This window comes from Macrotis lagotis, chromosome X (assembly GCF_037893015.1).
Source record: "Macrotis lagotis isolate mMagLag1 chromosome X, bilby.v1.9.chrom.fasta, whole genome shotgun sequence".
In the NCBI taxonomy this organism is placed as follows: Eukaryota; Metazoa; Chordata; class Mammalia; order Peramelemorphia; family Peramelidae; genus Macrotis; species Macrotis lagotis.
This window is the reverse complement of record NC_133666.1, coordinates 38,915,593-38,987,681: the sequence shown is the minus strand read 5'-3', so window position 1 is coordinate 38,987,681 and position 72,089 is coordinate 38,915,593. Positions and strand designations below refer to the sequence as shown.

Genomic DNA, 72,089 nt, shown 5'->3' with positions numbered 1-72,089 from the left:
CTCACCTGAACCTAATAACTGACTTGTGAGTTTGGGCTCCTGGTAATATTCTCTATTGTACAGTCAAGGAAACTGATGCTCAGGGATAGTAAGTGACATCACATAGCTAACAAGTCTTAAAGGTGGGATTGGAAATGAAAGCTTCTCCTGCCAAGTTGAGCCCTCTTTTCCAAGCTGAGCCCTCTTTCTCTTATTCTCTCAGTCAAGCTAGGGAGTTAGCAGATGCCAGGGTTGGAGCATTCTCTAGCCTTCTTTAAATGCAAAATTCACAAGACAGGGTGTATGGAATTCAAACAGTTAACTTGTTCCTTTATGAAGTGAATCAAGAAATTGCTGTGAAAAATTCAGTGTACCTACCTTTTCTAGCTTTGTGATCTCGAGCCAGTCTTTTCACTTCTGTGACTATCTGCTTCTTTATCTGTAAAATGAACATCATAATGCTTTTTTGTAATTCTTTTTAAAATTGAATTAAATTTTCTAAATTGTTATTTTTTTCCAATTACATGCAAAATGTTTTCAACATTCATCCTTTTGTAAGGTTTTGAGTTCTGTATTTTTCTACCACCCTCTCTTCCCTCCCCTTCCCCATGTCCGCAAGCAATCTGATATAGGTTGTATATGTACAAGCCTATGGAACATATTTCCACATTCATCATGTAGTGAAAGAAGAATTAGAACTAATAGGAGGACTTTTTGTAACTTTGCAAGTTCTACAGCAGGTGAATGATTCTCCACATTCTTCAGTACTCATGACAATAGGAAGAAATTACATCCCCAATTAAGCCCTTTAGTGAGGAAAAGACTCTTGATATCTGTCTGGAGAAGATGGAGGATAGGTTCTAGGTCTAGTAGGTTGATTCAGAATTGGCTGGATTTCCAGTCCCTAAAAGTGAACATGCAGACAACTCGGCAGATCCGCAGTGGAGGGCCAGAGGAATCTCTGCCTGGCATGCTAACATGTATACCAATGGCCTGGATTAAGACATAGTATGCTTATCAAATTGGTAGATGACACAAAGCTAAAAGGGCTAGCTAATATGTCAGATTGCAGTGCCATGGCCCAAAAAATTTTCAATAGGCAAGAACATTTGATTCTTAGACATATACATATATGTGTATGTATGTATGTTTACATATGCATATATATACATGTGCATAAATATAATAGCCATACATGCAAATCCCTATACTTGGATTAAAAAAAAATCAACCTTACAAGTATAAATGGAATGAGGAAGAATGGTCAGATCACAGTTTAAGTAGAAACGAATAGGTGAATCCATATGAATGACTTTGCAGTGGAGGAACAGGATGGTTGTCAGTGGATTTTTGTCCATTGTTATCAAAGAAGACCAAAATGACATCACTGTAGTTGAGACAAAAAACAGTGGATCAAACTAATATGAGCTTGGAATGCTCTACCACAGGTCTGGCTCAAATAGTCTATGTGCATACCTGGGTTGCTTACTCTAAACTGGATGGCTGTAGGTGAGAGAACACTGGACAAGGAGTTGGAAACACCTGGGCTCAAATCAGACTTCAGACCCTTATTACAGTTCTGTGATCCTGGTCAAGTCACTAACTGCTTGGAGCCTCAGTTTCCTTGTCTTTAAAAATGGGGACAAGAGTAAATACATACCTCACTGGGATGTTGTGAGGAGCCAGTAAGAAAAACATGAACATTTCTTTGCAAACCTTAGAGCTCAAGAAATATCTTCCTCATTATCATCACTATAGCCAGAAAAGCTAAAGCAGTCATATATATATATATATATATATATATATATATATATATTAAGAGAGAGAGAGAGAGAGAGAGAGAGAGAGAGAGAGAGAGAGAGCGCGAGCACTGCGTTTAGGTTGGGGCACTACCCTTTATGAAGGAAGAAACAGCATGGAGTGGGTTCAGACCCTGAATTTTCTATTTGCTACCTGTGGGACCTGGGGCAAGTCACCTAACTCCAAGAGCTTCCATTTGTTTATTGTAACAGCAGAGCTTGGAAACTGTGAACAATGAGCTTCTTATAAAATGGAGAGCATTCTGAGGTCAACCACAGTGAGAAAAGAATTCCCATTTGAGGCCTGTAAAAGATGAGTTGAAGGAAATGGGGATGTTCCCTCAGAGATCTGGCTTTCTGAAAGATTGCCCTCAATGGCCACTGCATAGCAACCCAGCCCTCCTAGGTGCTTTCAACTGTGACTATGAATGAATAAGAGTATCACCACAAACAAGTAAATCATCTCAGGTCCAGTTTCTCTCTGAGGAATGGTGAAAATAACCCAAACATTGACACTTTGGAGGTAACCTGTGACCCCACATTCATCATTTATCTATTCCTGGAATGAGCTTCCCCAAAGACTAAACCACCCACCTTCACTCTCCCTTACAAAACCTGAACTGCTTCTCTTCATCCTGCTCAGAGATATCAAATTAAAAAGAGCTGCCATTTTGTTTAATGTTTCACATACAAAGCACTTTTGATGTGCATGAGTTCTGGGGGTGGGGTTCAGCTTCACAAGGACCACCTGTGGCAGCCGGTGAAAGAACTTTGATTATCTGCAATTTGCAGATGAAGTGACTGTGAGTACTGAGAGGTTGAAAAGGGGGACCAGGGTCAACTTTGCTTAGGGCTAGTAAGCCATAAAGCTCAATTTCCCATCTCCTAGCTCAGTCCCCTCTCCAGTCTGACACCAAGAGGTCCTTTGACACTTGTCAAATGTTCACCTTCTGCAGCAGAGGATCCAGCTGATCCCTGTACCTTGCTCAGGGACAGAGCATAAGACTCCTCTTTCTTGCTAATTAAGGAGAATAGTCTACAGCTTTTGCTTTTCTTTCAGCTCCAGCCAATTACAGGAAGCTCCTTCTGCTTCCTGTCATTTTAGAATCTTTTCTTTCAACCGGCCCAAATTTTTCTCTTGCTCTGTATATCCTATCAAATATTCTGGGTGATCTGGGTCCTTGGGATTCAGTTTAGCTCACAAGGAAGCTTTTCCTCTCTAGATTTGGCCTATACCAATCACTGATCATTGAACTTGTTTTTGAAACGATCAAAAGTGTTTCATACTAAATTTCAATATAATAAGTAGAATGTAGTTTCCCTGGGTGTTACTTGTTTAACATGTGAGAAAAAGAGTGAGTAAGGAGAAGAAGTAAAAAGGAGGGGGGGAGAGGGAGATAGAAAAGAGAAGGGTGGACAGACTGAGACAGACAGACAGACAGAGCCAGTAAGATACACAGAGAGAGGGAGGGTTGTTTTCTAAGATGACTCTTGGTATCATTAAAAGGTGACTGGAGAAAGAATGAGGAACAGGTCAAGAAAATATTTATCCTTATTCTATAGAATCACAGAATTCAAGAATTGCCTGGGATCAAATTCAGCCAATATATGAAGGAATCTCTATGGAAACACACTGGACAAAAGACCACCCGGTATCTGCTTGAAGACCTCCAAGGCAGAGAGACCTCACCCTCTTAAGGTGAGTCATCCTTTTTTTTTTTTTTTTAAAACAGATTTAATGGTTAGAAAGATTTTTTTCAGGGCAGCTAGGTGGTATAGTGGATAGAGCACTGGCCCTGGAATCAGGATGAACTGAGTTCAGATGCAGCCTCAGACACTTCATAATGATCTAGCTGTGTGACCTTGGGCAAGTTACTTAACCCCATTGCCTTGCAAAAACAAACAAATGATTTTTTTTCCTGACCCACTCTTCCTGGTCCCTTCTGGAATCAGTCAGAAACTTATTCCCTCATCCTCATGGCAGACTTTCTATCATTACCCTTGAACCTCCCTGGGCTAAAGATTCTTAGGTCCTTCAACCACTTCTTCTACACCATGGACTTAAAGGACACAAAGTCTTTCCCCATTTTCATTCTCTTTCATTGGACTCTCTTAAAACTGATCAGTACCCTTCTTAAACCATAGTGACAACATAATAGTCCAGATGAGGGATGATCACCCTATTCCTGGAAATGATGCCTCTCTCAGCCCAACACTGCATTAGTGTCTTTATTATATTTATTATACTCTGACTCATATAGGATATGCAATCCACTAAAACCCCCAAGCCTTTTCTCAGAGCAATTGTTGTCCATTGTGCCTTCCCCCATGTCATAGTTGTGAAGTTGATTTTTTTAATACCCAAATGCAAGACTTCAACTTTACCACTAGTGAATTTTATCCTTTTTTAGATTCAGCCTAATGCTCTGGCCTGTCAAGATCTTTTTGGATCCTAACTCTGGCATCTACTGAGTTAGCTATGCCTCTTGCCTTTTTGTTATCTGCCAATTTGATGAGCATGCCATCTGCCTTCCCAAAAGTTAGGATGCCATTCAGACAATGCCCAGATTTCTTCCTTCCCTATCTTACACTTTAGAATGGAATGATCACTTCCTCCTGAGGATCCTATCATTTCCATTCTAGCAGCCAACTCTTCCCTGTTAGTGGGAATCCATCCAGAATAGAATTTCCCCTTATTGATTCTCTACCTTTGAAAAGATGAAATTATCGCCAAGGCACATCAACAAGTTAGTAAGAGTCAAGTTTTAAGTTTCTTTGCTTTTGACAGAGGGAGTTTCAGCAGATGTCTAGATAATCGGAGTCCTTTATTATTACTAGGGGAATTAGATTTCTTAAGCTTCTTATCTATTACTTCTTTCTGTCTAGGTGGTCTGTAGCAGTAATGATGAAATCACTTCTGTTCCTCACACCTTTGATCTTTACATGAATACACTGACCTGCTCTCCCAACAGCTACCCTCTGTTTCCTAGATTTTCTCACATTGGAGCATCCCTTCTTAATACTGCTTCTCTTTGCAACTTTTACCTATCCTATTAACCAAAAAAAATTTCTGAAATCGGAAGGGAGTTCCTGGCCAATAGGAAAGTTGAGAACTAGGAAACTCCATTTAAATGTTTCTATCATTGGCTGGCTACAAGAAAGCATTGTTGAACTATAATGAATTTTGGTAAAAGCTTCTATTTACAACTCTTTGTTGCTCAAACAAATGCCTGCTATTGTTTACTGGAACAAATGTTTCTGTTGTGCAATCTTTCTCATGACTTAAGTCATCTTTCAGATTTCCCATTTGGTTTCCTTTGAGTGGTCATTTCAGTATTATGGAGATGGCTAAATCATTTCTTTAATTGCAGAAATAGCTGATATTTCATGTTGCAATTCATGCTAGCTGATTGCTGCATCAATTGCTTCAAAATTATGACACCATAAATTTATGACACCAATAATAGTATCTAGAGAAAGTAAGCTCTGGTTTGGGGAACAAGTTATATTTTTTTTTTAATTGAAAGACTCTCCAAGATACTTCAGTGACATAACATGTTACCTCTGAAACTAGTAACCAAAATTTGAATTCAAATAAAGAATTCATCTGCCAGCCTATATTTTCTTGCCTAAAAAAAGGAAGTGTGGTTTAATAGATAGAACTTTGGATATGAAGTGAGGAAGATCTGAAGTTTAATTTAATCTCTGACACTAGATAGTGTATGATTGACCCAGAAATTTTAAGCTTTAATAGTTTAATTGAATTAGCATTCTTTAAGACTACTTTGCAGAGTGCAAGTCTGTGAGGGTGGAAGAGATTGCCACACCTGGAATTTCTTATTTTGATGAAAACTTGTTCATTTGCATAATTTAAATGTATTGAAATATATTATTTTTGCCTTTCACATACACTGTTTTGAGTTGTTCAGTGATTTTATTCTTCTTGGGCACTTGTCTATTATCTTGTGCCATATGTGATCTGTCATCTGTATTCAGTGTTTATCTGTGCCACACTAAGGGAAAAATAGAATTTGAGGTCTAATGAATACCATAAGATAGGCAGTAAAAAATTAGAAAAGACCAGGGGGTATTATTCATATAGATCTGTCCTAGGAAAGTACTGCAGAAATGATTGAGTCCAAACTACTCATTTTAGAGCCAAGGAATTGAGTCCGAGAGAGGTAAAGTAAGTTACCTAGCATCACACAGTAAATAACAGCTGGAATTGGAAACAAGATTTTCTGACTCTAAATCTGAATTGGCCCAAGTTCTCTATATTCAAAAGTCCTAATGTTATAGCAGGACAGCAGTGGATGGAGTGCCACGTCTGGTGAGGTAGAAAAGTGGCACTGCAGAGGATACCAGTTGTCAGAAAGACCTGAGTTAAAATCTGCCTTAAACACTTACTAGCTCTGTGCCTATTTACCTCTGTTTTCTCCTCTGTAAAATCAGTTGGAGAAGAAAATGGCAAAACCCCACCCATATCTTTGCCAAGAAAACCCCAAATGGACCATGAAGAGTCAGACAACTGAAAAGACTGGACAATTGCAACAGCAACTGGTATGGCATTATTCCATTACATCCATAAACTATATAGCTTAATCAACCATTCCCCAATCTTGGACACATATTTTATTTCTATATTTCTATAATTAAAAATAATGCTAATATCAATATTTTTGCTCACATGGAACTTTTTAATGTTGTCAATAACTTCCTTAGGGTATAGCTTAAAATCTGCTAACATTGAATCTGTGATATTTAAAAAGCCTTTGTGAAATATTTACTATATTCCAGATGTTGGTCCTACAAAGAAAAGTGGGAGGGACTGGGGGCATATAGACTGAATGTATAGATATGTATAATACAAGGGAAGAAAGTGATCATGGCAAAAGAACCATCCAGATATGAGTTATGGGAATATTTAAAGAGTATCCTTTCAGATGAGAGTTTCAGGGAAGCATTCACAGAAGAAATGATTGTTGAGCCTTGAAGGAAGAGATGGGATGCAAAATGTAGATGGAGTATTTCTCTGGCAAAGGGAACAGTCTAAATAAATTTATGGAAGCTCTATATTAGGATCCTAAGTCTAGAGCCTGGTGGGTCTTAGGCCATTAAGTTCAGAGGTGCTGGGACATGCAAAGGCAACGTGATATAGTTCCCTTGCTCTGGGAACTTAGTCTTTCTGGTGGAGAAAGCATATATGTATTGATATAGATCCACTAGAGGCAAGATGATCTGGCTTGGGAGGAAGACCTTCATAAGTGGAAGCTAGGGAGGGAATGAAGAATGGCCACCAACAGAAGTTCACACTAGAGCTGAGTCATGAGGAGAGCTAGGGATTTAGAGAGATGGGTGAGAAGAGAAACTGGATGAAGGAAGACCAATTTGGAGGCTACTACAATAGTCCAGGTAGGACACAAGGAGTCACCAGTCTCTTGGAAACCTTGGGACCTTGGATCACTTATTTCACCTCTGTGAACTGCATTACCCTATGTCTAAAATGAAGAATTCAATTCAACAGTGACGTTGTCTGTCCTTCCAGTCTCTCGGAGTTGTTTTTTTGAGTTTTCATTCATTTCTACTTGTCACTCACTGTTCCCAAGCAGGAGTAGAGAAAGGAGATATCATCCCTCCCACAACCCACCCCACTTGGAAATTCTTCTTTTGACATATTTAGAGGAGTTTGATCTTCTATCCATGGCTAAATGTGCAGGAAACCTGAAGAAACAACTTTCTGTAAGAGGATAAGACATTTACATGATGCCAAAACATTCAGATGCAAAATGAGAAATTTAGTCAGTCATGTCAATGTTTTGTCTACATAATGCCAGCTGTCCAGATGTTCAGTGTCATGGAAGTGATTGATTTCTTTGCTTTTCATCCAGATGTGTACTTTTTCTGCTATATGGAGACATACTGACTTGTCATAGAAGGGTCCCTTTATGAGTATCATACAGGCCTACTCAGACCATTGGGGAATAATGAAAAATCAGAAGTTCAAGAAATCTCCCAATGAATGTGGCATTTTTTCCCAAAAGCCTCTAAAACATACAGAGAGGATAAGTCCTGTCTAGCAAGGGAGGCCAATGTGGCTGTTATTTACCTGCATTCATCAACAAAGAAGATGAAGTGAGGCAAGAAATTGAAATGAAGTTTTATTTATTTATTTCAAGCGATCAAATTATAATTTGACATCATTGAGCATAATGTGGCATCAATATTGTTTTCCAAGCATGTGTTCAAATTAACTAAGACTTCTTGATAGACACAATCATACAGATGCTTGTTTTCAGCAATTCTGCGATTATCAGTATCAGGCCAGGATAAAACCAGTTCAATTTGCTGAACATTTAATGTTTGCCTAGTACATATCAGACTCCCTGCTCAGCACCAGATCAAAAAAAATAAAAAGAATTGATACTGTCCCTGCTTTCAAAGGGTTGCTATTTTATTCTCTGTGTGGGGATAGAGTGGAAGTTTATGACAGGTACATAGAAAAGTTAATACAGTGTAAATTAAGGACAGAGAATTAGGAAAGGCTTTGTAAAGCATTTAAGTAGAATGTTAAAGGGCTAGGGATTCCAAGAGATGGAGATAGAGGGAGAACATTTGGCATAGACATCAAAGAAGCACATAGAATATTATGAGGAACAGCCTATCAGGATGGAATGTAGATAGTATAAGAGGGAGTAATATAATGAGTGTATGTGTGTGTATATATGTATGTAGATAAACCCAGACATATATATTTACTTGCATTTCATCTCCCCTATTAGGCTGTAAGCTCCTTGAGGGCAGGGGACTATTTTTTGCCTCTCACGGTATCCCCAAGTACTTAGTATAGTGCCTGGTATAGAGCAGAGTTAATAAATGTTGATTGACTGCATAATGTGAACTCACTCTCAAATTGCAATGAAGCCAGCTTATGCAGGCCCTTGAAAGCTAAATAGAGGCCTAGATACTTTATCCCAGAAGCATTACGGAGCCACGGAAGATTATTGAGTAGGGGAGTCCTGTGGTCATGTAGGGAGGTTTGCATGATATGAAGCTGTTTGCAGCTATGATGGAAGATGTCCTGAGTAGATTCCAAAGGACAGAAAGATTGTCCAGATACTCCTGTTCATATATGGTATTGCATGGATTGCTTCTTAGATGCATGATAGCAAGTATTTCCTCAATGAAAACCAGAGTCACAGGAAAATGATCAATTTAGCAAACCACACAATAAAAACTGAATACGTAATAGTTGTTTTCTCTTCATTTCAATTCAACGAATGTTTAATGAAGCCCTACTGTGTGCTAGACACTGGCTATTGCAGTAGATACAAAGATAAAACTAAGGCTTACTTTCTATTGTGCCCAGCATGTACAGCAGTACCCATAGCCTAAAGATAACAACTGAGAAAGCAATATTAAATTGAGGTGAGGTCAAGAAAGGTTTCATGCAGGAGGTAGCACCTGACCTGAGCTTTGAAGGATGTCAAGGAATATAAAAGTTAAAGACAAGGAGGGACTACATTCCAGAGAGAAGGCATGGCAAGATTTGAAATCATGATTTTATGCTAACTGTCCAGTTGGGCTGTGAACTATAGAGTGTTTAAGGAGGAGTAGGCAAGGTAAGCCTGGAAAGGACTGGAATGGGAAGTGGGAGGACTCCAGATCCTTAACTGGAGATAATCAGAGAACCACTGATGATTTTTGAGCATGGACCCAGGTCCATGGTCAGATCAGATCTGTGTCTTGGGGAGATTATTTTGGAAGATGGATTGGAGTGAGAGACAGATTGGTGACAGGGATAACATTAGGAGGATATAGCAATTCAGTGAAGAGGAACTGAGCTTGTTTGGAGGTCTTGTGAGTGAGGAAAAGGGTGTAGCTGTAGGACATGTCACAGGAAAGGCAGACTCAATATAATTTGACTAAAGATTGGCTATGGAGGTGGATGGGTGAGGGGGAGGAGGGAAGGGAAGGAGAAAGTAAAGGAAAGAATGCAAGCTAGCACTGGTCTTGGGAGTTTGGGTGTCTGGGAGGGTGGTGGCACCCCTAGCTGAAATGGGGAAATTGAGAGGAGGAGAGAATTGAGATTTATATATGTTGAATGTTTTGTTGAGTACATGTAGGAGGAGCTATGCAGGCAGACATTTGGGATTTCTGAATGCTATAAGGCACCTGTGTGATAAAAGCAAGAAAATTGACTGGTGCTGATTATTATATATGGCCTCTGCAGGTCTTGGATTCCTTCTCTTTATTTTATTTTTTTAATTAATTAATTTTCATCTATTTGTACACGCATATTTCCAAGTTACAAAATTTCTCTCCATCCTCCCTTTCCACCCCCCCCAGGAGGGAATAGTGAGGTTAGCATTTTACATACATATTTTGTTAAATATATTTACAAATAAGTAATTTTTGGCATGAGGAATTAGGATGAAGGGAAAAAGATACATAAGAGACAATTTTTATAAAGTGTTCCTCGGATTCAGAAGGGTTTTTTGGTATGTTTTATTTTTCTTCCTCTGGTTGGAGATAATATAGTCCATAACTATATTACCAGTCAAATTCAATTGTCCTAGTTCTCTGGACTGTCAAGAGGAGTTTCTTCCATCTAGGTTGTTCATCTCATAATGTTGTTTATGTGAACGTTGCTCTCTTGGCTCTACTCCTTTCACTCAGCATCAGATCCTATAAGTCATCTATGCTTCTCTAGAGTCTGACTATTGATGGTTTCTTATAGAACAATAATATTCCATGGTATTCATATACCATAACTTGTTTAGCCATTCCCCAATTGATGGGCATCCCCTCAATTTCCAATTCTTTGCCACTACAAAAAGAAATGCTATGAATATTTTGGAACATGTAGGACTTTTTCCATTTTTCTTTTAGGATTTTGCAAGGCAAATGGGGTTAAGTGGCTTGCCCAAGGCCACACAGCTAGGTAATTATTAAGTGTCTGAGGTCGGATTTGAACTCAGGTGCTCCTGACTCCAGGGGTGCTCTATCCACTGCACCACCTAGCCACCCCGACTTTTTCCATTTTTTACAGTTTCTTCTGGATATAGCCCTAGAATTGGAATTTCTGGGTCAAAGGGTATGAAGAGTTTTATTGCTCTTTGGGCTTAGTTCCTCTCCAGAGCCATACTGCTCTCCAGAAAGATTGGATCCATTCACATTTGTACCAGCAATGGATCAATGTCCAAATCCTCCCACAACCACTCTAACATTGATCATTTTCCCTTTTTCTCATCTGGGCTAATCTGATAGGTGTGAGATGATAACCTCATTGTTGTTTTAATTTGCATTTCTCTAATCAGTAGTGATTTGGAGCATTTTTTTCATAGGAATATATATATATATATATAATCTATATATATAACACTTTAATTTCTTCATTTGAAAACTGTTCATATCCTTTGACTATTTATCAACTGGGGAATGACTTGTGATCTTATAAATTTCATGCAATTCTCTCTATATTTTAGGAATGAGACCTTTATCAGAATTCCTGGTTGGGAAGCTTGTTTCCCAGCTTTCTGCTTTTCTTCTAATTTTGGCAGCATTGATTTTATTAGTGCGAAAGCTTTTTAAATTAATTAGTCAAAATCATTCATTTTGCAATTTATAATGTGCTCTAATTCTTGTTTGGTCATAAATTTATCCCTTTTCCATAGATCAGGTACATAGAGTATTTTTTGGTCTATTAATTTATCTATGGTATCGCTCTTTATGTCTAAATCCTGTATCCATTTTGACCTTATTTTGGTATAGCTTGTGAGATGTGGATCTATGCATAGTTTTTGGCCATACTATTTTCCAGTTTTCCCAACAATTTTTGTTAAATAATGAGTTCTTATCCCAGAGGCTGTCTTTGGGTTTGTCAAATAGTAGTTTGCTGTCGTCATTTATTGCAGTTTCTTTTGAACCTCTCCTAATCCACTGTTTCACGACTGCTGCTTTATAATATAGTTTTCAATATGGTAGAGCTAGTTCACCTTCCTAGTTTCCTTCTCTAGTGAATGTGGTGACTTTGGTGCTAGGTGACCTCTAGGGTGATTCTATTATGAGAATTACCCAGGATAAAGAACTATGAATGGATTATATAACTAAGGGAGGATCCATATTGACCAAATCACAGATCTGTTGCCATGAGGAACTATTGGTACTCTAATAATAATAGCAGCAACAAAAGTTATTATTTATATAGAGAATACTTTGTGTCAGGCACTGTACTGATTGCTTTACATTTATCATCTCATTTAAGCAACCCTAAGAAGTAAATACTGTTATTTATCCCCATTTTATAGATGAGGAAACTGAGACAAATAGTGGTTGATTTGCCCAAGGGTCACAAAGCTGGTAAATATCTGAGAGAATTTCAATTCAGGTCTTCTTAACTTCAGACCTGGTTCTCTGTCTACTATGCTACCCAACTGCCTAAGATTTAGTGCCACCAGATTTCAGGAAAAAAACCTGGAAAGACTTGCATGAACTGATGCTGAGCGAAGTGAGCAGAACCAAAAGAATGTTGTACACACTAGTAGCAACATTGTGTGATGAACAACTAGGGTGGTGCTTGGGACTAGGGACTTGCTCTTCTCAGTAGTACAACGATCAAAGACAATTCTAAAGGACTTGTGATGGAAAATAATATCCACATCCAGAGAAGGATCTACGGAGTCTGAATGCAGACTGAAGCTTATAATTTTCAATCTTTAAAATCAGTTCTATGTTTTATGATTTTCCCCCTCTCATGTTTTTTTCTTTATGCTTTCACAGCATGAATAATATGGAAATATGTTTAATATAGTTATACACATATAACCTATTTTAGTTTATTCTCTGTCAGGAAAGGAGAGAGGGAAGGGAGGGAGATAGGAAAATGTGGAATTCAAAACCTTACAAAAATGATTGTTGAAAACTATCCTAACATATATTTGGAAAAATAAATAAATTAAAAAAGAAAAATATATAATTCCTCTAAACCACTCTAGAGTGTTCTGTTGGGGAGACCAGTGACCTTGGAGGCCTCAGGAGGCCTGCCATGAAGTCCTAGTCCCACTGTTCAATGGCTGTTTGAATTGCAGTAATAGTCTTACTCTTTCTTACTTTGTTCCATTGTCAAATTGGAAGGAAAATACTTTGTAAACCTTTGTAAACCCATGGTAAAAATGGACAGTTGTGTAATTTATTAGATTGAATTTGGCTAATACTAAAATATCATGGAAACTTCTCAAAGTATAACAGAAAAAGGCAAAAGAAGTATTCTTTCTTTGTGTTTTCCTTCTTATCTGTTCCAGCCTTTAAAATACAGACAAGGGTTTCTAGCTTTTGTTTGGAGAAGGGGAAGAGAAGTGCCTATATTTTCACAGAGTATCTAATCCTATCTTTTTTGCCTTTACTTTCTGTGAGTGAAAGCTATGGAACAAATAGCATTCCAGGTGTTTGAGCACATGTTGATAAAAGCACATTTTGATGTTCCATTTTCTTCTTTAGTTCATTATCTCGACTGAGTTGACCACAGACTTTTTACATTAGAATCACCAAGAGACAACCAGGTATAGGGAGAGAGAGGGTTGGCCTTGAAGGCAGGATGACTTGGTTTCCAGTCTAGCTTCTGATACACACTAACTATGTCACCCTAGGCAAGTCCCTTAGCCCTTCAGTGCCCCAGGCAGCTCTGAAACTGCAAAGAACAGACACATTGTAAATCTGCATTAGTGGAGGGAGTTTACATGTTCTCTATGTCTGATCATAGGCTGAGAAAATAAAATTGATGAAATTTGGTAATTGATTGGATATGGTAAGAAGGGGGTTAGTTGAAAATGACCCCTAGGTTACAAACATGTATGACAGAAGAATAGAGTGATCTCTACAGAAATATGAAAATTAGAAGGAGGAATAGTTTTAGGATGATATATGCTTTGGATATGTTAAAGATCAGGTGCCTATAGGAGATCCAGGTGGAGATATCTAGCAGGCAGTTGAAGATGTAGGACTGGAGCTCAGGAGAAAAATGAAAGATAGAACCATAGATGTAAGAGTAAAGTGCATATAAATGATAGTTGAATATGTGGAAGAGAATGACCAAGGAAGAGAATGTTGAGAGATCCCAGAATAGGATCCTATCATCTATACAGAAGGCAGTACGTAGATAATGAACCCGTAAAGGCGTCTAGTTGAGAAGGGTTCTATTGAGAGGAAAGAGTTCTTAACCCAGGCATCACAGACCCTAAAATGTCCACAGATGGGTTTCATGGTATCTGTGAATCTGGATGGGAAAATTTTGATTTTTCCTTCATTATAGTTAATTAACTTTGTAATTTTGTGTGTTTTCTTATGTGTTTAGAAGCATTATTCTTCACCAGATTGCAAGAATGAGGCAATGACACATAGAAAGTTAACCCCTAGTCTAGATGGAGGAGGTAATCAGGGGTGCCAAAAGATGAATTTTGAGAAAGGACTATTAGATTTAATAAAAATATCAGTGGTTAGTTGGAGTAATTATCTATTGTGGTGGAGTCCCAGTTATGAAGGATTAAGGAGTGGAAGATGAAGAAGTAGATGAGAGATAGGGCAGCAGGCAAGGAGTTCATAGCTAAAGAGTTTATAAACAGAAGTGTCAACTTATTGGAGGCAAAAGGGGGGAATGGATTCAAGGTCAGAATAGAAGCATTGGCATTGATTGGCAAGGGGGTTGGGGGAGCCTCATCTGGAACTGGAGGAAAGGAGGGAGGATGAAATTGAGGTGATTCTGGGGTCAGAGGATCATAGAATTGGAAGAGACTTCAGTGTTCATCTAGTCTAATAACTTTATTTGCAAATCCAATCCAATAATTAAGGCACAACATTAAATGTTGAGGATACAATTAATGAAAAGAAAGATTTCCCTTCCCTCAAGGGGGTTGTACTCTAAAAGGGAAGACAATACACAATAAAATCCTGGGGTGCAAGGAGGAATTTTATTCTGTGTAGGTGAAACCAAGAAGAATAGTAGATGTGGCTGGAGGAGGTGGTTTCAATCACATCTTGAGGTAGCAGCATTTTAGTGAGTTTAGAAGTGATGAGCCCCATCCTGGGAGGGCTATCTTACTCTTTGGAAGGCAGCAGATGCAAAGTGGAAGAAATGGGCCTAAGAAATTTGTTCATGATCACTTACATGGACACTTACAAAAAGTGTCAGGGGTGGGATTTGAACCCATGTCATTTGACATCTTAGCCATTGTTCTTTTCACCATGCTATATAGTCTGCTTTAAAGATTATCTAGTGGGACTTTTTGCTTGTAATAAATGAAGAAACAAAGTCACTTGTCCAAGTGGCCTCTCATGTAAAGAAATTGGACCTGATACTTTGATATCCAGTGAAGTATTCCCCCCTACCCCAAACACATACACCAGAACTAGCCCCTTTATAAAGGGAAGGACTAATAGATTTAGTAAGTATGAAATTTAGCAATAAAGAGATTGTTAAACTTTCAAAGAAATTTCTGTTGAATGGTGGGAGCCAGAAGTCACTGACACAAGTGTAGATAGTTTTTGTTTAGGAGTTTGACTGCCAAACCAAAGTGCCTTGGGATAGGAGGTCATCTTTCCCCCCCTCTCTGACAAAGTGGGAAATGATAAATTTATTCAACTATCTGCCTTTGAAAACTAATACTGTCTGACAGCCTTCTGAGAATAAAATGGAACTTTGCAAAATGATAGCTTTCTCCCTCCCTTCTCAAAAAAGATAAACCCTCAGAAACTCAACAGTTTCTGGAATTGAACTGAGAAAAGGACCTTCTTGAAAGATTCTGAGGAGTGAGAATTATGGAAAGCTTCTGAATTTCTCACTTCTTAATAACAGGTCCAGGCAATCTGAGGCTCTCTCTTCTCTCTTCTTTAGGCAAATGTCCATCTGCTTGAATTTTTACCTATTCCAAGGCTTCTCAGGTTTGAAGGTTAACCTGCTGGTTATGTGAAGGAAACTTTGTAATTAGTAGGGTCCTCAGTGGGTGTGTTTGGAGGGTAATGCCTTTGGAACAGCTGGAAAATCCTTGCCTGGGGAAGAATTTCTAATACTGCTCCCATTATCAGTAGTCAGGTAAAATCTGATATTGAAGGGCATACATGTCTTGGGACACACATTTGGGAGAAATTGTTAAAGGAAGCAGCACAATTTATGGACAATAGGTCACCTAAGTATTCCTAGGTCTCAAATGTTGTATAACATCAGGGAATGTTTGGACCTTGTGAGAACAGAAAACCAAGAGGGTCATGACATTGCCATGAAGAATAGGGAAGGAAAAAAAAACAGTAGATGGAGGGAGACCCAAGAGATAACTATCAGCCAGGTGAATCTAAAAAGAAATTGTATAGAAGAAAAGATGTGATAAAGCAATAAAAATCTGGTCGTCTACTCCAGGGAGTTCAAAGGTAGAAAGAAACCATTTTTACCAAAAAAAAGCATATCACATAAAACATTTTTGCTGTTTCCATTGCTTTGAATTTTGAATTTATTCTTCTTTTCTCAGGAGTCCTCCTTTGTACCAAAGAATTACAGAGGAGGGAAAAGTTATTAAATGAAGCTGAAAATAAATGAATTAAGGACAATGTATGTAGAATTCCCCATCCATAGTCCCCCACTTGTGCAAAGAAAGGAAGGGAATATCGTTTTTCATCTTTTCTTTAGGTTTATACTTTGGTTTAGAAATAAGTTTTCATTGATATCTTTAATTTTTATATCAACATCATTTCTAAATGTATGCCTTTCCTTTCTCCTCTCAGAGGGTTGTCTCTTATAACAAAGACTTTTAAAAACTAGATTAAAACAATTCAGCAAGCCGAACCAGCATGTAAATACAGCCCGATATTATTCGCCGTATTTCACATCAGTAGTCCCCCTCCCCATCTCTCTTTTTCACATCCAACAGGTCCATTATCATTTTATATGATTCAATATTAATTGTTTTGTTATCCTTTCCATTTTCAATGTGTGTATTTTGTTCTGATTGTTGTTACTTTTCTTTGCATTAGTTCATAAAAGTCTTTTCCTGTTTTTCTTCATCACATTCATAATTTTCTGCTACATTCATCACAATCTAGAACTTGTTTAATAATTCCTCTATCAGTGGACATCTACTTTGTTTCCATTTCTTTGCTGCTACAAAAAGTACTTCTATGATTAGCTTGCTGTATATAGGACTGTTCTGAATTGGGCTTCCTTGGAGTATATGCCTAACAGTGAGACCTTAGTCAAAAAATATGTACAATTTAATCTTGCTTTTCATAACTCTTGGTCATTATATTTATGCAAAATTCTGTTTCTTTTTTTCTATCATTATTGAAGTCATTGTGTATATTATTTTCCTGGTATTGCTGGCTTCATTTTATATCACTTCAACATGTCTTCCTATATTTCTTTGAATTCATGGTTTTCTTAGGTTATAGTAGTCCATTATTTTCATGTATCTCCAATAGCTTAGCCTTTCTCCAACTGATGGGTATCTCCAATTTTTTTGTTAAAATAAAAACAAGGGGGCAGAGCCAAGATGGCAGCATGAGAACAGGCTTTCCTAGGAGCTCTTTCCAAAATATTTACAAAACCTTAAAATTATGACTCTAAATAAATTTTCAAGAGACAAAACCCGCAGAAAGATCCAGTGAGGCAATTCTCTAACCCAAGGTAACCTGGAAGATCATGGGGAGGCTCTGTTTCATGGGGTTGGAGGGGGTAGTAGTGCAGCCAGGATCACCTGGCTGGAGAGAAGGAACTCCAGCTGACATGAAACAGCCTGCAGGGCACCTGGATCCCTGGGAGTGCTGGCTTGTGGTAGTAGAAGCAATTTCCTGACCTGCCTACCCAGGGAACACCAAGCACAACTTTAAAGGTCAGTGGGGAAATCTATGCCAGAATGAGCAAGAAACCTAGGCCAACTTGGTCCTCAGTGCATCTGCAGCTCTCAGAGTAGCCCAGATCCCAGGAAATGGAAGAAGGCCAACAGAGTTGTGCAGCAGGGAGCCACTCAGCAGGGAGCTGTCTGGCTGCTGCTTCCAGAGTGCTCAGCCCAGGGAAGGTAAGGGGTGGGAGGATACTGTCACCACCTCTCCTCTGTCCCTGGGACAGGACTCTGTTGCTGTGTCCAGATTCAGCCCCTGATTGTACTCTGGGACCCCCCCCCCCCCGCCTTGCCATAGAGTAGGGACCCTCCTCACAGCTCCAGGGCAGAGAGGTCTGTTTGGGGTCATCCACAGACCAAAGCACAGGCCAGGAGAACAGTTGGAGCCTCTCATAAGACCTTGAAGGAATTGAGGTCCTTGTGGGGTGTCTAAATAATACTCAAAAGCTTGTGAAGCACCCCCAAACTAGGGCACACGCTAGAGAAATGAGCAAACAGAAAAAAAGGAGCCTGACCATAGACAATTACTTTGGTCTCATGGAGGACCAAAACACACACTCAGAAGATGAAAGTCCAAACTTCTTCATCCAAAACCTCCAAGAAAAAATAGGAGTTGGGCTCAGGCAATGACAGAGCTCAAAAGAGATTTTGAAAATCAAGTAAGGGAGGAAAAGAAATAAGAGAGATGCAGGAAAAACATGAAAACGAAGTCAGCATCTTATGTGAGGAGAACCATAAAAATGCTGACGAAAACAGCATGTTAAAAACCAGTTTAGGTCAAATGGAAAAAAGTAGTCCAAAAAGTTAATGAGTAGAAGAATGCCTTAAAAAAAGAATTGACCAGATGGAAAAGGAGATAAAAAAAGCTCTCTGAAGAAAACAACTTCAAATATAGAATGGAGCTAAAGGAAGCTGATGACTTTGCAAAGAATCAAGAAACAATAATATAATACCAAAAGAATGAAAAACTTGAAGAAAATGTGAAATATCTCATTGAAAAAAAACAACTTATATGGAAAACAGATCCAGAAAAGACAATTTAATAATTATTGGGATACCTGAAAGTCATGATCAGGAAAAGAGCTTTGACTTCATTTTAAAAGAATTTCTACAGTAAAATTGCCCTGTTATCCTAGAAGCAGGGGGTAAAATAGAAATTGAGAGGATCTACTAATTTCCTCTGGAAAGAGATACAAAACACAACCCCCAGGAATATTATAGCCAAGTTCTAGAACTCCCAAGTCAAGAAGAAAGTATTACAAGCAGCCCGAAGGAAATAATTCAAATATTGTGCCGGTGCAGTCAGGATTACACATAATTTAGCAGCATTCACATTAAGAGCTTGTAATATAATAATGCAGAAGGCAAAAGAGCTTGAAATGCAACCAAGAATCCACTACCCAATAAAACTGAATATCCTCTTTCAGGGGAAAAGATGAACTTTCAACAAAATGGGAATTTCAAATGTTCCTATTGACACAGCCAGAACTGAATAGAAAGATTGATCTTCAGGTACAGGACTTAGGTGATGCATAGAGAGAGTGGAGGAGAAGGGTAAATTATGAGGGATTTAATGATGATGAACTGTGTGTATTCCTGCATGGGAAGAATATACTGATAATACTTATATGAACTTTCTAATTTAATAGAGCAGTTAGAAGGAGCATATATAGGCAAGGCACAGGAGGGAATTGAATTTGAAGGCATAGTATATTGTAAAAATGGAATCAATTGATGAAAAGGAAGTATACTGGGAGAAAGGGAAAGGATAGGTAGAATAGGCTAAAATATTTCATATGAAAGAGTTAAGAAATAGCTTTTGTAATGGATTGGAAGTGGTGGAAGGTAAGGAGGAATGAGGGAGCTTTCATTCTCATCGAAAATGGCTCAGAGAGGAAACAACATACATAGTTATTAGGGAACGGAAATGTAGAAGAAAAAGGAGAGAAAGGGGATGGGGAGGGGGGATGTAGGTGATAGAGTAGAGGATAGATCATGGGAGAGGATAGTCAGATATAACATATTTTCTTTTTTACTTTTTGCAAGGTGGTAGAATTGGGTGGCCTGTCTGGGACCTCAGAACTGGGTCGTTGTTGGGGTCTCTGGTGTGGGATATAGGTTTGGGGCCTCCTGACCCCAGGACTGGCCCTTTGTCTGCTGCACCACAGCACATTTTTGAAGAGGGACAGAGTGAAAGGAGAGAGAAAATATGGTAGTTGGGAGGAATGAATGGAGGGAATTATAGTCAGCAACAGCAGTTGTGGAAAGATATGAAAGTAACTTCTCTGATAGACTTATGAAAAAGAATGTGATCACCCCAGAGACAGAGCTGATAGTATCTGAACACAGACTGAAGCATGTTTTTTACTCTTTCACTTTATTTCTTGGGAAGTTTTTTTTTTTTTTTTGTGGGGAGAGAGGGGATTGTTTACTCTTACAACAAGACTATTTTAGTACTGTGTAAATAAATAAAAATGTAAATTAAAAAAGAAAAATATAAAATAAAATTTAAAAAAATACTGTTAAAAATATATTGATATTGGGGCAGCTCGGTGATGCAATGGATAGATCACTGGCCCTGGAGTCAGGAGTACCTGAGTTCAAATGTGACCTCAGACACTTGAACTTAACCCCATTGCCTTGCAAAAAACAAAAAAAACCTCATGCTGGCATATACAGGACTATTGACCTCATTTGGGATATATATCTAGCAACAACACCTCTGGGTCATAGGGTATGGATATATTTGTCATTTCCTTAGCAAAATATAAATCACATAACAATACTTTGTGTAGTAGCAGAGAATTGGAGAGAAAGTTGGGAAATAGCTAAAGAAAGAAGATGAGCTTAAAAAAAATTTCTTGCCTACTATTGAGCCTCAGTTTTCTCATCTATAATATGAAGATATTGTACTAGTTTATATCAGTTCTCTTCAGGTGCTAAGGTGAAGTGGTCCCTTGACCATTTGGGATTTGAGCTTCCCAAGAAGAGGTCCTGCCTAGGCTATTCAGAGTTTAGTCAATTTCTCATGAATCAGTAGGGTCATAGTTTTCATACATTCATTTGCTTTCTTTCCATTCTCATTCATTTGCCATATTGGAACTAACTCAAGATAATTCTGTCATAGTTTCCTCTTTTTTACTTGTGGGATGAAGAAGTGTAAGACTTCAGTGAGGATCCAGGAAATTCCTCATAATGATTCGAAAGATCAATATTTAGTGAAATAGGTTTGTTTTTGAAAAGCTTTCTATATGGTCATATGAGATCATTTACCTGAGGTTTTGTTACCCTGCTCTGTGTCTGGAATCTCAATTGTCAGTTTATCCTAGGTTGATCAACCCATGGGAAAAAGTAGTTTGCAAAGATCACTGGAGACTGACTCACATCTGAAAGTCACGTCTGAGAGATAAAGGTCTTTTGAGCAGAGAAGTTTACTTGGAAAACAAAACTAAGATCAGAAGTTTGCTTGGTGAATATTTGGAATCAGAAGCAGGCTTGGTGCCCTCCAGCTCTTGTCCAGCTTCTCTATTCTAAGTCACCCTTTATGCCAAACCATCATGCTTCAGATCACCCCCTGCAAAGATCTTTGAATGTTTCAAGTAGAAAGCCTGAAGGTATTATTAAAACCTAGTGACTTCTGACTATCTTCCTTCCAGAAGGGTGTAGCCCTATCCTCTGGAGTGCTCAATTCAGTTTTTATTGGGACATGTACATTGAACATCTCCAAACTATATCCCCAATAAGCATTCTTTTTAATATTTACTTGAAAGTATTAAATAACAAAACAAGAAAATGCCAGAGGAGGAAAGGCTACAATGATAAGAACCCATGACAGAGTGTCAGAAGATGTCATTTCAAGTCTCAGCTCGATCATTCTACCATGTGAATTTGGAACTCAAATGAACCTAAGAGAGTACCACCTCTGCATTTTACAGGTGGAGAGGCTGAGACACAGAGTATTTTTAAAGGGACCTGCTCCCAGCTGTTAGGGGAGGATTTGAACTCAGATCTTTTGGCTTCCAAGTCCCATGACCTATCTACCATTCCCTCCATCCAGGTGCTTGCTAGCAGTGTGCTCTTGGGCAAGGTTACTTTACTTCAGTGAACCTAAATTTCCTTATTTGTAGGATGAGGGGATTGGATTAAATGACTTAGAAGGTCTCCTTGAGCTCAGACACTGTTTTTATCATAACAGTGCCTCTTTTAATTGATCAAATTTATAAACCTGAATTTTGTTCTCATGGGTTTTAAGAAGCAAGAAACATTTGTATTCCAATTTCTGGACTTGTGGCCTTTCTTTAATAGTTGTGACTGTCTTCTTCCTTTCTTTTCCTGATAAAAAAATCTGGAGGGAAGGAGGTGAGGGAGATGGGCTTGGAACCTGAATTTTCAAGTCCCTTCCCAGATCTACCTGGATTTTTTTTAATGTTTGGCCAATACAATGTTGCTATTGGGACAGTTAGGTGGCAAAGTGGCCTGAACATTAGTCTGATTTTGAATCTTGCTTCAGACACCCTCAGTGTGACCCCTTTTAGCCTCAATTTCCCAAAAATGTAATAATGGAGATAATATTGGCATGTACTATGGAGTTACCTCTCAGGAATGTAAGGATGAAATGAGATAATCTTGGTAAAGACCTTTATAAACCTCAAAGTGCTTCATTGATAATAGGTATTATTATTATTATTATTGTTATTAACTAGTTCTTAAAAACATATAAAATTGGATATACACACATAAATCCTGAGAAATCTCAGATAATGGTATTTAAATGAGAACAGTTACTGGAAAATTTGCTAGATTTGAAGGCAGAGAACAGGTTGCGTGTTCAAATTGTAGCTCTCCTACTGTGTGTCTCTCTTTTGGCCTTAGGTTCCTAATCTGGAAGATGGGGGAATTGAACTACATGACCTGCTGTTTCTTCTAGCTTTAAATCTACAGTCCTGTGACTTTGAGGACAACTTCTAGTTTTATACCTCAAGAGAGGGGTGGCTAGGTGGTACAGTGGATAGAGCACCAGCCCTGGAGTCAGGAGTACCTGAGTTCAAATCTGGCCTCAGACACTTAATGATTACCTAGCTATGTGGCCTTGGGCAAGTCACTTAACACCATTTGTCTTGGGAAAAAAAAAAGATACCTCAAGAGAAGCATGATTTCCTTGGCATGGTTATTCTTCCCAAAAGGTACATGCCACTCTTTTGTTTTAGTGCATCATTTACTGAATTCATAGCATATACAACCTGATAAGACTTGGAGGTCTTGTTGTACCCAAACAAATAAAGCTCACCTAACCTGACTAACCTGACAGTGGGCTTCATTGACCTTTGGTTGTTTGGTTCTCAGTAACAACTGATTTTTGAGCTCATTTTCAAAGCCTTTCCAGCTTGGCAGGAACAACCAGAACTTGTCTTATGCTGGCATAATCTATTCCAATCTCTTTGCTACAATGATGGACCAGAGCAAAGGACCTATGGAAATTCTTGCTTCGTAAAACATGCAAAATGTTTAAAAATAACATCACTGATATAATGAAAATATGAATCTAAACTCCAAACCTAAAAACAAAACCATACATGCATTTCTGCAAAGAAAATGTGATTGGCTTCCACATCAATGCCTCTTCTAAGCCCTATTGGGCTTATTTCGGAGGAGATTTCACAGACTAGTGGCTTTGAACCCCAGACAGTAGGATAAAAAAGGCAAAAAAAAAGGAAAAGCAAAGCCATCTTCAAACTTGTAAGATTTTTTTTAAACTTCTATTATTATATTTATTTTTATTTTTGTGCAAATGATTTTTATACATTACTAAAATATTCTTGTTTAAGAGCAAACATAATAACCCCCCCAAAATGTATACCCTCATGAGCAATAAAGAGAAAAAATTAAAATTAAAATAAAAAAATGATAATAAGGGCAGCTAGGTGGCACAGTGGACAGTAGTACCTGAGTTCAAATCTGGTCCCAGACACCCAATAATCACCCAGCTGTGTGACTCTGGGCAAGTCACCCCAACCCCATTGCAAAACAAACAATGATAATGATGATGATGATGATAAAGAATGTGTTCCAACATCACCAGTTCTGTCATGGGTGGATCATATTCTTTATGATAAGTCCATCACAAAAGCTACTTCCATAATTTTCCACTGCTCCCATTGCTGATTGCAACTCATTCCATTTGTGCTTCCCCACCACCATACAGTATATTTTCTCTCTTCTTTCACTCTGTCCCTCTTATTAAATGTGCTGTAGGGTAGCTGAGTGGCCTAGCAGACTTATCCCCGACCCTGGGGTCAAGAGGCCCTGAGCCCACATACCACCCCTAAGGCCCAGCAACCACCTGGCCCTGTGGTCCCGGAAAGGCCATCCAATCCCAGAACCTTGCAAGAAGTAAAAAAAGAAAATGTGTTATATCTGACCACTCTCGCCCCATGGTCCATCCTCTGCTCCATCACTCACATCCCTCCCTTCCCCCTGTCCCCCTTCTCATTCTAGATGTCTATACTATACCCCATTGCATGTATATATATATATATATATATATATATATATATATATTTTTTTTTTTTCCTCTCCTAGCCACCTCTGATGAGAATGAAGATTCCCTCATTGTAATAACTCATTGTAATAAAAAAATCTTATTAGATGAAATATCTTAGCCTATTTCCCCTCTTCTTTCTCTTACTTCCATTACATTTCCCTTTTAGCCATTGACTCCATTTTTACAATATATTGTATCTTCAAATTCAGCTCTCTCCCGTGCTTCATTTATAAAAGCTCCTTCTATCTGCTCTATTAAATGAGAAGTTTCTCATGAGTGTTATCAGTGTCATTTTTCTATGCAGGAATACATGTAGTTCATCATAATTAAGTCTTTCATATATTACCCTTCTCCTCTACTCTCTATACTTCACCTGAGTCTTATATTTGAAGATCAAACTTTCTGTTCAGCTCTGACTATTTTAACAGGAACATTTGAAATTCCCCTGATTCATTGACAATCCATCTTTTTCTCTGGAAGAGGATCGGTGGTTGATTCTCGGTTTCATTCCAAGCTCTTCTGACTTCCAGAATATTATATTCCAAGCCCTATGAACCTTTAATGTAGTTGCTGCTAAGTCCTGTGTGATCCTGATTACAGCTCCATGATATTTGAATTGTGTCCTTCTGGATGCTTATAATATTTTGTCTTTGACTTGGGAGTTCTGGAACTTGGCTATAATATTCCTGGTTTTTTTTTTGGGGGGGGAATCTCTTTCTGGTGGAGATTGGTGGATTCTTTCAATTTCTATTTTGCTCTCTGCTTCTAGGCTATCTGGGCAATTTTCCTGTAGGAATTCTGTAAAAATAATGTCAAGGCTCTTTTCCTGATTGTGACTTTCAGGAATCCCAACAATTTTAAAATTATCTTTTCTGAATCTGTTTTCCAGATTAGTTGTTTTTTTAAATGAAATGTTTCACATTTTCTTCTAATTTTTGGTTTTGAAGTTTTGTGAAGTATTGTGTCTTGATTTCCTGTAAAGTCAGTGGCTTCCTTCAGCTCCATTCTAGAACTGTTTCATCCATTTGACCTATGCTGGTTTTTAACATGTTATTTTCTTAAGCATTCTTTTGAATCTTCTTGACTAAGCTGTTGACTTCTTTTTCATGTTTTTCCTGCATCTCTCTCATTTCTTTTCCCAATATTTCTTCTATCTCCCTCACTTGATTTTCAGAATGTTTTTTGAGCTCTGTCATAGCCTGAAACCAATTTCTGATTTTCTTGGAGTCTTTAGATGCAGGAGCTTGTACTTCCTCATCTTCAGATTGAGTATTTTGGTCCTTCTTGGGATCATAGACAATGTATTTCTCAATAGTGTGCCTCTTTTTTCTGTGTTTACTCATTTCCCCAGCCTGTGCCTGGTTTTGGAGTGCTTCCTGAGCTTTTGAGTATTATTGGGAAACCTCGCCCCCCACAAGGATCTCTGTATGTGAGACTCTGACTTCCCTCCTGGTCTGTGAATGACCACAAGCCCACCCCTCCCCCATGGGGCTGAGATGGGGGGACCGTGCTGTTCTGTGGGGGACCTAGACTGTGGTCAGGATCTGAATGTGGTCAGAGCCCCAGAGTCCTGTTCCAGGTACAGAGGACAGACCTTGGAAGTTTCTCTCCACTCCTCTACCTAGGCTGAGCACTCAAGGCTCAGTTGCCTGGGGGCTCCTGCTTACTGGCTCTGGCTGCTTCCACTTCCTGGATCTGGGCTGCTGGGTCCACATTGCTTGCTGAATGCCCTGAGGGCTGGGCTTCACGTGCTTGCTCTGGCAGAGGTCCCCTTGCTGATCTTCCAAGTTGTACCCAGAGCTCCCCGGGGTGTAGATCAGGAAACTGCCCCCACTGCCATTAGCTGAGCCTCCCAGGTGCCCTGGGGCTGCCTCTAGGAAGCTGAAGTTCATTCACTCTGGCTGGCTGCCCCTCTAACCCCATGGAGAGGAGCCTTTCCACTATTGTCCAGGTTGCCTTGGGCTGGAGAACTGCCTCACTGGATTTTTCTGTGGGTACTGCCTCTTGAAAATTTATTTAAAGTCATTGTTATGAGTTTTGAAATATTATATAGAGAGAGAGCCCCTAAGAGAGGCTCTTCTCCTGTCACCATCTTGGCTGTGCCCCCCGCCAAACTTGTAAGCTTGCAGGACCACCGAAAATGGAAAGACTGTGAAATGAAAAGAGAAGATGGGGACAAAAAAGTAGGGCTGCTATATCAAAGCTAGGGAGCCCAGGTCCCTGGATTCTTGTTGCTATCGGTCCTTCATTGCCCTGAGTGGGGGGAAGGAAAGGAGTACATAGAAGTGACCTCTTTTTAAGATGCCCAAGACTTATCCTAAGAGCTTCAGTATCTCTCTATGGAATGTGTTAAGTCTTGAGGAGGGATAGGCAGAAGTTGGAGGCTAGTTGTTGTTCAGGATAGATTCCGTGATCCCTGGAGTCCCTTCCAGTATTACCATGATTAATGTGATCTAAGTTCCATGCATGTGCTTTTAACTGTCCATTCCCCAAAATTGGTTTAAATAGTCACGGGTACCTGCCCCTGAAGACTAGTAGGAGATCCATTTATTTGGAGGTGAGAGTCTCTTTAAGTTAATTAAGCATTCTAGTGGGGTAGTTAGGTGGCACTTCGGTGGTTAGAGTACCGGACCTGCAGTCAGGAACATTAATCTCCCAGGGTTCAAATGTAGCTTCAGACAGCAGTTGTGTGACTCTGCTCAAGTCACTAACCCTGTATGCCTAAGTTCTTCATCTGTAAAATGAGCTAGAGAAGGAAATGGCAAACCACTCTAGTATCTCTGCAAAAAGAAAAAAACCCAAATGAGGTCACGTAGAGTTGGACATATCTGAAAAAATGATTGAAAAGACATTCTAATGTTTCCCAATATATGATTTTTCTATAATTTTTCAATACATCAACTTCAAACCAATAAATTTGATAACAACTAGACCCCAACTAGTGCAGATAATTAATCTTATGAAGTGGTTACATAGATTTGAATTCACACTATTCAGAGTTATAATTAAGTAAAATATGTTAATTGGTTCCAGTCCAGTGGAAATATTCAGTGTGAATTCAAGTAATTCATTCAAGGATTCATTATTGGTATTAATTGGGACTTATAAGTCATTGAATTAGAAAAATGTAGGTTAACATCCTTCCTCTGGCACTTATTAACTGTGATCCTGGGCAAGTCACATGACTTCTTAGAGTCTCCAAAATCCCTATGATTGATGTTTGTCCTTCATTCTTTTTTTAAAATTTTTTTAGGTTATATTTTTGCAAGGCAATGGGGTTGAGTGACTTGCCCAAGGCCATACAGCTAGGTAATTATTAAGTATCTGAGGCCGGATTTGAACTCAGGTACTCCTGACTCCAGGGTGTCCTTCATTCTTGAAGTGACTTGCCCAAGGTCACACAGCTAGTAAATGTCAAATGTCTGAGGCTAGATTTGAATCCCATCCTCTTGGCTTCAAGACCAGTGCTCTATCTACTACACCAAACCTGTAGAACTTTGCTAGAGTCATAAATGCTCAATGTGATCTGTATTGTTGGAAACATTATCCTCCCTGATGAAAATACTGATCCTGAAGGTATCAAAGTCTGTCACAGGATTGTTTCTATTCACTTCTGGGCATCAGACTTTAGGAAGGAAGTGAAGAAAATGAATAAGAATGTGGAAAAATCTGGAAACCATTGTGTATATGTTTCAGAGATGAGAGAACAGAAGCTTGAGTGAAGTTAGATTTATCATAGTATTATCAATTTAGGATTGGAAGGGAGCATAATGTTAATGAGATATAATCACCCTTTAACAGATGAGTAAACTGAGGTACACATAAATGACTTTCCCAAGGTCATCTAGCTAGTAAGTGTCTGCAGTGGGATGTCATATAGGAGTATACCAATACTTGAAGGTCTGGTATGTGAAAGAGGGAACAGACTACTACTTGGTTCCAGAGATCAAAACTAGAAGCAAGGGGTGAAAGTTGGAGAGAGGTAGCTTTTAGTTCTATAGAAGGAAAAATTTCCTTACTGTTAGAATTGTCCAGGAACAGAATAACTGTGCTTCTGAGAGTATCACCCATTCCTAAAGGTTTTTATAGTCACCACATAGATCCAGTGCAGTAACCTCCAACACACATTTCCTCCTTGGTGCAGCTACATGGTGCATTGGATAGAGCACTGACCTTGGAGTCAGGAGGACTGGAGTTTGGATCTAACCTCAGACAGTTGAGACTAGCTAGCTGTGTGACCTTGGGCAGGTCACTTAACCCTGATTAGCTCCCATCCAAGGCCATCTCTAGTTGTCCTGATTCATATCTGGCCACTGGACCCAGATGACACTGGAGGGAAAAAGTGAGGTGGGTGACTTAACACAGCCCGCCCCCCCCCCCCCGCCCCACTCAAATCAATTTCATGTGATGATATGGTCTTCTACAAGAATGAAGGACAAACACCATCATCAATATTTCCCCTTTAGCATCTGAGGTGTGAAAGTGGCAAGGGGAATGACTACAGAGGGGTACAATATTATACCCCTATTTCAGAGACCTAAAAGGTAATAGCATGCCATCCATCATTTCCTTTGTAAGAGCTTCTTACCAGGATATCTGAATTTTCTCTGCATCAACTTCTTCATTCTGATGCAAATCAGGATGAAGGGGTTTCGAACTGTAATCAGTGTCACTTGAATATACAATTTTTGCATTTTAAAAGATTTTTTTTTATATTTGCCTCAGAAGAAAAATCACCTGTGGACAGTATGTCCCAGTCATCTCCTTTCCCGTGGTAGGTAAAAAATCCACTGGCGAGTCATAGGGGGCCACACATCATATACCTTCAGCTCGCCCATTCACAGCATCTTCTCTGACAGCTCCCGTTGTGTACCTTGTTTTGAAATGATGAAGGTCTCACTCCATGGAGGACATGAATATCCAAATTATAAATATGAAATATGATTCTTTTGTACACCAGACATGTTTTGGAGTGAGAAAGAGAGAATTATTGCATGACTCAGGGGATTGTTCCCACGTAGCCCCCGATGGGCTGCTTGTGGCAGGCATCTATGCAGCGATGGTGATAAAATGTGACAGGACTACAGCCATAGTTCACGGTGGTGATTCAAGAGAAAAGCTCTCTGCACAGGAGCAGAAAAAGACAATGCATTTTCTATCAAATCAAATGAAACAAATCACTGGCTTGGATTCATTTTCCAAAGGTCCTTTGCATGATGGACAGTAGGATGTAAAAGCCTCCCCATAGAAATTAAGCCAGAACACATTACTGGTTCCTTTTCAGGGCCCTTTGCCTTTGGGATGTCATATTTAATTAATATGTATTAAGCACCTACTGCATATACTTATCCATATTCCTGGTGCTATAAATATTTGTGCATGTGACTTAGCCTGTGTACTAAATGTGACTGGAAGATGATCAATATGTAGAACTATGGAGATACAGAGCAGAGAGAGATCACTTCTACTTGGGGAGATGAAGCAGCATGTTTTCATGGAGGAAGTGACCCTAAGCCAGACCATGAAGCATGGTTATAATACATTTAGCTAGCAGAGATTGGAGCTATTTCTGTTCTATTATTGGTGATCCTGGGGGGGGGGTACATGAAATGGTTCCAGTACGGTCAGTCCTAAGTTTGAAGAAAATATGAATATAAATATAAATATAGAGGGATAGGTATATAGAACAAGATATGGAAATATAGAAAGGTACACATGCTACATGTCATGTGCTATAGTTCTATGTGTGTGTGTATGTGTATAATAAGTATGTCAGTGATTAGGATGATGTGACTTTCTCATTCATTCCATTGTTTATGTCTTGCTTGTGGAAGGCAAGGTTGTCAGAGTTAGGTTCTTGACTGACTTTAAGAGTGAACCATTTTACAACGTGATTAATATGGAAATATGTTAAGCATGATTGTACATATACAATCTATATCAGATTACTTGCTATCATGAGGAGGGGGAAGGGAGAGAGGCAGAAAAATATGGAACTCAAAAGCTTACAAAATGATGAGTGTTGAAAAGAATCCTTATATGTAATTGGAAAAAAAATAACATTTTTTTTTTAAAAAGGAAAGAGTGAGCCAAAATATCACATATACTCTGTAGGTTACTAGGATGGAGGCAGGAATGGGTGACATGAGGTCAACGAATGGAGAAATATTTTCTTTTTATTGGACTATGGAGTGTAAAGGAGAGGAATTTGTAGTGATGCTGTCAGGCTAGATGGGGGAGTTTTTGGATGGCTTTGAAAGGTTTTTTAATGGAGTAAGGCCTTGACCCCCTTGACCACTGGAGGCTGTCAGAGGTTCACAGCAGAATGTGTGAACTTTGTGATTAGAGTTGTTCCACTTACTTGGGCTTAGTGCTTGACATCTAGCATTGGCATTGGGAGCTGAAAAAATGTTAAATTGTTCTCAAGATTGACAACCAACAGCCTACGATTATGTAACACCCAAATCAGTCAGGTAGCATTTATGTATAATCGAAGATAATAAAGGAAAAGGAAAACAAAGATCTGTTATGCTTTTTCTATTTACCTAGAATAACAAAATTATTTTGCATGCCATTAATTTGTATTTAGTCAGTGTCATTAATAAGACTGTTTCTGTGCTTGAGTTATTTTTATCATCAGGGTTAGCTAAGCAGATAGAGAAATATCAGCCAGAGGTTACATAGGAGGAGGAAGATTAGTCCTCCCCCATCTCCCCCCATCCCTAACAGTTCTCTCATTCCTTTCCTCTTTTAGTCTATTCCATCCATATCTCACTCCTTCTTGCCTTGCCCCTTCTATTGTGAACACTGGCCTACTTCTTCCATAGTGAACTTGTCTTTATTCTGGCCTTCTTTGTCTCTTCATCTTTTACATCTATTTTTCCTCACAAAGTTCTACTGATGATATTTTTTTCTCTAGTCCTCCTCTGTATTGTTGCTTGTACTTTTACTTACCCTAACCCTCAACCACACCCTAAGCCTGTGTTGGAGGGTGAGTTGGAATGCTCTTCTTCTCACTGCCTTTCTTCACTTGCAGGTTCTCCCATATTACAATTCCACAATGGTCTCCCCTTTCAAGTTTGCATTATGAATATTTCCCACTTATTCCTGATGGTATTGGATACTCTGTACAGGCCCTGAATCATTATTTCTTTCTCTGGTATGGTTCATCATCTTTCTCTTTATCCCAAACTTATAACAGAGAATTTCACTTTCCATGATGATGCCCTTACAAGCTCCCTGACCTCCCGGATCCTCAGGTTCCTTAAATTCTTGAGCTTAGTTCTTCACTCTGCCTTAGACACACATAGAAATGGTCATAATCTTGATTTTGCCAGTTCCTAGCAAATGTTTTACTTCCCTAATGAATAACTGACATTCCTCAGTCTATCTGATTATAAGATTCTATCATTCCATGTCTCCCTATCCCTCACCCCTCCTAAATCCATTTTTCACCTACACAGAGACCTCTAATCTCTCTAGGCCTAGGTGGTTTCCCAGGCCATTATCCCTGTTCTAACTTTATTTCTTTCCTTTCTAATTTTGACCTGAAATTTTCAGTTTCTGTTTCAATCGTATCTCTCCATTACTCTCAGATCCTTTGCTCTCTTATTCTATTGCTCCTCATATCCTGCCAAACCTCAGTGCTGCATTACTTGCTTCTTCTATCCATCACCTCTTCTCTTACTCATGTGCTGCTGAATGGAGCTGTAGGAACTTCCACGATTGTGTTACCTGGGTACATTATACATCTATATCATCTATCTTCAAGTGGGCTCCCTACTAGAGCAAGGCAATGCTTCTCTTCCTCCCTAATTTATTTCCTTACCTCATTTCCCATAAAATCTTTTCCAGATATTCTTTCCTTCAAACTTCTTGCATCCCTCCCTTTCCTCTTTTTAGTTGATCAAAGCTAAAGTATTCACTGCTTTACTGAGAAAATTGAAGTCATCTGAAGTTCCCTTTATCTCAAAGCATCTTTGGCATCCTGGAATTACTCTACTCTTTCTCTGTGAAGCTCTTCCTGGTCCCCTCATCTCTTACTGCTCTCCCTTGGATTGAACTATTTTGTATTTATTCCTTTTATATTTATTCCAGATAAATTCTATATGAACTTACTGTCTCTTTTTTAAAAAAAATATTACCTTGTGAGAGGGTAGCAAGGTGGCACAGTAGATAGAGCACTAGCCTTGGAGTCAGGAGGACCTGTGTTCAAATCCAGCCTCATGGACACTTACTTTGTGACCCTAAGCAAGTCACTGAACCCTGATTACCTCACATCCTGTAATCCTGATTCATATATGGTTACTGGACACAGATGGCTCTGGAGGAAAAGGTGAGGCTGGTGACATGGTACAGCCCCCCGCCTCACTCAAATCCTATTCATATGCTTGGCATGGCATCATCTCCCTAAAGTCTTGGTCTTCTTTAAGAACTAAAGACAAAAATATCATCATCGCCTTGTAAGGAGGGATTGTTGAATTTATTTTGGTTGTATCTCTAGTTCCTACCTGAGTGCTTGTCATAGTCAGTCTCAGCAAGAAAATTGCTCATTGATAGACTGATCCAAGTATAACCTCTTGAGGTTGCTCTTCTTGAACCTCAGTCAGTTCTCGTTCCAAATTCTACCCATTCACTCTGACTGCAGAAGCAGTTACAAAACTCATCTTGCTTGGCCAGCACTGGCCTAGATCTTGACTTAGCCAGGGAATGACTCAAGCTTAAAGCTTAGTCAATTCTGTAATGATTTCATAGATACATAGATTCAGAGGTTATCCTGGTTAATCTGTTCCTTTCACCTATAAGGAAACTGAGGTTCAGAGAGGGACTGCCTAGTGGAATTGCACTGAGTTATAACTGAGGTCTTTCTGACTTCAAATCTAGTGGAGTTGTTTTTTCTTTGCTTATCTAGAGATAGAGGAACTAGGAATGACAGCAGGCATCCTAGAGGCAGGTTTAGGCTTGGCTTAAGGAAAAACTTCATAACACCAACAGACTTAGCTAAATTGACATCCACCTTTGCTCAGCCCTACGGCGGATGGAAGGCATCTTGTGGAGCTAGAGAATCACTATTAATTATCTCTGCACTGATTTGTTGAGGGGCTTTACTTGGGGAAGGAAGATGATCAGCCTAACAGCATCACAATGACTCTTGTTGAGCTTGGAGATCCTTGCCTTATACAAATTGCTGGTTCTGTCATTGTCAGAGCTCTCTGCCTCCTCCTCCTCTCCCCCCCCCCCCCCACTCTACCCTTCATTTATCCTTTAGATAGTGCTAGGATTTCTCGGAATTATTCTTTCTCTCTTATGTTTGTATGAAGGATTTTATTTCACTTTAATCCCACAATTTCATTTTAAGCCAAGGGGTGTGCAGGAGTTGGGTTTGGGAGAATGACAGGACCATACTGAGTAAATTACCAGAGGTTTTCCACTTTGTGATTTTTAATCAGGATTTTTCATCTGGTAGGTTTATTGCTAGGCTGCTATCCAGAATAGACAAGTTGTTGGGACTTCATTGCTTCTGGCTTCCTTGGAGAATTCACTTATATGTCACTTGAAGGGATACTTTTTTAATTCCTCTTCATCATCATCATTCTCTCCACAAATTTCTTTATGTGTACACCCCCCACACACACATATGCAAGGGGAAGAAGGAAATAAGAATTTAGGAAGTCCCTACTTTATGATCAGACACTTTACAAATCTCTTAGTTGATTGCATGTGTATACACAATTCGCAATACACATGTACATATCTGTATACAACTCACATGCATGTATATATAATCCAATGTATATATGCATGTAACTATGTTTATATATGTTGTATTCCCCCAAAATAATGGCAGCTTATCTGAGGAAACTTTTCATTTCATCATTGTATTTCCTCTCTAAAGAGTCTCCAGGTATAGCTTCTAGAAGCATAGTCTTCAAGTTCTAAACAGTTTAGAATTTGTGCAAATGAGTTAAAGAATTAAAAATAGGGAAAAACTGACTTAAGCAGCTGAAAGAACAATCTCTACAGACAGCATCAAAATCCTTTTTTTTTGCACAGGGGAGGTAGACAATCTCGATAAAGTGACCTGTCCAGGATCACACAACTAATACGCATCAAATATCTGAGGCCAATTTTGAACTCAGGAACTCCTGACCCCAAAACTGGCACTCTATCTACTGCATCACCTAGCTGTCGCTGAAATCAAAATACTTTTTCTTTCTTTGAAATCAACCTACTTTTGAAGACGTTTGACAAGTTATGCTTCAAAAGAAAATATCCTGGGTCTAGAACCAAGGTGGCCTGGGTGGGCAGTTTTGCTCTTTTCACTTAATACCTAAGATTTCTTTTGGTGGGGGTGCTTTAATCTTTTTGGACCTCTCAGTGTCATCTTTAAAATATGCTGTTAATTTAAACCATTTAATTAAATAATTAAATTAATTAAAATTATGAGTTAATAAATATTTGATCTGCCAAGCAAAGATCTTAGAAACATCACATCAGCAGAGGTGCTTGGATAATTTGCTCTTCAGACTGGTAGCAAATACTAAGGTGCTGAACATATTTCAAGTGCCCAAGACATTTTACACAATCACATCAGTTGACAAAAACACATAAACACAATTCTCTTCAAGTTAACATTTATTCCAAGCTGTACACGGGTTTTTAAGATGAAATCTTAATGCCCTAAAGTTACATCACAAATGGTTACACCTTCATGCTGGACCTTGATTGAGATGATGGCAGATAAGCTTGGATGGTCTTACTAATTACACTAAGGCTAGATCTACTCAACAGCAACCTCCCCCAGACTTTGGGGCCTTTTGGCTCCCTATATACATAGCAGTAGATTGAGTGCCTATCTTAATGCCATTGGCTTCTTTATCCAAGTCAAAGACTCCTTGTTGCACCTTCTCATAAATCTCCTTGGCAGTCTGGAGGAAGGCTTCGTCAACATTACATCCTGTCTTTGCTGAGGTTTCCATGAAGATGAGTCCGTGTTCTTGGGCAAAAACTTCTCCTTCTTCCTTAGTTACTTCCCGTTTGCATTCCAGATCATTTTTGTTACCAATCATTGTGATGACCATGTTGGAATTGGAATGCTGACGGGCATCTTCCAGCCAGTTTGATATGTGATTGAAGGTGTCCCTCCGGGTGATGTCATATACTAACAGGGCTCCTGCAGCTCCCCGGTAATAGGATCTTGTGATGGATCTGAAGGATTCTTGCCCAGCTGTATCCCAGATCTGGAGCTTGATTGGCTTGTCTTTGATGGTCACGAGGCGTGCCCCAAATTCCACCCCGATAGTCAGCTCATGTACAGGTTGGAACCTCTTGTCAGTAAATTGAAGGAGTAGGCAAGATTTGCCTACTCCAGTATCGCCAATGATGATGTGCTTGAATAGATAGGCGTATGACATGGTGGTATCTTTCCTTGGTTACAGCTTCTGCCAGATAATTGGTATGGTGTTAGGAATTCTTTTCAGCTCTAACTCTGTCTCCCCCCCCCCCCCCCCCCACACACACAACTGTCATCAAAGCATTCCTAAATATTTTATTGTACAACTCTGGGTGCCCATGGACTTGTCCATCTTTTTCTTTGATAAAGATACTGGAGTAGTTTGCTATTTATTTCTCCAGAATGCCCCATTTTACAAATGAGGAACAGAGAAATATAGGGGATAAGTGACTTCCCCAGGGTCATACAGGCAGTGTCTAAGGCAGAATTTGAACTCTGATCTTCCTGACTCTAGGCCACCTAGCTATCCTCATTCTTAAGTATATCTCCCCAATGTAGGACTGAGCCACAATTTCACTTAGTTAGGGACCCTCTTCTGACCTCAGCTCAACCTCTTCCTCCCCCACTGACCCCCTTTGACCCCCTTCCCCCTCTCTGACCCTTTCCATATTCTTCCTTTCCCCCTCCATTTAGGCATTCCAAAATAAAACTAAAACTACAAGTGGTGGGGCCCTTCTCCCCATCTCTCCCCCTCCCCTCTCTCCCCCTCCCCCATCTCTCTCCACTCTTCCCATCTCTCTAGGCATTCCAAAATAAAACTAAAACTGCAAGTGGTGGGGCCCTTCTCCCTCTCCCCCCCTCCTCTCCCGCCTATAACCCCTCCTCTCACCCATCCTCTCTTCCCCCTCCTCTCCCCCATCCTCTCTTCCCCCTCCTCTCTCCCCATCACTCTCCCCCTCCTCTCCCCCTGCTCTCCCCCTCCTCTCCCCCTCCTCTCCCCCTCCTCTCCCCTCCTCACCTCTCCCCCTCTGCCCATCGCTCTCCCCCTCTGCCCATCGCTCTCCCCCTCTGCCCATCGCTCTCCCCCCTGCCCATCGCTCTCCCCCCTGCCCATCGTTCTCCCCCCTGCCCCTCGCTCTCCCCCCCTGCCCCTCGCTCTCCCCCCCTGCCCCTCGCTCTCCCCCCCTGCCCCTCGCTCTCCCCCCTGCCCCTCGCTCTCCCCCCCTGCCCCTCGCTCTCCCCCCTGCCCCTCGCTCTCCCCCCTGCCCCTCGCTCTCCCCCCCTGCCCATTGCTCTCCCCCCCCTGCCCATCACTCTCCCCCTCCTCTCCCCCTCCTCATCTCTCCCCCCCCCGCCCATCGCTCTCCCCCCCCGCCCATCGCTCTCCCCCCCCGCCCATCGCTCTCCCCCCCCGCCCATCGCTCTCCCCCCCCCGCCCATCGCTCTCCCCCCCCTGCCCATTGCTCCCCCCCCCCCCCGCCCATTGCTCTCCCCCCCGCCCATCTCTCTGCTCCCCGCCCATCTCTCCCCCCCCCCGCCCATCGCTCTCCCCCCCCCGCCCATGGCTCTCCCCCCCCCCCCGCCCATGGCTCTCCCCCGTGCCCATGGCTCTCCCCCCGTGCCCATGGCTCTCCCCCCTGCCCATGGCTCTCCCCCCCTGCCCATGGCTCTCCCCCCCCTGCCCATGGCTCTCCCCCCCCTGCCCATGGCTCTCCCCCCCCTGCCCATGGCTCTCCCCCCCCTGCCCATGGCTCTCCCCCCCCTGCCCATGGCTCTCCCCCCCTGCCCATGGCTCTCCCCCCCCTGCCCATGGCTCTCCCCCCCCTGCCCATGGCTCTCCCCCCCGCCCATGGCTCTCCCCCCCATGCCCATGGCTCTTCCCCCATGCCCATCGCTCTCACCCCGTGTCCATCACTCTCCTCCCTGCCCATCGATCTCCCCTCCTCTCCCCCTCCTCATCTCTCCCCCCCTGCCCAACGCTCTCCCCCCTGCCCTTCGCTCTCCCCCCCCTGCCCTTCGCTCTCCCCCCTGCCCTTTGCTCTCCCCCCCCTGCCCTTTGCTCTCCCCCCTGCCCTTTGCTCTCCCCCCCCTGCCCTTTGCTCTCCCCCCTGCCCTTTGCTCTCCCCCCTGCCCTTCGCTCTCCTCCCCTGCCCATCTCTCTCCCCCTCCTTTCCCCCTCCTCATCTTTCCCCCTCCCCATAGCTCTTCCCCCTGCCCATCGCTCTCCCCCTGCCAATCGCTCTTCCCCCATGCCCATCGCTCTTCCCCCATGCCCATCGCTCTCCCCCCTGCCCATCGCTCTCCAACCTGCCCATCACTCTCCCCCTCCTCATCCCCCCCCGCCCCGGCATAGCTCTCCTCCCTGCCCATTGCTCTCCCCCTCCTCATCTCTCCCCCTCCTCATCTCTCCCCCCTGCCCGTCGCTCTCCCCCCCGCCCGTGCCGTCGCTCTCCCCCCCTGCCCGTCGCTCTCCCCCCCCTGCCCATGGCTCTCCCCCCCTGCCCATGGCTCTCCCCCCCCATCGCTCTCCCCCCTGCCCATGGCTCTCCCCCCCTGCCCATGGCTCTCCCCCCCCCCCCGCCCATGGCTCTCCCCCCCCCCCCGTCCATGGCTCACCACCCCCCCGTCCATGGCTCTCCCCCCCTGTCCATGGCTCTCCCCCCACGCCCATGGCTCTCCCCCCCCCGCCCATCGCTCTCGCCCCCCCGCCCATCGCTCTCCCCCCTGCCCATCGCTCTCCCCCCTGCCCATCGCTCTCCCCCCCCTGCCCATCGCTCTCCCCCCCCTGCCCATCGCTCTCCCCCTGCCCATCGCTCTCCCCCCTGCCCATCGCTCTCTCCCCTGCCCATCACTGTCCCCCCTGCCCAGCGCTCTCCCCCTGCCCAGCGCTCTCCCCCCTGCCCAGCGCTCTCCCCCCTGCCCAGCACTCTCCCCCTCCTCTCCCCTCCTCACCTCTCCCCCCTGCCCACCGCTCTCCCCCTGCCCATCACTCTCCCCGCCTGCCCCTCGCTCTCGCCTCCTGCCCCTCGCTCTCGCCTCCTGCCCCTCGCTCTCGCCTCCTGCCCCTCGCTCTCGCCTCCTGCCCCTCGCTCTCGCCTCCTGCCCCTCGCTCTCGCCTCCTGCCCCTCGCTCTCGCCTCCTGCCCCTCGTTCTCGCCTCCTGCCCCTCGCTCCCCCCCCTGCCCATCTCTCTCACCCCTGCCCATCTCTCACCCCTGCCCATCTCTCTTCCCCCTACCCATCTCTCTTCCCCCTGCCCATCTCTCTTTCTCTTCTCCCTGCCCATCTCTCTCCCCCTGCCCATCGCTCTGCCTCCCTGCCCATCGCTCTGCCTCCCTGCCCATCGCTCTGCCTCCCTGCCCATCGCTCTCCCCTCTGTCCATTGCTCTCCCCCTCCTCTCCCCCTGCCCCTCGCTCCCCCCCCCCACCCGTCGCTCTCCCCCCCCTGCCCATGGCTCTCCCCCCCTGTCCATGGCTCTCACCCCATGTCCATCACTCTCCTCCCTGCCCATCGATCTCCCCTCCTCTCCCCCTCCTCATCTCTCCCCCCTTGCCCAACGCTCTCCCCCTGCCCTTCGCTCTCCCCCTGCCCTTCGCTCTCCCCCTGCCCTTCGCTCTCCCCCCTGCCCCTCGCTCTCCCCCCCTGCCCCTCGCTCTCGCCCCCTGCCCGTCGCTCTCCCCCCCTGCCCATGGCTCTCCCCCCCCTGTCCATGGCTCTCACCCCATGTCCATCACTCTCCTCCCTGCCCATCGATCTCCCCTCCTCTCCCCCTCCTCATCTCTCCCCCCTTGCCCAACGCTCTCCCCCTGCCCTTCGCTCTCCCCCTGCCCTTCGCTCTCCCCCTGCCCTTCGCTCTCCCCCCTGCCCTTCGCTCTCCCCCCCTGCCCTTCGCTCTCCCCCCTGCCCTTCGCTCTCCCCCCTGCCCTTCGCTCTCCCCCCTGCCCTTCGCTCTCCCCCCTGCCCTTCGCTCTCCCCCCTGCCCTTTGCTCTCCCCCCTGCCCTTCGCTCTCCCCCCCTGCCCTTCGCTCTCCTCCCCTGCCCATCTCTCTCCCCCTCCTTTCCCCCTCCTCATCTTTCCCCCTCCCCCATAGCTCTCCCCCCTGCCCATTGATCTCCCCCTGCCAATAGCTCTTCCCCCATGCCCATCGCTCTCCCCCCCCCTGCCCATCGCTCTCCAACCTGCCCATCGCTCTCCCCCTCCTCATCTCCCCCCCCCGGCATAGCTCTCCTCCCTGCCCATCGCTCTCCCCCTCCTCATCTCTCTCCCCCTGCCCATCGCTCTGCCCTCCTGCCCATCGCTCTGCCCTCCTGCCCATCGCTCTGCCCCCCTGCCCATCGCTCGGCCCCCCTGCCCATCGCTCTGCCCCCCTGCCCATCGCTCTGCCCCCCTGCCCATCGCTCTGCCTCCCTGCCCATCGCTCTCCCCTCTGTCCATTGCTCTCCCCCTCCTCTCCCCCTGCCCGTCGCTCCCCCCCCTGCCCGTCGCTCTCCCCCCCTGCCCGTCGCTCTCCCCCCCTGCCCGTCGCTCTCCAACCTGCCCATCGCTCTCTCCCTCCTCATCCCCCCTCCCCCGCATAGCTCTCCTCCCTGCCCATCGCTCTCCTCCTCCTCATCTCTCTCCCCCTGCCCATCGCTCTGCCCCCCTGCCCATCGCTCTGCCCCCCTGCCCATCGCTCTGCCCCCCTGCCCATCGCTCTGCCCCCCTGCCCATCGCTCTGCCCCCCTGCCCATCGCTCTGCCTCCCTGCCCATCGCTCTGCCTCCCTGCCCATCGCTCTCCCCTCCGTCCATTGCTCTCCCCCTCCTCTCCCCCTGCCCATCGCTCTGCCCCCCTGCCCATCGCTCTGCCCCCCTGCCCATCGCTCTGCCCCCCTGCCCATCGCTCTGCCTCCCTGCCCATCGCTCTGCCTCCCTGCCCATCGCTCTGCCTCCCTGCCCATCGCTCTCCCCTCTGTCCATTGCTCTCCCCCTCCTCTCCCCCTGCCCATCGCTCTGCCCCCCTGCCCATCGCTCTGCCCCCCTGCCCATCGCTCTGCCCCCCTGCCCATCGCTCTGCCTCCCTGCCCATCGCTCTGCCTCCCTGCCCATCGCTCTCCCCCTCTGTCCATTGCTCTCCCCCTCCTCTCCCCCTGCCCGTCGCTCCCCCCCCCGCCCGTCGCTCCCCCCCCTGCCAGTCGCTCTCCCTCCCTGCCCATGGCTCTCCCCCCCGTCCATGGCTCTCACCCCATGTCCATCACTCTCCTCCCTGCCCATCGATCTCCCCTCCTCTCCCCCTCCTCATCTCTCCCCCCTGCCCAACGCTCTCCCCCTGCCCTTCGCTCTACTCCCCTGCCCATCTCTCTCCCCCTCCTTTCCCCCTCCTCATCTTTCCCCTTCCCCATCGCTCTTCCCCCGTGCCCATCGCTCTTCCCCCGTGCCCATCGCTCTTCCCCCGTGCCCATCGCTCTTCCCCCGTGCCCATCGCTCTTCCCCCGTGCCCATCGCTCTTCCCCCGTGCCCATCGCTCTTCCCCCGTGCCCATCGCTCTTCCCCCGTGCCCATCGCTCTCCCCCCGTGCCCATCGCTCTCCTCCCTGCCCATCGCTCTCCCGCTCCTCATCTCTCCCCCTCCTCATCTCTCCCCCCTGCCCTTCGCTCTCCCCCCCCCTGCCCGTCGCTCTCCCCCCCCTGCCCATGGCTCTCCCCCCCTGCCCATGGCTCTCCCCCCCTGTCTATGGCTCTCCCCCCCTGTCCATGGCTCTCCCCCCCTGTCCATGGCTCTCCCCCCCCCTGACCATGGCTCTCCCCCCCTGCCCATGGCTCTCCCCCCCTGCCCATGCCCATCGCTCTCCCCCTGCCCATCGCTCTCCCCCCCGCCCATCTCTCTCCCCCTCTTCTCCCCTCCTCATCTCTCCCCCCTCCCCATCCCTCTCCCACCCTGCCCAACGCTCTCCCCCTGCCCATCACTCTCCCCCCCTGCCCAGCGCTCTCCCCCTGCCCAGCGCTCTCCCCCTGCCCATCGCTGTCCCCCCTGCCCATCGCTGTCCCCCTGCGCATCGCTGTCCCCCCTGCGCAGCGCTCTCCCCCCCCTGCCCAGCGCTCTCCCCCCCCCTGCCCAGTGCTCTCCCCCCCTGCCCAGCGCTCTCCCCCCTGCCCATCGCTCTCCCCCTCCTCTCCCCCTCCTCTCCCCTCCTCACCTCTCCCCCCCTGCCCACCGCTCTCCCCCTGCCAACCGCTCTCGCCCCTGCCCATCGCTCTCCCCCCTGCCCATCGCTCTCCCCCCCTGCCCCTCGCTCTCGCCTCCTGCCCCTCGCTCTCGCCTCCTGCCCCTCGCTCTCGCCTCCTGCCCCTCGCTCTCGCCTCCTGCCCCTCGCTCTCGCCTCCTGCCCCTCGCTCTCGCCTCCTGCCCCTCGCTCTCGCCTCCTGCCCCTCGCTCTCGCCTCCTGCCCCTCGCTCTCGCCTCCTGCCCCTCGCTCTCGCCTCCTGCCCCTCGCTCTCGCCTCCTGCCCCTCGCTCTCGCCTCCTGCCCCTCGCTCTCGCCTCCTGCCCCTCGCTCTCGCCTCCTGCCCCTCGCTCTCGCCTCCTGCCCCTCGCTCTCGCCTCCTGCCCCTCGCTCTCGCCTCCTGCCCCTCGCTCTCGCCTCCTGCCCCTCGCTCTCGCCTCCTGCCCCTCGCTCTCGCCTCCTGCCCCTCGCTCTCGCCTCCTGCCCCTCGCTCTCCCCCCTGCCCATCTCTCTCCCCCCTGCCCATCTCTCTCCCCCCTGCCCATCTCTCTCCCCCCTGCCCATCTCTCTCCCCCCGGCCCATCTCTCTCCCCCCGGCCCATCTCTCTCCCCCCGGCCCATCTCTCTCCCCCCTGCCCATCTCTCTCCCCCCTGCCCATCGCTCTCCCCCTGCCCATCGCTCTTCCCCCTCCTCTGCCCCTTCTCATCTCTCCCCCTCCCCCATCCCTCTCCCGCCCTGCCCAATGCTCTCCCCCCCTGCCCAATGCTCTCCCCCCTGCCCATCGCTCTCCTCCCCTGCCCATCGCTCTCCTCCCCTGCCCATCGCTCTCCCCTGTGCCCATCGCTGTCCCTAGAGCCCATCGCTGTGCCCCCTGCACATCGCTGTACCCCCTGCCCATCGCTCTCCCCCCCTGCCCATCGCTCTCTCCCCGCCCATCGCTCTCCCCCCTCCTCACCTCTACCCACTGCCCATCCTCTCCCCCCCTGCCCACCGCTCTCCCCCTGCCCATCACTCTCCCCACTGCCCCTCGCTCTCGCCTCCTGACCCTCGCTCTCCCCCGTGCCCATCTCTCTCCTCCCTGCCCATCTCTCCCCCCCTGCCCATCACTCTCCCCTCCCCATCGCTCTCCCCTCTGTCCATTGCTCTCCCCCTCCTCTCCCCCTCCTCATCTCTCACCCCGGCCCATCGCTCTCCCCCCCCAGCCCATCGCTCTCCCCCCCCCAGCCCATCGCTCTCCCCCCCTGCCCATCACTCTCCCCACTGCCCCTCGCTCTCCCCTCCTGCCCCTCGCTCTCCCCTCCTGCCCCTCGCTCTCGCCTCCTGCCCCTCGCTCTCGCCTCCTGCCCCTCGCTCTCGCCTCCTGCCCCTCGCTCTCGCCTCCTGCCCCTCGCTCTCGCCTCCTGCCCCTCGCTCTCGCCTCCTGCCCCTCGCTCTCGCCTCCTGCCCCTCGCTCTCGCCTCCTGCCCCTCGCTCTCGCCTCCTGCCCCTCGCTCTCGCCTCCTGCCCTTCGCTCTCCCCCCGTGCCCATCGCTCTCCCCCCCTACCCATCGCTCTCCCCCCCTACCCATCGCTCTCCCCCCCCCCACCCATCGCTCTCCCCCTCTGCCCTTCCTCTCCCCTCTGCCCTTCCTCTCCCCCTGCCCATCTCTCTCCCCCTGCCCATCTCTCTCCCCCCTGCCCATCTCTCTCCCCCCTGCCCATCTCTCTCCCCCCTGCCTATCTCTCTTCCCCCTGCCCATCTCTCTGCCCCCCTGCCCATCTCTCTCCCCTCTGTCCTTTGCTCTCCCCTCCTCTCCCCCTCCTCATCTCTCCCCCCTGCCCCTCGCTCTCCCCCCCTGCCCCTCGCTCTCCCCCCCTGCCCGTCGCTCTCCCCCCCTGCCCCTCGCTCTCCCCCCTGCCCATCTCTCTCCCCCCTGCCCATCTCTCTCCCCCTTGCCCATCTCTCTCCCCCTTGCCCATCTCTCTCCCCCTGCCCATCTCTCTCCCCCTGCCCATCTCTCTCCCCCTGCCCATCTCTCTGCCCCCCTGCCCATCGCTCTCCCCTCTGTCCTTTGCTCTCCCCTCCTCTCCCCCTCCTCATCTCTCCCCCCTGCCCGTCGCTCTCCCCCCCCTGCCCGTCGCTCTCCCCCCCCTGCCCGTCGCTCTCCCCCCCTGCCCGTCGCTCTCCCCCCCCTGCCCGTCGCTCTCCCCCCCTGCCCGTCGCTCTCCCCCCCTGCCCGTCGCTCTCCCCCCCTGCCCGTCGCTCTGCCCCCCTGCCCGTCGCTCTGCCCCCTGCCCGTCGCTCTGCCCCCCTGCCCGTCGCTCTCCCCTCCTGCCCCTCCCTCTCCCCTCCTGCCCCTCGCTCTCGCCTCCTGCCCCTCGCTCTCCCCCCTGCCCATCGCTCTCCCCCCCTGCCCATCGCTCTCCCCCCTGCCCATCGCTCTCCCCCCCTGCCCATCGCTCTCCCCCCCTGCCCATCGCTCTCCCCTCTGCCCATCGCTCTCCCCCCTGCCCATCGCTCTCCCCCCCTGCCCATCGCTCTCCCCCCTGCCCATCGCTCTCCCCCCTGCCCATCGCTCTCCCCCCTGCCCATCGCTCTCCCCCCTGCCCATCGCTCTCCCCCCCTGCCCATCGCTCTCCCCCCTGCCCATCGCTCTCCCCCCCTGCCCATCGCTCTCCCCTCTGTCCATCGCTCTCCCCTCTGTCCATTGCTCTCCCCCTCCTCATCTCTCACCCCTGCCCATCGCTCTCCCCCCCCAGCCCATCGCTCTCCCCCCCCCTGCCCATCGATCTCCCCTCCTCTCCCCCTCCTCATCTCCCCCCCTGCCCATCGCTGTTCCCCTGCCCATCGCTGTTCCCCCTGCCCATCGCTGTTCCCCCTGCCCATCGCTCTCCCCCCTGCCCATCCTCTCCCCCTGCCCATCCTCTCCCCCTGCCCATCCTCTCCCCCTGCTCATCCTCTCCCCCTGCTCATCCTCTCCCCCTTGCCCATCCTCTCCCCCTTGCCCATCCTCTCCCCCTTGCCCATCTCTCTCCCCCTTGCCCATCCTCTCCCCCCTACCCATCGCTCTCCCCCCTCCTCTCCCCCTCCTCTCCCCCCTCCTCTCCCCCTCCTCTCCCCCTCCTCTCCCCCTCCTCTCCCCCTCCTCTCCCCCTCCTCTCCCCCTCCTCTCCCCCTCCTCATCTCTCCCCCCCTGCCCAACGCTCTCCCCCTGCCCAACGCTCTCCCCCTGCCCAACGCTCTCCCCCTGCCCAAAGCTCTCCCCCTGCCCTTCGCTCTCCCCCGCTGCCCTTCGCTCTCCCCCGCTGCCCTTCGCTCTCCCCCGCTGCCCTTCGCTCTCCCCCCTGCCCATCGCTCTCCCCCCTGACCATCGCTCACCCCCCTGCCCTTCGCTCACCCCCCTGCCCTTCGCTCTCCCCCCTGCCCTTGCTCTCCCCCCCGGCCATCTCTCTCCCCCTGGCCATCTCTCTCCCCCCTCCTTTCCCCCTTCTCATCTCTCCCCCTCCCCCATAGCTCTTCCCCCCTGCCCATCGCTCTCCCCCCCTGCCCATCGCTCTCCCCCCTGCCCATCGCTCTCCCCCCTGCCCATCGCTCTCCCCCCTGCCCATCGCTCTCCCCCCTGCCCATCGCTCTCCCCCCCTGCCCATCGCTCTCCCCCCCTGCCCATCGCTCTCCCCCCCTGCCCATCGCTCTCCCCCCCTGCCCATCGCTCTCCCCCCCTGCCCATCGCTCTCCCCCCTGCCCATCGCTCTCCCCCCCTGCCCATCGCTCTCCCCCCTGCCCATCGCTCTCCCCCCTGCCCATCTCTCTCCCCCCTGCCCATCTCTCTCCCCCTTGCCCATCTCTTTGCCCCCCTGCCCATCGCTCTCCCCTCTGTCCATTGCTCTCCCCCTCTTCTCCCCCTCCTCTCCCCCTCCTCATCTCTCCCCCCTGCCCATCGCTCTCCCCCCCTGCCCATCGCTCTCCCCCCTGCCCATCGCTCTCCCCCCTGCCCATCGCTCTCCCCCCTGCCCAGCGCTCTCCCCCCTGCCCAGCGCTCTCCCCCCCTGCCCAGCGCTCTCCCCCCTGCCCAGCGCTCTCCCCCCCTGCCCATCGCTCTCCCCCTGCCCATCGCTCTCCCCCCCTGCCCAGCGCTCTCCCCCCTGCCCAGCGCTCTCCCCCCTGCCCAGCGCTCTCCCCCCCTGCCCAGCGCTCTCCCCCCCTGCCCAGCGCTCTCCCCCCCTGCCCAGCGCTCTCCCCCCTGCCCATCGCTCTCCCCCCCTGCCCATCGCTCTCCCCCCCCTGCCCATCGCTCTCCCCCCCTGCCCATCGCTCTCCCCCCCTGCCCATCTCTCTCTCCCCCTGCCCATCGCTCTCCCCCCCTGCCCATCTCTCTCCCCCCCTGCCCATCTCTCTCTCCCCCTGCCCATCTCTCTCTCCCCCTGCCCATCTCTCTCTCCCCCTGCCCATCTCTCTCTCCCCCTGCCCATCTCTCTCTCCCCCTGCCCATCTCTCTCCTCCTCCCCCAATCTCCCTCTCCCCCAGTCTCCCCCTCCCCAACCCTTAGTAGAGTTCTTTCTTTTCTTTTTTTATTAGGTTTTTGAAAGGCAAATGAGCTTAAGTGGCTTGCCCAAGGCCACACAACTAGGTCATTATTAAGTGTCTGAGACTGGATTTGAACCCAGGTACTCTTGACTCCAGGGCCAGTGTTTTACTGCGCCACCTAGCTGCCCCCCTTAGTAGACTTCTTAAGAGAGTACTTAAGCCCTCCCACCAGTCTTAGAGGCCCAATAGACTCACTGAGAAAGTTCCAGGCTAGGGTGAAGTTTGAAATGTCTTCACGAATTGGGGCTGGCTAGGAGCCCAACTGACATACTGAATGATCAGACAGTGTCAGATAGATAGAACTCGCCCACTGCCTATGTCATAATGCCCAGTAGTTTGGGAGGGGCCAGGGGCTTATTTCAGAATCAAAAGTTCTTGTTGCCAAGGTTACCAACTTATAAATTCAACTTCAGAGGGAAGCCATTTCTTTTCTTTTAGGCTTCGTTTTTGGTTGATGGTTTGATTTTCACATCAAACATCACCTTTGTTTCCAAGATTTTCCTTCTCCCTCTCCTCAGAGGACCATGCTTTATAACAAAGAATTTTTTTTTTTGGTTTTATTTAAGAATTTTTTTTTAGGTTTTTGCAAGGCAAATGAGGTTAAGTGACTTGCCCAAGGCCACACAGCTAGGTAATTATCAGGTGTCTGAGACCGGATTTGAACCCAGGTACTCCTGACTCCAAGGCCGGTGCTTTATCCACTGCGCCACCTAGCCACCCATTTTTAAGAATTTTTTAAATAAAGTTAAGTAGTTCAACAACCCTAACCAAGGAGATCAACTGAATCTGCCAGTAGATGTATACAACCATTCATACCTGTGGTCCCCCACCTCTGCCAGAAAGGGAGGAAATTTCTTTTTCTGACCTAGTAAAGTTTATGGTTTCACAATCGCATTTCTCAGAAATTGAACATTGTTCTTTTTCCATTCTGTGGGCTGTTGAAATCAGACCCATTTTTGAGATTTAAACCCTCTTCCAGTCCACTATCCTATGAACCTCCTCAGATATAGCCTTTTACCCCATGTCCTGCCCTGCTTGCTAGAAGAAATATTCCTTCCTTGGCCCATCAAGAGAACTCAGTTTGACCCTCTCCTATGCTGTTATTACTCTCATTTAGGATTTGAATTAATGTATACAGCAGGAAGTCCCCAGAATTACACCTGAGGTGCAAGGCCCCTTTTTCCAACCTAGACCCAAACAAGAAGCTTCCCTTATAACCTCTGAAAAAAAAATTGTTGTAAAGTCAAGAAGATCTGTATTCAAATTCTACCTCATAGCAGCATGATCATTATTAGGTATGTGTGTGTGTGTGTGTGTGTGTGTGTGTGTGTGTGTTGGGGGGGCAGTGATAAGCAATAATATAGTGTCACTTGTATGCCAGACCCTTAGCTAGTGATCTTAAACTATTTAATCATTCTGAGCGGCAATTTCCCATTCTGTAAATCTGAAATAATTCCTCACAGGTTTTTATGAAGTGTAAATGTTGTATATGAAATATTTTACAGATTACAAATTCCTAGATGTGTGTTACTTAATGTTATGAATTTTCAATATTAATACCAATAATTATCACAGTTTATTATATTAATATTGGTTCATATTAATACTACTGGCCTGGAGTCAGCAGGACTTGAGTTCATATCCAGCTTCTGGTACTAACTTTGTGTCCCTGGACAAGTTACTTATCTCCTATTTGACTCAGTTTCCTGATGTGTAAAATGAGCTACAGAAGGAAATGGCAAGCCACTTGAGAATATTTGCCAAGAAAACCCAGAGACAGACATGCCTGAAAAATGACTGAAAAACAGCAAAGTTATTGATATTAATAACAATATTGGTAGCAACAAGTAGTCACAACAGGTAGTCATCCACATTTTGATATACAACCTGCAGTAGGATGGTATATGGCCATATATGTGCTTGTCTCTGTGTGTGTACTTGTGTATCTCTCTGCCTGGCTGATCCCATAACAACCTGTAAAACTTTGGGGCAATTGGAATTGTTAGGAAGTCCTTCCATAGATCAAGCTTCATTTGGTCTCTTGGTGTGTACTACCCAGTCTGTCCATAAATATAAGTGTCTACTTTGACCAAACCTTCCACTAAGTACTGGGGACCCAAAGAAAGTCAATATGTATTCCTTCCCCTTACATTCTGAAGAGGAGGGACTCACACTTCAATAAATGATTGATGAACAAGATTACAGACATGCGCATACAATACAAATGTGTATATGTGTGTGAGCTACAAGGCAATGCATCAACACACATACATATACACTGACATGGGATATACATATGGGCATGCTTATATCACATATTTAGGAATAGAGAACATTCCAGGCTTTGGGAACTGAATTTGACCTTCCCCAATAACCATGCTTTTCTCAAGAGATGCCCAACACCCACAAACTCAAGAGACAGAGGCAATTCCCAGTGTTTGTGGCAAAATGGTGGAGCTTTTGAAACCAGCAAAAAAAGTCTGGTGCCAGATGGGTTTCTCATGAGGGAGGGGGGTCTCCCTGGCCTCAATATTGCCACATTCTGCCAGAGTGCAGGGGAAGAAGAGGTTGCTGCTTCCAACTGCTTGGTGGCCCACTCACCCTCCTCCAGACCCCATCTGTACCCAGGATTTGGCCCTTGTTTGGAATATAGTCAATAGCACGTCACACATCTGTTTGTTAACAGATTTTTGCAATTAGTAGAAAGGTCAACTGGAGCAGGAGAGAAAATGGGAGCCTGGGTTGGGGTTGGTAGGCCTGGCTGCCTTCAATCCAATCAACTTGACTATGTGTTTGGCAATGACTATGCATAATACTTAATACTGGGTGACATGTTCCCAAAGAAATAGCATTTAAATTTTCCCTTTTAACATCCTGACTTTAGATTTAGGTAATGGTTATAGCCTTTTCTACTTCTAAAATCCTATGTGTCTGTATTCTTCCTGAAGCAAGTCAACTTTTAACAAAACCTCAAATAAGCTCAATAATGATAAGATTATGGTGGTTGTAGTGGTGGTAGTTGTAGTAGTATTAAGTAGTTACAGTTTAGTTTTTGTAGTTGGTGGTGTTGATGTTTGTTGTAGTAGTTGTGTTGTTGTGGTAGTTGTAGGAGCTGTTGTGGGAGTTGTGTGACTGTTGTAATAGCTGTTGTGATAGTTACGGTAACTATTGTGGTGGTAGTTATAATTGTAGTTGTAGTAGCAGTTGTACTTGTAGTCTTTCTTGTGGTAGTTACAGTTGTTATTTGTAGTAGTTGTAGTAGTTGTAATTTTCATTGTCATTGTTTAGATGTAATAGTTGTTGTCGAAGGCATTGTAGAAGTTGCAGTTATTGTCCTTGTAGGTGTTTGTTGTAGTTGTAGTTATTGTCATCATTTGCTGTTGTAGTAGTTGTGGAATGTTGTTATAGTTGTCAATTTTGTAGTAGTTGTTGGCATCATTTTGTTGTGGATGTTTATTGTGTTTGTGGCTGTGTTGCAGTTGTTGTGATTTTATTATAGCTGTAGTAGTTATTATTGTAGCTGTTGAAGTAGTGTTGTGGTTGTAGTTGTCCTTCTTGTGGTAGTTGCTATTTCTGTTGTGGTGGTGGTTATTGTAGATTTTGTAGTAGTAATTGTAGTACTTGTACTACTTATAGATGTTTGTTATTGGTGTAATTGTAGCGGTAGTTACATTGGTGCTGTAGTTGTAGTTCTTGTGATAGTTGTTGTGGCTGTTGTAATTGTCATTGTTGCTGTTGTTATGGTTATAGTTGTCATTTTTATGGTTGTACTTGCTGTTATAGTTTTTATCTCTGAATGTGTAGTTATTGTAGTAGTGTGGTTGTAGCTATTGTAGCGGCAGTTGAGGTCGACTGTAGTTGCATTTTGTCATTTTTCTAGATATTATAGTAGTAGTTGCAGTAGTTATACTTGTAGTACTAGCCATAGCAATATTGTTATTATAGTTGTAGCCCTGTGCTAGTTGTAACTGTAGCCATTGCAGTTGTTATAGTTGTCATTGCTGTAGTTGTAGTGTTGTTGCTTAGTTGTCGTCGTCATTAGATGTTGTATCTTTTGTAGTTTAGCAGTCCTTCTTGTAGTATCGTTGTTGTAGCTGTAGTTCTTTCGGTAGTTGTGGTTGTTTATTGCTGTAGTTGTTGGTGTTATATTGTTGGTGGTGGTGTTTACATAGTCCCTGGATTTCTCTTGGCAGGTAGACTCCCAAGTATTTTAGATTGTCTGCCATTCTTTTAAATGAAATTTTTCTTTCTATTTCTTCCTGCTGGATTTTGTTAGTAGTATACTGAAATGCTAATAATTTGGGTTCTTTGCTTGTGTATCCTGTAACTGTGCTAAAGTTGTAATTGTTCCAACTGACTTCTTAGTTGATACACACTAGAGTTCTCTAAGTATACCAACATATCTTTTGTAAAGGTTTGTAGTGTTGTTTCCTCATCACCTGTTTTATCACATCATTTTCTTTTTCTTGTATTATTGCTATGGCTACCGTGTCTAATATGATATGAATAATAGTGGTGACAATGGACATCTTTGATTGACTCTTGATCTTATTTGGAAGATTTCAAGTTTGACTAAACATAATGCTTCTTTTGGTTTTAGATAGATTAAGTTATCCTTTTAAGAAAGGCTACATTTATCCCTGTTTTCTAGTGTTTTTTCATTGGAATGGGTGTTGAATTTTGTCAAAACCTTTTTTCTTCAACTCTTGATATAGTTGTGTGGCTTTTGCTATTGATATGGCCAATTATGCTGATAATTTTCCTAATATTGAATCAACCTTACATTCCTGATATAAATCCCAGCAGCTCATAGTATATCATCTTTATGTGATATATATATTACTTTAATTTCTTTGCTATTATTTTATTTAAGATTTTTATGTTTATATTTGTTTATTAAGGAAATTGGTCTAATATTTCTTTCTGTGGTTTTACTCTTCCTGTTTTAGGTATCAAAACCATATTTATGTCACAAAAAGAATTTAGTAGAATTCCTTTACTGATTTTTTTTTCCCTACTAGTTTATACAGTACCAGGGATTAATTGTTTTTTAAAATGTTTGGTAGAATTGTAAAACTGAGAATTTTTTTCCCTTAGGGAGTTCCTATATAACTCGTTCATTTTCTTTTTCTAAAATAGAGTTAAGTATTTTACTTCCTCTTCTGTTAATGTGGACAGTTTATATTTTTGTAAATATTCATTTCACTTAGATTATCAGTTTCACTAGCATATAATTAGATAAAATAACTCCTTATATTGATTTTAATTTTATTTTCAGGGGTGGTACATTGACCCTTTTTACTTTTGATAAATTAATTTGATTTTCTTTTTTAAAATTAAATTAACCTAATATTATTGGAATTTTTCATACAAACAATTCATAGTTTTATTTATTAACTTGATGGAGTTTTTTTAATTCAGTTTTATCAATCCCTTCTTTTGATTTTCAGGATTTCCATTTGATGATGACTTGGGAATTTTTAATTTGTTTTTTTTCTGTTTTTTTTTTATTTGTATGCCAATTCATTGATCTGCTCTTTCTCTCCTTTATTGATGCAAACTTTGAGAGTTATATTTTTCTCCTAAGTACTACTTTGGCTGCATTCCACAAATTTTGAAATGTCTCATTGTTTTCATTCTCTTTAATGAAATTATTGATTGTTTCTATGATTTGTTCTTTGACCCACTCATTTTTCGGAGCAGATTATTTAGTTTCCAATTAATTTTTCATTTGTTTCCAAGGCTCTTTATTAAATATAATTTTTATGGTATCTGACCTAAAAAGGATGTATTTAATATTCCTACTTTTCTGCATTTAATTGTAAGATTTTTATAACCTAATGCATGGTCAATTTTCATTAAAGTGCTGTGTACAACTTGGGAAAAAAGTTGTGCTTCTTTCTATTCACATTCACTTTCTTCCAAAAGTTTATCACATCTAACTTTTCTAAGATTTTATTTATCTCCTTAGCTTTTTTAAATTTTATTTATCTCAGGGGAAAATTGAGATCCCACACTAGTATAATTTTACTATATCCTCCTATATTCATTCAACATTCTTATCCATTTTGCTCTCTTGTTTTATATATCAGTTTATCCTGATCATGTTCACAGTTATGAAAAGCAATTGTATATTTCCCTCTATCCTATTTCTATCTATATAGCCTTTTGCTTTTTATTCAGTCTCTCCTCTAGTCTTTTGCTTGTGACCAGTGCTTTCATTTATCCAGCCTCCTTTTATCTCTTATCCCTTTCCTCTCCTACTTCCTAGTTGGATAAACTAGATTTCTATTATCACTTGAAGATGTGTATTTGTGAGGGTGGGTGTATATGTATAAACCCCACCCACACAGACATATATATATATATATATATATATATATATATATGTGTGTGTGTGTATATATATATGTATTCATATATATATTTTTTCCTCTGTACTACTTTAGATGTGAGGTAAAAAGTCCACTCTTCTACTGTTTTCCTCTCCACTATAAAAACTGTTACTTGTATACCTCTTTTATGTAAGATAAGTTTCCCCATTTTTCCTCTCCCTTCCCTGTCTCCCAGAGCATCATTCTTCTTGCCTATCCATTTTTAATGTCATGCCAATATAATTCGTTCACTCTCATATTCTCCATGTAGAATCCTTGTAACTGCCCTAATAATGATAGTTCTTTAAAGTTACATGTATCCTTTTCTATATGGAAACAGTTTAACTTTATAATTTCTTTTTTTATGCTTCTCTTGAGTCTTATATTGGAAAGTCAAAGTGGCTTCATACTTTTTGAATGGTTCCTCTCTGCTTGATGTTGTTGATGTTGATATTGTTGTAGTCGTTGAAGTCCTGGTTGTTTGTTTTGTACTGGTAGTTGTTGATGTAGTTGTCATAGTTGTTCTTGCCATGGTGGTAGTAGTTGTAGTCCTCTTCTGTCATCATTGTCATTTGTTGTAATTGTAGTAGTTGCCATTGTTTGTTGTCATTTTTGTAGACATAATTGTAGTTCTTGCTGTAATTGCAGTTGTTATAGTAGTTGTGGTTGTCACTGACATTTGTTGTAGTTGTGGTGGTTGTAGTAGTTGTCATTGTTTTCCTCCTTGTTGTCATTGTTATCGTCATCATTGTTGTTTGTTGTTGTAGCTTTGGTGGTAGTTGTGATCATTGTCATTGCTGTCATAGTTGTCATTTACTTTTGTAGTAGTTGTCATTGTCATGGTACTTGCTGTCATTGTCATAGTTGCTGTAGTTACAGTGGTTGTCATTTTGTCATTGTTGTCATTGTCATGGTATAATTTTGTTGTAATTCTTGTAATAGTTGTCATTGTCATAGTTGTTATAGTTGTTATAGTCATTGTTGTTGTCAAGTTATTGTTGGTTTTGTAGTTTTATTAGTTGTGATGATTGTTGTCCTTGTCATCATTTCAGTTTATTGTTGTAGTAGTGGTAGCTATCATCGCCATGGTTGTTGTGGCAGCTATAGTAGCTATCGTCGCCATGGTTGTTGTGGCAGCTATAGTAGCTATCGTCGCCATGGTTGTTGTGGCAGCTATAGTAGCTATCGTCGCCATGGTGGTTGTGGCAGTTATAGTAGCTATCGTCGCCATGGTGGTTGTGGCAGTTATAGTAGCTATCGTCGCCATGGTGGTTGTGGCAGTTATAGTAGCTATCGTCGCCATGGTGGTTGTGGCAGTTATAGTAGCTATCGTCGCCATGGTGGTTGTGGCAGTTATAGTAGCTATCGTCGCCATGGTGGTTGTGGCAGCTATAGTAGCTATCGTCGCCATGGTGGTTGTGGCAGTTATAGTAGCTATCGTCGCCATGGTTGTTGTGGCAGCTATAGTAGCTATCGTCGCCATGGTGGTTGTGGCAGTTATAGTAGCTATCGTCGCCATGGTGGTTGTGGCAGCTATAGTAGCTATCGTCGCCATGGTGGTTGTGGCAGCTATAGTAGCTATCGTCGCCATGGTGGTTGTGGCAGCTATAGTAGCTATCGTCGCCATGGTGGTTGTGGCAGCTATAGTAGCTATCGTCGCCATGGTTGTTGTGGCAGCTATAGTAGCTATCGTCGCCATGGTTGTTGTGGCAGCTATAGTAGCTATCGTCGCCATGGTGGTTGTGGCAGTTATAGTAGCTATCGTCGCCATGGTGGTTGTGGCAGCTATAGTAGCTATCGTCGCCATGGTGGTTGTGGCAGCTATAGTAGCTATCGTCGCCATGGTGGTTGTGGCAGCTATAGTAGCTATCGTCGCCATGGTTGTTGTCTGTTGTCATTGATTTTGTAGTTGGATTAGTTGTGCTAGTTATTGTCCTTGTCTGAGTTGTTGTTTATTGTTGTAGTAGTTGTCGTGGAAATTGTCATTGTAATAGTTGTGGTGGTGGTTATAGCAGTCATCATTGTCATAGTTGGTTTTTGTTGTTGCTGTTTTTGTAGTAGTTGCCGTGCTGCTTGTTATCATTGTCATAGTTGCAGTTCTCTTTGTAGTTGTTGTTTATTGTTGTAGGTGTTGTCATTGTCATAGTTGTTGTAGTTGCCTTTGTTGTTTTCTGCTGTCATCTGTAGCTCATATTGTCATTTGTTGTAGTTTGTAGTAATAGTTGTGGTTGTCATAGTTGTGGTAGTAGTAGGTGTAGTATTTGTCATCATTCTTTGTTGTTGTTTTGTCGTCTTAGTAGCCGTTGTTGTCATTGTTTTAGTTCTTTTGTAGTTGTCATTTATTGTTGCTGAAGTTGTAGTATTTGTCCTTGTCCTGGTAAGTGTTGTTGCTGTTGTCATTGTCATAGTTATAGTTATTGCAGTCATTGTAGTTGTCATTATTGTCGCTGTCATTGTCATTGTGGTGGTTGTCCGAATTGTCATTGTTATTATAGTCGTTGGAGTCTTTATTGTAGTCATTGTAGTTTGTTGTTGTGGTTGTAGCTCTCATTGTAGTTGTCCTTGTCCTTTTTTGTAATAGTTGTCATTGTTGTCAGAGTTGTAGCCGTCATTGTTGTAGGTTATTCTTTTGCAGCGGTTGTGATTTTTGTGGTCGTTGTAGTTCGTGTCGTTGTCCGTGTGGTTGTTGTAGTTGTTCTTTTTCTTGTTGTCGTTGTTTGTGGCAGCGGCAGCGGTAGGAGGAGTGAACAAAATACTTTACATTTGGTCTACCCAGCAGTTACACTATTATTATCCCCCCTGAAAGGGACATACAGAGAGGGTTAGTGACTCACCCAGGATCACATAGATTTCTAAGAGGGAAGCAATTTCAATTTACCTCTAAGAAATTGTGAAAATATTTAAGTGTAAGAAAAGGGTAGGAAGGGGAAGGTTAAAAGTTGAATATGACACTATGTGACCTTTTTCAAGTCACTCCCCTTCTCTCTGCCTCAGTTTTCTCATCTGTAGAATGAGAAAATTGTACTATATTTACCTTGAGGTATTTGCTAGCTCTAAATGTATTATCCTTTCCCGTCACAAATTTGTGAATATTTGAAGACAGGAATATGTCTCCCTAGTCTTTACCAGGCTTCACTTATCCAATGTGTCATAACCCTCTCTTGGTGAGTTTCCTGAGAACAGAGGCCACCTTCTGCTGTCCTCCTTTTTTCTCTTTACATTTTCCCAACCTTTCTTGCTTCATTGTTTATTTATTATTTTGTGATTTCATCAGTGAGGAAATGCCAGTGTGAAGATTCCTACTTTAGATTAAGATCAGCATCTCACTGGAAACTTGGAGCATTCCCATTATCTAGGGGCACTTACTTAGAGGTTAAGTGACTCGTTTAAGGACACACTGCCAGTCTGTATCAGAGGCAGGACCTAAATTCAGGTCTTTCTGACTCCAAGACTGGCTCTCTATTCATTAGGACATATTGCATCTCTGCATAAAATCAAACCAAATTTCATCCTCCTAGCCTGAAAAGGATGATAGCTAACTCCAGTTTAGTGTGAATAAAGAATTCTTGTGAAGTGATCACAATATTCAGATTCATACAGTATTGTTGGACTGGGACCAGTGGCAACATTTGACACATTGATCACTTTGAATAATGTATATTGGATGGAATCTGTGAGACCACTTCAGGTGATTCATTATCTGCACTAATGAGATTAAATTTGATCTGCCACATCTCCTTGTCCTCTCTTAGCAAACATTGCCTTCTGTGTGGTTAGTACCTTTAGTGAATCATGGGAATGCAAAACGTTTTGAAGTTAATTTGACAGGTACAACCCTCTTTCTTACTCCCAAGCCCCAACTGCCTTCTGTTTTTGTCAGGGAGGCCTATAGCTATAGCTTTGCTGGGATCACTGCTCAGTGCTTTCAGTGAAAGAGAAAGAGAGAAAAGCACTTCTCTCCATCCACAGGCCAAACAGGAAGCTAAGCTCATCATAGGCCAAGTAGCATTAGCTCCCTAGGATATGAACTGCTGGAAAATCCCATGGTCTTTCCACAGGGATTTTGTTATTGTCGGATTTTTCTAAAACATAATATCAAGGACAGCATAAGAACTGAATTCATTTACTATTATGTTGACTGGGATTAGGAAGAACATTGTTGATTGTAGCTAGGATTATCAGGACAAAGCCCCACAAGTCTCTGCTCTCAAGGAGAAATGAGGGGGCTTAGGTTGGGTGCTCTCTATATTCTTAGTCACGTAGGGAGGTCATCAGCTGTGAGCTGATGCTGGTGGCCTGTCAGGTGACTCACAGAAAGAGAAGGCTTGGAATAACATGCCCAGCAGCATGACAGAGGGCCAGCAGAGGAAGGACAAAAATGGTGTCCTAGGCAGGGTAGGCCAATAATGGGCTTTTGGAAGGGATCTAGTTTTAGTTGTGGTCACCACTTCCAGGGCAGAAGGACAGGGGAGACATAGTTGGAATAATACAGGGGTGAAGACTAGCAGGGGGAGGAGGAGGGGAAAGGAAGGAATTAAAGGTTAGAGAAGAGTCCATCACTGAAATGGCAAACTAGTGTCAGAATTGAAAATGATGGAATAAGGTCAGAAACTGAAGTAAAAGGTCTTTTGACAAAAGAAAGCTGGAGGATGAGATAAGGGTGAAGATTAGGTTGAGGGATAGTAAGGGCAGTGATCAGAGAGTTGAAATTTCAGAATCTAAGATCAAAAGGATGGAAAAATTTTCAGTGACGGTAAAATCTCAGATGTGATGCATTTGTCCATTCAGTAAGCATTTATTAGGCACCTATTGTAAACCAGACCCTAAAGCACAAGGACAAAACCAAAAACTGTCCTCCCCCTCTGAGTGGGTGTGATACCGTGGAGTTGATAAGACAGACAAGGACCTGAACATGGAAATAAGGACAGAGAGAATATAGGCCCTGTACTGAACTCTTTGATGGTAGATGACAGCAACAAGGATCTAGACTGAATGATAGAGAAAATGTGTTCTCTTAAGAAAAAAACAACTGAATCTTGCTTCTTAGTGAATGTCCATTTGAGAATTCCAGAGATTAAAAGAGAACAGTAGTCATACTTTTGTTGAATGTCTACATCCCTTTTATGAATAGTTTTAGGAAAGGACAGGAGAGCAAAAAATTAAACATTGGAAGGGAGCTTTGGGAACATCTTGTTTAAAGATTCTTATCCCAGTGTCTGTGACCTTAGCTATTTTTAAAAATATGTCAGTCATTATCTTTCAATGTAATTTTTCCCTTTATAATTATTTGAAATTTATTTTCTACTTTTAGGGATATTTTATTCTGAGACAGAATCTATAGGCAAACAAAGGGGTCCATGACACAATAACCATTAAGAAATGCTGATGTAGTTCAAATCCTTTTCCTCTTTTGTTTTACACATGGGAAAACTGAGGCTCAGTAAGAAGGTGAAAGGCTTGAGGAATCAGGATTAGAAGCCTGGAGTATTTTAGTGCAATGAACTTTAGTGTTCCCCTGCTAAGTTGTCACCAAGCTACACATATATTGTAGGCATCAGGTCCTTCTCTAGACTTCATTAAATAGATTTTGTTTGAAGTTGATGAAAAGACAAACCCTTAACTGAATGGCACTTTTTTTTTTTTATCCATCTTGCTGTTCTATATGCTCTTGGTCCATCCTTCTGCCATTGAACAAAGTTTCCTATTCCATGTGATTAAAGGGCATCTCTTAGCTAGCCAGAGGCTCCAGGGCATTCCTATCTTGTATGCATAAGGTTTCAGAATAACAAAGCATTCAGAGCTGATGCTTCCTGATTGCTTTTAGACCCAGTTAAAAAGCCCACACCATTAATCTGGCAGGGCTCCTCATTGAACCTTCAGTTTCTCTTCCACCATCTATCTTTCTCACAAAGAAACTTCCTGACACAACCTTTCTCAAAATCCCTCACCAGTCCCCCCACCCCATCATCATCATCATCATCATCATCATCATCATCATCATCATCATCATCATCATCATCTGAATACAAACTCTTCTGTCTGACATTTAAACCCTCCCCCCCCACCCCCATGTCCTGATTCTGACATGGATTTCTTACTTTTCTTTGTCTTTTCTTTTTCGCCCATTACAAGTAAAGATAGTTTTCAACATTTTTATAAGGTTTTGAGTTCTACATTTTTCTTCCTTTCCTCCCTTTCCCCATGACAGCAAGTAATCTGATCTAAGTTATACATGTACAGGAATGTTAAACCTATTTCCATATTAGTCTGACAGATTTCCAGCCTTATTTTCCATTACTCTCTATCATGCTTTCGATTTGCAGACAGATTGGGCCACTAGTTTCCCCCCAACCTTATCCTAATAGGTACTTCCTAGATCCTTGGAAAATACTCCCCCTCTTCTTTTTAGATTCAGTTTCAGCTTTAGGAGCCTCTTCCACCATGCAGCCTTTCTCGATCTGTACAGCTGAAAATGATTTCTCCCCCTTCAACGTTTCCTAGAGAAAATTGACTCCATCCTTTATTCTTGTCACATTTTTATCTTACCTGCGATTTTTCTGCTTATGGGCAATAACCCCTTTCCACAGTGGATCCTTCCTTGGAGGTCATGCAATGTATGGTTCAAAAAATCATTTGGAAAGATATGCATCTGATTGGTTGGCTGATGCTACAAATCTGATGAAAAATGATGCCATTGTGACTACTCTGGAAGAGATTATGTTGGGTTTACATTCTAGTTTTTCTCCCTAGTTCCTTGGACAGAATAAGCACTTAATAAAGTGATTTAGTGCATGAATGGGTGCTTTCCGAACCACTAAAAGGAACCTCAAAGTCAAGGTTACTGGGACAAGGGTCTCCTTCAGCATTCAGTTCATTTAGCCTCTTCAAGAAAGAAATGAGCCAAGGCCTTGACCTCACACATCACAAGATGATTGCAACTGACCAGCATCACTTCCAGTCTGGAGAGGGCAGGGTGAAGAAGAGCCCCGCCCTCCTTCTTAATCCAGTTATAGCAAGCTGCTGATGTCAGCCTTCCGGTGGTCTGCATCTTAAAGCCGAAATAGAATGCAAGACGGTTTTGATGAAAATCATTTGCCACAGAAAAGTCTGATTCCCAATTCAGGAACAGTTCAAGAGAGAACTAACAAGGCCAGGTCCTAAGTACTGGATTAATCCTCCTTCTGCAAGGCAATTAAGTGGGCTTCTATAGCAGTAAAGAAATGCACCAGTTGTACAAAATATCGAGCTTTAGACAACAGTTTCTATAACTGAAAGCATGGACATCTTGAATTCACTTAGCTGTGACATTGCAAACAGAGTGCATTAAATATTCACCATTCTACTTTAAAGTCATACCAGTCAGCTTCGATTATTGGGAAGGAGTAGGAAAAACTTTCTGTGTGTGTGTGTGTGTGTGTGTGTGTGTGTGTGTGTGTATGTGTATGACAGCAGGGAAAGGAGTGTGTGTATATGAGTGGGTATGACAATATGTGGGTGTGTTTCTATCAGGATGGATGGGTATGTCGATGTGTTTGTGAGGAAGTGTATATATAAGGCATGTGTGTGTATGAGGGGGTGTGTTTATGAGGGCATGTATGTGAATGTAAATATAGGATATAGGTGTTATAGTTAGTAAGTGTAGGTGAGTTATAGTGTATAGTGTGTCTATAAGGGTCCATAAGTGTATTTATGTATTGTGTGGTATGTGTGTATGAGGATGGGTTGGTATGTGAATATATTATATATGTATAAGGATGTGTGTGGGTTCTTTAAGTTGTGTGGATATGTGAGTTATGTGTGTATGAAGATGTCTATCTGCCTATAAAGGTACATGTGCATGAGGGCGAATGGGAATGTATGAGAATGTGTATGTGTGGGTGTGGCTGTAAATGTGTGTGTATATGAGAATGGGGAGCAATCTTTGAGGCTATGTGTGTATTTTTATGACAGGAGTTGGGTATGTACATATATGTGCTTATGAGAATGGATAGAACAGTTAGATGGCACAGTGGGTAGAGTGTCAGTCCTGAAGTCAGGGGGACCTCAGTTCAAATCCAGTTTCAGACACATACTAGCTGTGTGAACTTGGGCAAATAACATAACCCTGATTGCCTCACATCTAAGGCCTTCTCCAGTCATCCTGATTCCTATCTGGCCACTGGACCTGGATGGCTCTAGAGGAGAAAGGGAAGCAGGTGACTTGGTTCAGCATCCGATCACTCAAGTCCAGTTCATATCACCTCCCTGATGTCATAGTCTTCTTTGAGAATGAAGGGAAAATATCACCATGAAAATTAATGTGTGTGTGTGTGTGTGTGTGTGTGTGTGTGTGTGTGTGCGTGTGTGTGTGTGTAAAATGACATTAGACTGAAGAGTAGATAAAGGGTTCTAATTGAACTGACCTCAGCAGTTTGGGATGGGGAAGAGGAATGGAGGGTCTGTAAATGTATTCCTGGGTGGCCCCACTCCCCTGCCCTAAGCAACTGCTTCATTGATGTGACTTTGTCACATGCTCTCTGTGCTCAACAGACTAATCACAAGAGTTTCTAAGGTAAAGTTAGTGTCCTTCTGCTTTGAAATATTAGAATGGAATCCTGAAGTTGGAGAGGCCCATCTCATCAACCTTCTCATTGCAGAACTGTCAAAACTGAGCCTCAGAGAGGGAGGATGACTTGACCAAAGGCTTATAGCTATTAAGTGACAACATTTTAAAAGTCTCAGAAAAATTCTTTGAAATGGTGGATAGGGAAGGAAAAACGCATTTCCTAAGGACCTACTATGTTCTAGACCCTGTGCCAAGGATTCCGCAAATAATATTTCATGTTTTAGGCTCTGTTATGTGTGCTCTGCCAATTTTATTTCATGTTCCAGGCACTGCAATAAGGGCTATGCAAATATTATTTCATTTCATTTTTTCAACATTCTTATGAGATAGATGCTATTATTATTTTCATTTTGCACTTGAAGAAACTGAGGCAGACAAAAGTTAAATCATTTTACCAGGGATACATAGCTAGTAAGTGTCTGAGGTTGAATTTGATCTTTTGTCGTTCTGACTGCAGATCCAATTCTCTCTCTCCACTCTGCCACCTAACTGCCTGGGAGGTAGGTACAATGAGATATTTTCTCTATTTTTACAGATGGGAAACTGATTATCAGCGAATTCATAGCCACTCAGAGGCAATATTGAAATCCAAGGCCCTCCTGTCTGCATGTCAGATGCTTGTTTAGATATGTGCAGTTACGGAATGAGGAGTTGAAAATACCATGTATGTTGAGAATCTGAATGACTGGAAGGATGGTGGTGCCTTTAGCAGGCAAAGAACAATTTGCAAGAGGGTTGGGTTTACAGGGAAATACAATGAACTCTGTTTTGGTCATGTTGAGTCTGAGATATCTGCAGAATATTAGATTTTTATATTTTAATACTCATTTTATTGTGTTGTTGTGAGACTCAAATGAGATATTTGCATAAAGCAATATGTAAATGCAATCTTGAATGATGTTGATTTTGCCAGAACTTTTGGGTGATGTAGGGAGCTCTTGAGGAAGAATGTTGTTTGCCAGTGAAGACTGACACCTTCTCTGCAACTTAAGAGTCCCAGAATTCCAATGCTTGGGACATTGAAAGAGCAAGACACGTGTCCAGGATCACATAACCAACAGGGGTCAGAGGTGGGGCTTTCTGATGCTGAGACCATCTGTCTATTCACTGTTCCACGGTGCTCATCTTTGTCATTGTTAGTCTTACTAAAGTTATGTGTAAATATGGCTACCAGCAATCATACTTGATTGTTTTTCCTTGGAAACATGGATGCGTTCAAGGAAAAGAATCAACAAGTTATTGAATGTAGTTGACAATCCCGAAATTTATTTGCGTAGTTCTAGTTTAATGGTGGATTGGCAGCGGGAAGTGAAGGTCAATCAGTGATTTCTTTTCTGATTTTTGGATAAGGGTAGCTAAAGGTTTATTGATTTTATTAGACTTCTCCAAAACCTGCACTTGTTTATGTTGATTATTTTGATTGTCCTTTGTTTTCACTTTTATCCCTTTCTTACCTCATTTTCATGATTTCTTCCTTTTGAGTTTATCTTGTATTTGTTGACTTGGTCTGGTTTTTAAATCGTCAATTAATCTTTTTCTATTTTCTTCATCTCTATATATTCAAAGAGAGAGTTTTCCCACTAGGGTCTGCTTTCGCTACATCTCAGAAATTCTGGTTATGTTGTCTCATTGTTGCCCTTGTTTTTCACAGTTACTAATTATTTTTATGATTTGTTCTTTGACTGCCTTCCTTGTTCAGAATGTTATTACTCAGTCTCTGATTAAGTCTGTATCTTTTGTTTGTGTATGGAAAGGACATTGCTCAGGAAATGAGAAGACTTTTATAGATTTTAGATTACAACTAGAATGGACCTCGGCTGTTCAAACTATTTTAAAGATGAAGAAATTGAGACCCAGAGATATGAAGTTAGTGGCCCAAGGTCAGACAAGTAAGTGTCAGAGCCAGGGTATGAACCCACTGTCTTTCCCCTGGAAGTTTCACCTTCTTTTTACTGTACCAGGTTGCCTGTCTGTCAAGTCATTTCAAAGCTCTCTGTCAGCTTTTCATCAGTTGTAAAATGGAGATGACAATACCTTCACCACCTACTTCAAGAGCTGGCATGAAGATCAAAGGAGATCCTGTGGAGAGTGCTTTGTAACTCAGGAGCATTAAAGACACAGATTTCACTATTTTAAGACTTATAACTTACCAATTTCTCTGTTACAACTTAGGTAAAACGTGTTTCTGTTCTTTTCTTCAGATTGAAGTCCTAGGTGAAAGAAGGGGGAAAACATTGGAAAAACAAATTCAAGTTTGCAAAAATAGAAAATGTCTTCTTAAGAATAAAATTAATTTTAAGGGGTGACTAGGTGGCGCAGTGGATAGAGCACCAGCCCTGGAGTCAGGAGGAGCTGAGTTCAAATGTGGCCTCAGACACTTAATAATTACCTAGCTATGTGGCCTTGGGCAAGCCACTTAACCCCATTGCCTTCAAAAAACCTAAAAAAAAGAATAAAATAAATTTGAAGACTTTAAAATTTAAATTAATATAAGAAAAAAAGCTGCTCATGATTCAAGGATTCATACTTCTGCAAAGCCTCCAGAATATCAGTGGAATTTTTATCTTTCTGAGATAAGCATTTCCTCATCCCTACTCTCATCCCAGTTTGGATCACAACTCATCCATGCCATGCCTGCTCATCTCAGGCAACACTAATGCATTATCTAGGGTAGGGGTAGGGAACATCTGGCCCAAGGGTACTATAAAGTCTGATAAATCATTTGGTCTGGCACTGCCAAGACAACCAAACTGGACTGGAAATTCAATAATGCTCGGAGCTTTTTTAGGAGTGAATTAATTAAATGTTTGACCAAATATAGCAAGCTAATTTTTAAGTTGAGAATTTTGTAGGACCTTCCAATGTTCTTCTAAATATCCAAATGGCCCTTGGCGGAAAAAAAAAAAAGGTTTTCCATCCAAAGAAGCCACATGATATGCCACAGACCTTTCCGCTGTTGTTTTGTCATTGTATAGATTTTTCTAGAATTTATATAATATTAGGGATAGAAAAGACCTTAGAGACTTTCTGTCAAACCCATCTCATTGCTACGAAGAAGAAACTGAGACCCAGAATGGGGGAAATGACTTTCTCAAGATCACAAAGCTATTTGTAGCAGAACTGGAACCTCAATTTGCAGTGTTATTAAGCAGCCAGGTGGCACAGTGAATAGATCCCAGGACTTGGAGTTAGGAGGACTTGAGTTCAAATTTGCTTCAGACACTAATTACCTTTGTTACCTTAGGCAAGTCATTTGACCTCTGTGCTTCAATTGCTTTATCTCTAAATTGCAAATAGTAAACTTAACTTTACAGGAGAGACAAATGCGATAAGCCCTTCACACTACTTAAGATAATAGCCTTTACTGTTATTGTGTTCTCTCAACCCTAAGTTATTTCTGAGCACTTATGAAAAGCAAGCTAATATAGTCATAGGCAAAATAACATTTCAACTTTGATGTGCAATTAACTTATAAGATGATAATAAATTATTAATGATATTTTCCTTCTCAAATTATTTTATATTTCCTTATTTTTGTTCTTGTATCCTTCCCCCTCCCCAGTAGACTGTAAGCTCACTGAGGAAAGAGACTTTTCATCTTTTTTGTTCCCAGCATCTTGCCCTTAATGAACATTTGATGAACTGTTGAATCAGATTGAATTGGATTGAACAGAGTTTAATTATCAATCAAGAAATTTTCAATCATTTACTTGTCTTTGGAGAAATACCTTAAAAACTGCATTGAAATATTTACTTGTGGTAGAATGCTGCTTAGTTCAGACTTTTGTTTGAAGACTTATTGTTCCAATCTGTACATTGTACCTCAATTTACCAACCTACTTGTTAATGTCATTTATATGCTTAAAATTCGTTTGTGTATTTCATGAATCATGGATTTCAAGATTCATGTCTGGCCCAGCCCATCTGCGAAAGCATCCTTAAATCGACATATTTTCTTTTTTTTTTTTTTCCCATGCAAAATTGAAGTTTTTCAAAGTCACTAATCCTCCTTTGGAGTCTTCTGTGTTCTCAGAAGTTAAAGAAAAGCATCAAAAGGTTTAAAATTGTTCTCCAATTCATCCTGCCCCAAATCTTGTTTTATGGAGTGAGGGCAGTTGAAATTATATGTTACTCTCCTTAGAGCCACAGATCAGCAAACACAGGTGCTAAGGTTGCAGTACAGAGATGCTAAGAAGAGAAAGAAACTACGCGTCCCTAGTGAGAGGCTCTAGTGATTCCAAGAATAGAACATTGATACAGGAGAATAAAACACAATTCATCCTTTTCCCCTGGTTCCCCAAATTCCGATACATAGGCTAGAAGGGAATATAATCCATAGCTCTTAATGTTGCTCTGGAAGGTTGCCTGTGATCCTAAGGTTAGATGCTTGGATGCTCAGTGACAGCCCAAAGACTTCAAACTGGTTTGTGAAGCACAGCTGTGGTTACCAAATTATCTTCTGACACAAAGGGAAATGGGAATTCTTGGCTGAGAGCATTGTTTAGAACAATATCTCTATTTTGGAATTTTGGGCATCATCGTCATTTACCATCGCTCATACCTAGGACTTCAAAGGATTGAAGGTAGGAAGCGAGTGATGTGGGGATGGAAAAGGTGATATCAGGGAATAAAAGGGACATTTTGTGATTTCCTGAAAATCTGACCTGGATAGAAAAGGTATATCTTCTGGCAACAACAGCAACAACAACAATCTTCCTTTATAGTTATGAAATACTTTCATAGTCATTTTCTTCTAATATGGTGCCAACTACATAGGCACTTATGAATGGATATCGAATTGGATCAGAATGTTTGAGTGTTAGACTTGGAAGGACCCTTGTAGATCAATATTCATTTTACATATGAGGAAACTGAGGTCTAGAGAGATTAAGTGACTGGTTTGTCTTATGCATTAAACCCTGTGAAGTAGGCAAGGCATTCTATAAGAACTTGGATTTGGAAGATAATTTAATGGTTACCTAGGGAAGTTACCTTCTTGTGAGAGATCAGGTAACTGAGACCCCAGAGAATGACTTGTCCGAGGTCATTTAATTCCTCAGTGGCAGTGGAATACCTATGATCAGTCTCTGTCCCAAGAAGCTTGTGTTGTAATTTGTAGTACTTAGGGAGCGAGGGCAATGTGGCATCGGGCCTGGAGTCAGGGAGACTCCTCTTCCTGAGTTCAAATATGGCTTCACACATTAATTATCTGTGTGACCCTAGACAAGTCAGTTTGCCATGTTTGCCTCAGTTTCCTTATATATAAAATGAACTGGAGAAGGACATGGCAAACCATTCCATTGTCTTTGCCAAGAAAACTCCAAATGTGGTCATGAAGAGTTAGACATTACTAAAAGTTATTTAGATCTCCATTGAAGGAAAATCACTTTGACAGTCGTTTGGAGGATGGACTGGAGTGGGGAAAAATATTGGGAACAGGAAGAACAACCAGGAGACTGTTGGAATAATCTTGATAAGATGTGATAAGTATCTGAACAAAATTTGGTGGTACTTCTGTGAGTAGAGAGAAGGGATGACATTGGAGAGCTGAGATGGCAGAAATGGAAAATGTGGCAACTGACTGGACATATGGCAAGAGGAAGAGGAAGATAATTTTGGGTTTACAAATCTGGGAGACTGGAAGAATGCTGGTGCCTTTGACAGAAATAAGAAAGTTTGGAAACAGGTTGGATTGGAGCAGGGAATGAAAGTGAATTCTTTCTTGAACATGTTGATTTTGGGATGACAGGGATATCCAATTTAAAACGCGTTGCCCAAAGGCATTTGATGGTACAGTCCTGGATCTCAAGGGAGAATATAGTGGTAAAGAACGTGTTGGGAAAATCCTCTGTGGAAGGGGGTGTGATCAATGAACTTAAAAAATGATAAATATTTCATTAAATTTGGTTTCCTTTGTAATCCTATGTATTTTTCTTTTCTTTATTTCAAAATATGATTCTAAGAAGGGTCCAGTGACTTCTTTAGACTACCCTTGGAGTCTAGGACCCAACAGAGATTAAGAAGCCTTGCTGTCTGAAAGTCTTGATAGCTGAGAAGTGAGGAAAAAGGAAAGAAAAGACCCCCCCCCCAAAAAAATTCTTGATTATAAAAGTGAGGGTGGATGGATAAACAGAACCAGTAGAGGAAATAGAAGCAGCAGAGTTTCAGGGGATGGGAAAGAGTTTGGATATGGGCTTTCTTAAATTATTTCCAATATATATTTCAGTCTTCAAACATCCTTCTCCACCCCATCACCATTTTCTCTCAGCCTAGGAAGCTCAGTCCAATGTTGGGTCCAGTGTTCCCTGTACGGGTGACTCTAAAATTTATATATCCAGCCCTAGTCTTGCTTCTGAACTTTATTACTACATCAATAACTGCCTGCTGGGCATTTTTTTCTCTCTGGCCTGTAGGCATTTCAAACTCCCTTCTCAATGCATCTTTCCTCCACATTTTAATATTTCTCATGAGGGTGCTAGCCCAGGCCCAGGTTTGTGACTTAAGTCATCTACAAGTCTTCATTCTCCTTTTCCTTCCATAGTCAATCAGTTGTCTAGTCTCACTATATCAACCCCCACAGCATCCTCTCTCTCTTCACATGGCTTCTTATTTAGTTCCAGGTCTCATCACCTCTCCTTTGATCTATTGCCACTACTTTCCATTTGAACTTCTAATGCCCAATCTGTGTTCTTCACATAATCCTCTGAATATAGGAACTTGACCACACCACTCTCCTGTTCAAGAATCTGCAGTGGGGGGTGGCTAGGTGGCACAGTGGAACACTGGCCCTAGAGTCAGGAGTACCTGAGTTCAAATTTGGCCTCAGACACTTAATAATGACCTAGATTTGTGGCCTTGGGCAAGCCACTTAAGTCCATTGCCTTGCAACCTCCCCCCCCCCCCCCCAAAAAAGAATCTTCAGTGGCTCTGATTGTCCCTAAGATAAAATATAAACTTCTTAGACTGGCTGGTTAAATCACAGGACTTTCTAAATTCAGCCTACCTTTTTAGGCTCATGGCAGCCCACTCCACTTTGCAAATCTGAAATATTGATCATTCTCCCAACTTGTCATTCAGACTCCTTTCTCTGGACTTTTACATATACCCTTATGCCTAGAAGGTACCACTTCTTGGGGGTGAACTTTTCTGCTTCCTTTGGATAGTAGAGATTCCTCTGTCTTCACATGATTTGCAATTACCTGTGTAGGATGCTTACCCCGTGGTGATTGACAAGTATCACTGGATTATCTTAGCTGTAAAGAGTTTTCAAGGCCAGAACTTTGAATCAGCATATAAAAATTGGAAAGCAAAAGCTGCATGAATCTTTGAGAAAAGAATCTAATGTCTTTTTTTGACCTTTTCTTTTTTTAAAAAAATTACTATTTTATGTTTCCCCAATTAAAAGTAAGGGAAACTTGAACATTCTTTTTTTTTTTCAAATTTTGAGTTTCAAATTCTTTTCTTCCCCTTGCCCCCTTACTGAGAAGGCAAGCAATTGATACAGATTATACACCTGCAGTTGTCTGACCCTTTGTTAATACGGTAATGAGACTGACTCAGTTCTAAGAGATGCTCATAGATTTGAATCCTCTTTTATTTTCTCTTGAGCCAGAAAAGATAGGGCAGAAATTTTGATTCTTTATTTATACATCTATCTCTCCCCACCCTTTTCTCTCTCCTTGATCTCTGTCTCCTCAGTTATGTCCCCTTGTGTCTCTTCATCTAAATTTCTTTGTGTTCCCCCTCTCCCTCTTCTCCTCCTCCCTCCTTCCTTCCCTCCCTCCCTTACAGCTCCTGTCTGTCTCTCTCTTTCTTCCAGGTCTGGCTCCTGGCAGGCAGTCACTCCTGCTTGGCGGCAATCCCTTTTTGTCGCTTCCAGTGAATGGATGCTCATGGAGTTAGCAGCTGCTGTATGGTTCCCCTTGACTGGCTTAATTAAGCAACGAAAAAAAGTAGCTAAACAAGATTCTTGTACTTGCTGTTAATGCTTTTTGCTTTTGCCTTTTGGATATGCTAGTGCATTCATTTTATTCGATGCCCTTCTTGCTGTTCTTGGTTTGGTTTATAGATAATAGCTAACCACTAAGAGCTCACATTCATATAGAGCCTACTGTGTGGCAGGCTTAGTACTTTGCAAGTAATTCCATCTCTTTTGATCCTCACAACAACCCTGCAAGGAAGATTGCTTTTTAATCCCCATTTTATAGATGAGAAAAATGAGGCCTACAGAGGTTAAGTAACTTATCAGAGTCAACCAGCTAGCAAGTGTTTGAAATCAGATTTGATCTCAGGTCTTCCTGACCCTTGGCTGTATTCATCGTGCCACATAGCTGCTTAGAATTGTTTAGAACTTGGTTGGATCCTTGCCTTTTACTGTCTTGACCTCATTTCACATTCTCTTTCTTTACATTGTTTAATGGCCTCTCAAAACTTGCCAACCCACTAAAGAGAGCACAGACTCCCTTTTCTTCTTCTTGTGTTACTTTTCACTGCCCCAAGTCTCTCACACCCTGATATTTCTTTACTTTCCATCTCGGGTTTTTCCCATTGTTCATACCAATGTAGAACTCATTGTTCTGTTAAGATGCACAACTCCAGACTGTCCCTGTTTGGTATCTTTCTGGGCTTTTCTCTCTTCTTTGTCCTGAGCATTTTGAAACAACTGCACCTTTCACTTCTGGAGCTAAACTTCTCTGATGCTTGTTTCCCTAGTAGAGAGAAAGGCCCTTCCCTCCACATTTCCAAATCTTTTCTCCTAAATGTTTACTTATTAAAAGCACATAGAAGATGGACCAAAGAAGAAAAAAATTTATAGCACCTGGGAGTGACTCACTTTGAACAGTCATTGTTTACTGGCCAGTCCAGGAGGTAAGTAATAAATATCCCCGGTTTTTACTTTAAGACTTGTTTCCAAAGAAATGAGTAAATGCCAAAATATTTACTCAGTTCTTACTGTGATAAGGTGCTTCCTGCTTTCAAGAAATTTCTTTTGGGGAAAGACAATACATAAATGATGAAGCCAGAAATGAGCAGGGGTAACACATGTCTAGGGACACGATTTGGAAATGACTGAGAAGTCGTGGGGTCCCTTGGTTCCAGGCAACATAAGGACAAAATTCAGCTATATGAGGAGAAGGGCAGAGGACAGGAAGATGGCCAGATTCAAGGTGGCATGCTTTGAAAATGGTTGAGAAGAAAATACTTTGTCAATACTAGGGCAAATATCATTATCCCCATTTTGTAAGTGAGGAAGGCAAAGAACAGAAGTTCAGTGAGTCTTGCCAGGGTCACACAATTAATATTCTCCAACCTAAGGTGCAAGCTCAGATCTTCTTAGGGCAGCCTCATGTATTATTTCTGCTGCAAACTGTTAACTTGTTGAAGTGAAATGATTATAGAATAGAATAGAAACCTCTCCCCTCCCACCTTGTTCCCAAAGGGTTAGAATATAAATGAATTTTTATATGAATACATACATACATATCCATGCATATAAAGATATGTATTTTACATATAAAATCTATACATCACCCATGGTACACTGGTTTTCAAAGCTGTTAGTACTAGCATCAGAGGCTTGATTCTCTTAAGCAGTTCTATTAATCTGATGAATGGCTGATACTTGGTATTTCTTGTTCGTACACTTTTCTTAATGCTACATGAGAGACTAAGATTTCAGTCTTTCGGGCTGTTTAACGTTGAAGGGATGATGTCTTAAACTCCTGAGCACTTGGACTTATTTTTAAAAATTGAGGCTTTAGCTAACTTAGTTCTCATGATAATGTTTCAGCACAGGCAGAAGTAGATAACCTTTATCAAATTGCTTACTGTCTCAGGGAAGGGGAGGGGAGAAAGGGAAGGAGAGAATTTAGGACTCAAAATTTTAAGAAATGAATGCAAAAATTTCTTTTTAAAAATGATTGGGGAAAAATGAAACATTATTCAAAAGAAACACATGTAGAAGGATATGGCTATAGCTGGATTCCTCATACCCATGATGCTTAGGAACAAGAGAGAACCTTGTTTATTGGGAGAAATTCTTGAGTCTCATTACCCAGAAGAGAGTGTGTATGCAGGCATCACCTACGGTGTGCTATCTTAAGGTGAGAAATGCTTCAACCCAGGCAGCATAAAGAGACTGAGAGGGGCAGTTAGGTGGCATAGTGGAGAGAGCACCTCTATGAGGAGTCAGAAGGACCTGAGTTCAAATGTGACCTCAGACACTAAATAATTACCTAGCTTTGTGTGATTTTGGACAGTTTATACCTTGCATAAACCAAAAAAAAAAAGACTATGAGCATCTCATGGAGGCAAAGCGATAGTGATGGAAGTAAGAGGGAAGATGCAAAAACCACAGTGAAGAGAATGAGAGAGGTGCAGGCAGTGTAGATCAGGGCCAGATGTCTTGAAGTTCCAGTACCCAAGAGCTCCATCTATTCTAGATGTTTCCCTAAGACTAGAAGAAAAGAGCCCAAGCAGCATGCCTATACAAGCTAATTTCTAACATCCTGATGTGAGTGATCTGTCCTCCTCTCACTGTGTTGTGGAAATAGGCATTAATTGTTGATTCTGTATAACTTGATGAAATTCCTATTTATTTTCTTTGCATTCTATTTCAGTTAAATACATTTGACTCTGATTCCATGGATTTTAATAGATGCTCACTTGAATAGCATATCTAACCAAGGCAATGCTGGGGGGGGGGTCACATACCCTTGTAGAGACTGGAATGGGGAGGTGCCATGCTAAATACTTAAAGAAATGAATTGGATACATGAGATACCTTTGAAAGTTGGGTTTTTCTAGCCCTCTGTCACTGGTGATATAGCAGTATTCTAAATATGAATCACTGTCTTTAAAATCTCCAAGAAACTCTTACACTCCCATTAATAAGTAGCAAGTGTCATTATCTAAG

The 72,089-nt window shown here is 43.4% G+C and overlaps 1 pseudogene; it reads right to left on the bottom strand.

Annotated features, from left to right (window-relative positions):
* Positions 1 to 34,824: 34,824 nt before the first annotated feature.
* LOC141499855 (ras-related protein Rab-2A pseudogene) lies at positions 34,825 to 46,485 on the bottom strand (annotated as a pseudogene).
* Positions 46,486 to 72,089: the final 25,604 nt, after the last annotated feature.